The 72,089-nt window shown below is 40.3% G+C and overlaps 1 long non-coding RNA gene across 1 annotated transcript; it reads left to right on the top strand.

The window, feature by feature from the left end:
* The first annotated feature begins 45,203 nt into the window (after positions 1-45,203).
* On the top strand, positions 45,204-71,021 carry 1700034K08Rik (RIKEN cDNA 1700034K08 gene). Its single transcript, NR_040756.1, has 4 exons — positions 45,204-45,253; positions 47,034-47,132; positions 70,084-70,211; positions 70,682-71,021. It is a non-coding gene; the product is annotated as an RIKEN cDNA 1700034K08 gene (long non-coding RNA).
* The last annotated feature ends 1,068 nt before the right edge of the window (positions 71,022-72,089 follow it).

Genomic DNA, 72,089 nt, shown 5'->3' with positions numbered 1-72,089 from the left:
TTGGCATTTAATGAATGCTTGATGACAGATGAACATGTGAAGGGATTCAGATCTCTGCTCCCGACTGATGGCTAAGGTGACTTCTTCACTGTGTATTTGAATAAAGACACATTCAATTTGACGGGCCGAGTTGATTCAATAGAATTTTAAACACTAAAATACAATAACCAGTCCAATTTATCAGCAGCCCACTATTCACAACACAGTAATTTCTGTAGAACTGTGAACTAATAGCTCCTCTGGCATAGACCTTCAGATTCTAAAATAATCTGTTTACGGGCATCAGACTGACATCCAATTTCAGTTTCTACAGAAGCACATTAGAGAAAATGTGGGCCTCATGAAGAATTGTTTTACTAGATGTGTTTTGCCCTGTGATATTTACAGTGCTGTCTGTGCTCATTATGGGTTGCATTGATTATAAAGCACAAGCACTGCCATAATGGTGGTATATTTGTCCATAGGACAATAGCAAACATGAGACACCCTGGATTACATCAGTGTGTCTTAATTGGCAAAAAAAAAAAAAAGAAAAATTATAAACATAAATAAAATTAACATGAAAATAAAACTAAATTTTCCAATCCCAGATAAATTATGTTTGCTACCCAAAAGTAAAATGGTCATAGTATAAATTTTTGATAATAAAATATGTAAATCAAACTTAAAGAAAGCTATGCATTTAGGATTGGCTGAAAGTAAAGGCAAAAGTAACCATGTTCTTGCAAACTTTGTGAATGTAAATTTACATAACTGTACTGGCTAGTTTTGTGTCAACTTGACACAGGCTGGAGTTATCACAGAGAAAGGAGCTTCAGTTGGGAAAATGCCTCCACGAGATCCAGCTGTAAGGCAGTTTCTCAATTAGTGATCAAGGGGGGAAGAAGCCCTTGTGGGTGGTACCATCTCTGTTGGGAGCCGCCCTCACATTTGCCATTATAAGATGGCGCTGACAGCTGTGTTCTAAGTGGTAAACATAATCTGCACACGTGCAGGGGCAGTTTTCCCGCCATGTGTTCTGCCTTTCTCGTGATGACAACTGAGCCGATGGGCTGCAGCCAATCAGGGAGTGACACGTCCTAGGCGGAGGATAATTCTCCTTAAAAGGGACGGGGTTTTGCCATTCTTTCTCTTGCTTTCTTGTTCTTGTTCTTTTTCTTGCTTTCTTGCTCTCTCTTGCTCTTGCTCTCTCTCTTGCTCTCTGGCTCCTGAAGATGTAAGCAATAAAGCTTTGCCGCAGAAGATTCCGGTTTGTTGCGTCTTTCCTGGCCGGTCGAGAGAACGCGTGTAAGACATCTCTGGGCTGGTAGTCTTGGGTTCTGTAAGAAAGCAAGCTGAGCAAGCCAGTGGAAGCAAGCCAGTAAAGAACATCCCTCCATGGCTTCTGCATTAGCTCCTGCTGTCTTGCCTGCTTGAATTCCAGTTCTGACATCCTTTGGTTGGTCAACAGCAATGTGGAAAGTGTAAGCTTAATAAACCCTTTACTCCCAAACTGCTTCTTGGTCATGAAGTTTGTGCAGGAATAGAAACCCTGCCTAAGACAATAACCTCTAAATCCTTGATGTGATTTGTACAGAAACTCAACTAAAATTAGAGTGGTAAAATAATAATACTATTAAAATTTTCATAAATGGTACTATATATCTGGTCTAAAATTCATGACTGAGGAGATCATAGGCCCTAGTGGAAAACTGAATACTGTTACCAAATAGACATCACATTAAGCTGCCCTTTAAATATTTATGTTTATACCTAGAGGCATAAGCTACTTCCAGCTTTAATCAGAGAAGCTACACTTTGCAATATACAGTGTTGAACCCAGAGACTCATGACAACTGAGAATAAGTAGGAGATGAGTCAACATTCTATTATAGTCTATATTTAAATAATAAAAAAGCTTAACAATTTTTATTTTAATTTGTGTCTCTTTATTTTTTCCATTTATTTATTTATTCATTCATTCATTCATTCACTCTACATCCTAATTGCAGCCCTCCTCACCACCCAGTCTACACACACACACATACACTTACCTCTCCTCATTCCTTGCTCCTCCCTCCCCTGGTCTTCTGAGAAGCTGGAGGGGCCCATGGGCATGAACTGATGTTAAGTCTCAGCAGGGCCAGGAACATTCTCTCCCACTGAGGCCAGACAAATCAGCCCACTTAGAGGAGCAGGATGTGCAAGCAGGCAATAGAGTCTGAGATAACCTTCACGTCAATTGTTTGGGGATTGGATACGCATGAAGACCACGTAGCACTTCTGATACATATGCACAGGGGGCCAGGGTCCAACCCTTGTATGCTCTTTGGTTGGTGGTTCAGTCGTTTGGAGATCCTAAGGGTCCAGATTAGTTGATCTGTTGGTTTTCAGGTAGAGTCCCTATTCCCTCCAGTTCTCTCAATCCTTCCTCATCAACAAACTCCCTACCACCCACCCACAAAAGCTTTGAATTAGAATGTGCCCTGCTTAGAAGTAGTGCAGGGACAAAAATGGAGCAGAGACTGGGGAATGGGCAGCCAATGACTGGCCCAAATTGAGATACATCCTACGTCCAAGAACCAATCTCTGACACTATTCATGATACTCTGTTATGCTTACAGACAGCAGCCTAGCATAACTGTTCTCTGAGATGCTCCACCCAACAGCTGACTGAAACAGATCCAGAGATCCACTGCCAAACATTAGAGGAGCTCAAGGAGTCACATGAAAATTGTTGTTTTTTTAAACAAAATCTCAGTTGTTCAATTTTGTCAATGGAGACTATGGATCCAGATGCTTGGGTTAAAACCTGCTAATTCAGAGAGGCAGAGAAAGGACTCAGCTGATCTTCCTACTCAGCAGACATCCCAGTTGCAATGCCACTTTCTGAAAAAAAAAAAATAAAACCTCTTAAAAACTGAATGTCCTTCCCTTCTACTTCCTGTATATCTCTCTATGCATCCCCCTGACTCCCTCTTACACACTATAGTTTTTTCTTTTTCCATTAATTGATTGATTAATTAATTAATTTATATCCCAACCATAGCCCCCTCCTCCCAGTACCCCCTCATACAGCCCCTTTCCCTTCCCTCTTCCTGTTCTCTGAGATGGGGGAGATACCCCTGGTATCAACCTATCCTAGTACATCAAGTCACTGCAGGACTAGGTACATCCTCTCCCACTGATAGGTAGCCTACACAAGGTAGCCCAGTAAGGGCTGACCTCAAATGATACAGCTACAATACAACTAAAAACAACAGCTCAGGGAACATTGCAGAAGGGCAGGAAGACTGTAATAGTCAGAGGACTGATATGTTTGATATATACTTCCTGTCCTGTATGACAGGAAGTTGCACCCATGAAACGTTGTTACCTAGGGATTTTTAGGTTACATATGGAATTTAAGATTATTATTATTTTTTATTTCGGGGGGGGGGGATATGCAGAGAATTGAATTGGGATTGTGCTGAAACTCTTTGATATAAAGAGGAGAGAACTGACCCAAGACATTTGAAGATGTGACAGTAATTAGTATTTTGAGACACACCATGAAACAGAGTCATCAACAGAAGAGTGTAACTTTAGTAAAAACCACTCACTGGCACAAACAGTGTAAAAAATGCTCACCCAAGTTAGCCTGTTCAAATATGGCATAATTTTTTTTCCTTTTCCATTTTTTATTAGGTATTTAGCTCATTTACATTTCCAATGCTATACCAAAAGTCCCCCATACCCACCCACCCCCCTTCCCCTACCCACCCACTCCCCCTTTTTAGCCCTGGCGTTCCCCTGTACTGGGGCATATAAAGTTTGCGTGTCCAATGGGCCTCTATTTCCAGTGATGGCCGACTAGGCCATCTTTTGATACATATGCAGCTAGAGTCAAGAGCTCCGGGGTACTGATTAGTTCATAATGTTGATCCACCTATAGGGTTGCAGATCCCTTTAGCTCCTTGGGTACTTTCTCTAGCTCCTCCATTGGGAGCCCTGTGATCCATCCATTAGCTGACTGTGAGCATCCCCAGATGTAGCTGTCTCTTGTGAGACTATGCCGGGGCCTAGCAAATATGGCATAATTTTAGACAGAGTTCAGTTGAGTTGAATTTTGAGAAGATGTTTGAATAGAAGCCAAAACATGTTTAATAGACACCAGTATGCTTTGCTGAAAAGAGTCATATGGCAGAAAAAAATAGCAAGAAAAATTACTGAAGCAAATATTTTGGACAATATTTTACATAAAATAATTATTCTTGTATAATATCATCCAACTTTCACTAGAAAACCAAGGATGCCTGTTCATTATAGAGAAGAAAGCATGGTTCATCCTTCACTGCCTTCCACATTAGAAGATATGTTTCAAGCATAGCATGTTTGGGTTGTTGTCATGCATTGTGATGCTAAATACTGGCCCTGGCCTCGGGGAGGAGCGGATCCTCACTTACACCAAGTGATGCTCCTTCACTTAAAACTATTGGCTGAATAAAGATGCCTACAGCCTATAGCTGCGCAGAAGAGAGATAGGTGGAGTTCTGGCTCCTGGGCTAGAGGTCTGAGGCAAGGCACCATGCAAGGGGGTGGGGGTGGGGGAGGAAGGGAAGGAGAGAGAGGAGGAGAGAGGGAGGGAGGGAAGGAGGGGGAGAAGGTAGAGAGAGAAGACAACATGGGTTAAATGAATCATGAAAAAAAACATGGCCTTGAGAGCTGGCCAATTTGAATAAGAATGGCCTAGATGGAACTTATCTGATCTCAAGTTTATGGGCAGGGAGCTAGAAATAACAGCATAAAGGGTTGATATCTGCCCAGCTCTAATGATTTAAGGGCATATAATAAAGATAAATGCTTCGTGTCTTTTATCTGACCTAAGGCAGGATAGGAACTTCCGATTAAATATTTTCAACAAGAAGTAGGACTGGATTGTTACCAAGGTCCATTTCAACCACATTCTCCTTCACTGCCATCTACGGAGTCACATTATAGACTTTAGCAGCAAGTCTACATGTGAGAAAGAAAATAATTACATCATAGATGTCTATTGTGTTTTCAGCCTGCTCCATGTGAAGTGGTTCTGCTCTGGAGGAAAGCATTTTCTCTAAGAAGACATTACAAGAGCACTAACTGAGGATTAGACTTTACTTTTTTTTTTTTTTTTACTCTGCTCTTAGGAAAATTAGAGGAAACCTGCGACTGGTGTTTCATATAGTGCTTATGAGATTCTACAAAGCTGGTAAAAACGAATGTTTGGTAAGGAGTTCTCCACAAAGACTTCCTTGGTTCATATATCCTCTACTACTCATACATACCCAATGTTCCTGAAATTTCCAAAGTGATATGTTTTTAATATAAGTTAATCCATCCCATTCCTTCAAACACATTTTAAGAAATGCATATTTGAAAACTCAATACTTGGATGTACATATAACATGTATGGCATATTTATATGTGTTATATACACACAGGATGATTGGGACAGCATCAACCATGCATGTCAATGCTACAAACAGATCTTTACTTGCCCATGTTAACACATTGAGTTTTTCTGACTATTTTTTAATGAAATGAATTGTCAACTCCTTTCCTGAAGTGGTTATATTGTGCCCTCAACCACAGATTTAATTATCCCCATCTCTACCAAGCTTAGTTTGCAAACCAGAGCTATTTTCAACAATCATTAGATCTTTCTGCAAATCAGCCTCAGAATTGTGTTATCCTCTTGAAACATCAGAATGTCCAACTTTATCACATAAAGTATTTGGGAAAGGGCGATAGTTATCTTAAATTACTTTGGTTTTATCTAGATTCAATCGTTCTGACACATAATCCTATGTTGTATTAAGCATATACTTTAGCATTTTTCTCCATTAGAGAGAGAGAAAACCCACAGAGACGTTAAACTTCCAAATGCTAAGGAAGCCTTGTTCATCAGAATAAAGAGTTCAGAAGCAGCAATAAGTTGCTATTAAAACACAATTTTCTCTTCGTATATCCATTAGTGGACGAAAGCTCATCATCTAGTTGATATCATATTTACTTATGGGGATAGTTTTTAAAGTAAGTCTTGATGTGATGAAAGAAATTTTCACACATAAAAAAAAAAAGTGCCTTATGCAGATGAGGGGAGGCTCCACACTAGACCTTTCTTTAAATAATAAAAGTGAAAAAAGTCTGTGTAGGAGGAAAACAGATGAGAAGAGTGGTTGCCGTTTGAAACTAAGGAACTCAAAGCGTTTTGCCTTCTGGTGCTCGCTGGCACACTGCATTCAGCACTGTAATTGAAGACTTACCCATTTAACATGTTTCTGAATTAACACCGCTGTATGGATTTAAGTTCTGACAAGCATTTCATGAGAACATAAATGAAGAATGGCATTTCAAAAGCCGACTACAGAGAATGGCAGAGAGTGTAATCTCATGCACAATGGAATCTACAAAAGGCCTGTTTACAGACAGGGAGGGAGAGGATGCAGAGCTGAGGAACAGCTACTAAGTTACAATCAGACCGGAGCAGGAAGTTCTGGTAGGCTGGCTTTAACAATAAACTAAAGCGGAAAGGATTTCAACCAGGGGGCATGATTAGCGGTTGGAGATGGGGCTCCTTTGATTTAAATATTACACGGTGGATACACACACTGAAGCCTCACCTTGGGGCACCTACGCTTTATAAGTTTATATGTATTACTTAAATATACATACACTGAAACTTTATAGTATGTTGATATTAAGTCAGTATATGAACAGTACCTTCGTGTAAGGTACCCCATTACTTTCTTTGCTCATCCCACTACAATTAATTCTCTCAACATTCATGTTAATTTATAGCTTACTATAGGAGCAGCTGAGGAATGGAGAGGGTCAGATGAATATCTCATAATTGAGGGACATGACATTTACTTTAACATCGCCATGTGTGTATATGTGTGTGTGTGTGCCTGTAATGTCACAATTATGGAGGTGAGAGGACAACTTGCAGGAGTCAGTTCTAGCTCTCTACTACGTGAGTTCCAGGCACACCATGCAGGTCCTTGGCTGCGGGTGTTGGCTACAGAGGCTTGGCTGCAGGTGCCTTTACCCACTGAGCCATTTTCCCAGCCCAGAGCCCACTGGAACATATTTTAATTACAATGTAATTAGCCTGCTCCAGAACTCACTCTTAGGCTCATTGAAATCTCCTCTGCTTCCCAGTAGGGTAAACATTTAAGTGTACGTGCTCACACAAGATCATACTCACAAACTTGTTACTAATTATATCTCTGGGTCTGTCCACCATTCTCTGACTATACATGTTTTCTAGTCAGGAAATTGTCTTCTGAATAAAACGTGTACTATTGGTTTTGTTTGTTTGTGTTTATCTGGTTTGAGGTCTTTGGTGGAGTGGTTGGGTTTTGAGAGGTTTTGTTTGTTTGTTTGTTTTCCGAGATAGGGTTTCTCTGTGTAGCCTTCACTGTCCTAGAACTCACTCTGTAGATTAGGGTGGCCTCAAACTCACAGAGATCCACCTGCCTCTGCCTCCCAAGTGCTGGGATTACAGACGTGGACCACCACGGCCTGGCTAATGTATTACTGTTTTCCACGGCAGCTCAAAGCTATGGGGTTTTGTTGTTGTTTGGTTGGTTGGTGTTGTTTGGTTATTTTTAGGGGGCTCACTAGTGATTTATGTAATTGTATTTGACATATTTTTATTTTCTGAAAGACTCATATATTTATACTCAAACATATCCATCTAACTGGTGTCCCAACCCAGTTTTTGTAAAACAAACAAAACAAAATCAGGCCTTTTACTATTCTATTAGTAATCCACTAAGTCTATTTTGTGTTTGCTTGTATACTAACGAATGTGTGACTACGCACTGCGGTATGAGAAGCCCACTACAGTCCATACCCCCAAAGCACAGTGATTTCATCAACTGTCATTTAGTATCTCAATATCCACCCTGGAATTTTGGCTGGCTTGATCTTGTGCAGGTCCTATAAAGGCAGCTTCTGCTGGGAGTTGATACATACTATATTCATGTCAACTCCAAAATTCTGTGTTTCAGAGCTTTCCTCCCCAGGAATGGCCTTGCACTTTTTCTGCCTTCTCTTCATTGAAGTTTTCTGAGCCTTGGTTTTTAAATGGTGTGCCATATTAGAAACTCACATCCAATTATATAAATTTTAAATTTCAGAATTGCTCCTTATCACAGTGAAATATTTTGTACATGTTTTGCCATTGAAGAACCAGAATAATTTGATTATTAAATTTGTCCTATTTTCACTTTTAGTTAACAAAAAAGCATTTTGTAATCAACGTAAATTTTAAACTAGACCGTATGATATTAAATACATAAAATACAAAATGCTCAATAATATCACTCTATGTTATTATGATTTAAAAGGCAGCTTGGATTAGCTGTTTCCAACATTTTTGCATGTTAAAGCCCACTGTAAGTTGTAAAGGAAACATCAGTTGAGGTGGGTGCTGTTTAGTGAGGATGCTCCATACTTCTACAGTTCTTGTTCAAAATTTTATAATTAATTTTTTTTAAATAATGCTTCAGCACTCCTCATGGTAGTCTGTGATGTGATACCAACAACCACTGTTGGTTTCCACCTGAAGACAAACATATCAGTCATCTGCGGCCAGAGATTTTGGGTATTCCACACCATCATACTCTTCCAACCAGTTCTCTGTTCACTTTGCTCTCAGGACACTAAGGTTCTCCTGGTTCAACCTATGGCTGAAACAAATGGAAGTCAAGCAGTGGCTGAAGAAAGCAGCGGAAGGGGGAAGGAATGACACATTATATTCTGTCTCATTCCTTCTGTCCCTAGGACCTCTTTGGTAGCCCATTTCGCTTCAAGCCAGAGAAGAAAGCTGTGCATAACCCCTTAGGTTTATTCATACTCTACTCCTTCAAGTTATTTATTCAACTTTTCTTACCCACAAGACTCTAGCTAATGTTGGGTACAGCTGGCATTCAGAAGTCAATGGGTCAGCCATCTCTCTGATGTCACTAACAGAGAAGTGGAAGGAATATATAGGAGTCCAGTTTGTAGAAAAACATAATGATTGCTTGGATCATCTGTGCTCATTTGTTTTTCTTCTTTTTCTGTTATTGTGGTAAAATGCCAAGATTGAAGTACTTAGTGGGAATTGGTTTATTCTTGCTCACAGTTCCAGGGTATAGTCAGTGAACTCCTATTAGACAAAAAACAAGTGGTACACCTCCAACCTCAGAATAACATTCCCATTAAAACTGGAAAAATGGAATGATTATACAAAAACAAGAGTGAAAGTAAGTGGAGTAAATACCAACTATTGCATGGCCATTTGCATCATCTGGGACTCATGATGGAATTCTATCAAATCCACAGGACTTTAGTAGTATCACCTCTCCAACTTGGCTTCCTACAGCATGTATTGCCTGCATCTTAGGCAGGATCCACTCTATGTCCTCAGCTTTCCTTGGCAGATACCCCATGGAAGCCTCTCTGGTTTTTAATGTGGAGACTTCCATTCTGCTACATATTGGTTGTCTCCAAAGCTCTCTGGAACTATAATAGAAGGTTCTGTGAATTTTTTAACATTAAATCTGTCCTGACTGCAAAACCAGTACCCCGTAGAAGCTGATGACAAGTTCTGCTGATAGCTTGAGTAAACCTGACTCCCTTGAACAGCAATTGAACCAATCTCAGCATGCACAAACTGGGGTAACATGTTCCTAAGCAATTGGTTTCCATCATCAGAAAACCCCTCACTGTCATTTTGGTTCAGGCTCTTTCCTTACAGTACTCATATTTTCCTAGTCTGTGACCTTTGAAGGGTTAGATCATATATATATCCAGATGTATATAAGTAGATATTTACAGCAAGTTTGTACATAATTGCTGAAACTTAAAATCACTCACGCTGTCTTCCATAAGGTGATCCATAAAGAATATGTAATGCATCCAGAGTATGTACATATGTGATGAAACAAAGTGATTATAACTCATAAATCACAGAAGAAGCACCAATGCCTATCATGAAAATATATATACATACATTATATAATTGTATATACTTTATTTTTGAAATATATGTAATTATGAAAAATGGTTATAAAAAGAACTATGGAGATAGTAAAATGAATACTGGCTCCTAGTATTTATGAGAAGGGTGAATGAGTGGGTTAAGCACAGGATCTAGGGCCCTGAAGTGGTTGCACACGCCTTTAATCCCAGCACTTGGGAGGCAGAGGCAGGCGGATTTCTGAGTTCAAGGCCAGCCTGGTCTACAGAGTGAGTTTCAAGACAGTCAGGACTACACAGAGAAATCCTGTCTTGAAAAAACAAAAAATACAAACAACAAACAAACAAAAAAATCACTGGTTGTTCATACAAAGCACAGGATTTAGGAAGCAACGAGATTATTTTATAAGACACTGAACTGGTAAATATATGCCTGCAGAGACTATACAAAACCTGAAATTAAAACAATGTAATCTATAGACTTTGAGTGATGATGTGTCAGGACAAGTTCAACAATTATGCTAAATATATATCTCTGATGGAAAGTGTTGATAACAGTATAGCCTATGAATGTGAACATCATGAGAGGTATCCTTTCTATGCCTTCTAATCAATTCTAATTTAAACCTAAAAGTGTTCTAGATAAGAGAATGTCATTTAGAAAACTAACTATATTCATTTACTTGAGTTGCCACAACAAAGTATAACAGAGATTAAATGATAAAAAATCTATTTTCTCAACCTCGTGAAGACTAGATATCTAAAGTCAAGATGAAGACAGGTTGGTTTAGCTCTAAGATTTCACTTCTATGGTGATATATGACCATCCCTAACATGTCCTTAAGTATACAATGTTTTATCTTAGTGTAAACCCATGGTCACTTTCTTCATATCCAAATGTAGCCTTATTATAATGCCATCAAATTAAATTAAGGTCTATTCAAATGGGTTTCTTTACATAACCAATTTTGCCTAAGGTCCCGTGTCTTAGATCTTCATTATATGAATTTAGTGGTTGGTGGTAACTAAGTCATATTTCAGCTCATTTATATTAATATGGCAAAAAGAGAATTGGATAATATATTCAGTTAGTTTATTTGATTAATGTCTATAGATAATGCAAAATTCATAAAGGCAGAGATGATGGGTGATGAAATAATTATTTTTTGCATCATGACTCTAGAGTCACTTCATGAATAAGTTTTCATCTTTCCAATATGCTCTTTCCACTACATTAATTAATGTAAAATACATTTGCTCAGATATGGTTGTCAATGAATTTTAATACACATCGTGTACTCTTCAGGTCCACAGAGGAAATAAACTCCCCTTACATTGCAAAGACTTTATATATTATTGATTCCTTACATATGTAGTACAGGCTTACATTCTTTCTGGATTTTTAAGCCCCTCGATACTTTATGTCACCAAATAAATTAATCTTCAGGAGAAATTATTTTAATAAAAGGTAAACACATTTTTCTCAGAATTATTTTATCTCATTTTATTTACACCCTTATTTTAAATCATTTAAAATATTTATTGATGAAACTTCATGGAAGGAAATTTCCCAACGTCCACTAAAACAGATGGCAGTGTTTTCTTTTAATTTAGCCTTTTTCACATATAAACATTTGATAAAAAACAATTATGAATTTTAAATATACATTATGTTCTACATCTTATTTGTTCTAAAAAAAAATGGCTAAAGTCAGAAAAAACTGCATCCACCTTTATCAACTTGATCTACACCCCAGAATCGCGGCTGTGGCTATCTCTTTGCTTAATAAGAAGTGGCTTTGGTCATTACCCCCAGGATAAGGTAATGAGTAACGACACACAGACCTCAAAACATGTTTTCTGTCTCCAGAAATCAAGGAACACTGGAACACTGGAAGTCAGCCTACTGGAACTCTGAGATACCAGGATCCCTGAGCATGTGTGTGTCCCTTTTCTTATATCACTACTGGTCGAAAACTTAAACCCCTCCCATGTTTCTGATAGTCAAGATAGGGCCCATCAAAGGTGAGCACTCAGTCGCACAGTAGAATAACTATAATATGGAGTTAACAAATATATAACAGTTGGTTCTTAGAGGAACAAAACCAATCCATGTTGCTTTGAGTTATTATCTGGCTCCTATGAAATAAATATGTCTATGATGACCTAGTGTGTGCTAAGCATGTGAAACCTCTGGTGGAGACATATACACAAGTTAAGTTTCTGAGCAAAGCAATGGTATGTCGGTGTGTTGCCCAGAAGCAGCATTAGTCACACTCAAGGTGAGGAAGAAAAGTAAGTACCAAAATGAACAAAGACAGCAACTATGGTTTGGAGAAGCTCAACATTTAAGCATTATATGAATGTGTTGCTTAAAATTTTTAATTTCTGAATTTCATGAACAAGATGGTCAAATATTGGTATTTAAAAATGCATGAAATCAATCACTTAGCTAGAATTTGACAGGGCCAGATTTAACTTAGGTCCTGTGAATATTTCTGTGTCAAAACAGCATGTTTTTTAAATACATATATTGTAATTTTAAATGATAGTTTTAAATTTTACTTTACAACACTTGAGTTTCAAACAACTATCTCTCTGTTTCTAATATTAAATTTAACGTTAACACATTCAGTCTCCCAGAGAATTGACCCAGATTGTACTTTTCTTTATCTTAGTGAAAAAAAAGTAAATAAAAGAAACAGGATTCCTAAGTCCACACTCACCTGGAGAGCAGTGTCATCTCATTTTTGATGTTTACAAAGTGCTTTAACTCTCTAACTGTGAACTCATGTTTTCTCTTTCCATTTCACAGAGAGAACAGTGATGCTAATCTGCTACATTTGAAGGCAATATGTACTACACATGGACACAATGGCAGTACCTTTGGAGATGTCTTGAATGGAATCTAGTTTCAAGTGGAGGAAAGAGAACAGGAATTTAGAATATGGTTAAAAAAAAAAAGTATGTTCCTTCGTCATTATAAAGCAACACATTCACTGTTTGTACAAGTATCCACAAAAGAGAAAGATACTCAGACATGCCAGATTTGTTGAGTGATGGGCCTCAGAATTTCAACAGGAACCAAAGGCTTTCTCTTGAAGCATCTTTTGAGGACCAGTGCTTTTTCACTTTACTCCATCATCATAGAGATTAAGCAACAGACCTGGATATGTGAGGTTATCAATACTACTCATTGAAAACGTAGAGCATGTCCAAATTTCACCACCATGTAGAAGTTTTGTCAGCTCTAAAGTCATAGGTCATTTGGTTTGGGGCCTGACAATGGTGTGCCTTAGAGTCACCAATGTGTTCTCACCCATATCTCCACTCACTCTCATAGGAGAGTTTTCACATGTTGGAAATTGAAAAATTCGGTCCGTTTTAAGAACAAACATTTTAGAAACACTATATATCAGTGTTTACAGCTGAGAACTCTTATCTACTATTTAGAATAAAAGCCTCAAAAAAAATTAAGAGAAACGAAATGTCATTTGAAGCTGAACCTCTTCCAAAGGACAGGACAGTCCATAATTTGCACTCAGTGGGGAAATTACCAATAGCATAGCCAGATACTCAGTGTGATAAACAAAGGCACTTTTTACTGTGGCAAAGAGAGCTTTAAGAAAATTTAAGCCAAGTGAGATGATATTTTGTCCCATGTGATCTAACGTTTTCCCTAACCTAGCAACATCTTTCAGGAATCCAGTAGTGTATTCCATCCATTTAGGATGCTGGTTTCTTTTCTCAGCTCAGCAGTAGTGCCTCATGGAATCTTAGACAAATTGGCAAAGGTGTGTTTCTACACACTCTCCAAACACACTCAGGCTTAATTACATTCACTTTCCTCTATAGTTTTGTGTTTGTTGACTTGTGACTGAAATTTTAATGTATTATTTCTGATATTTTTGCCTCTTCCTGTATCATGATTAAATTATTAATACCTTAATCACCATTACTGAAAAAAATCATATCATCTTAAATATATTATTTAAAGGTGAATAAATATATTACTTGCTGGTTCTTACTCATATTTATTCTTTAAATATGCTCATCACCCAGCAAACACTAAATGCATAAAATGCCAAATGTATTATTAAAATATTAAATGAGGTGTATCTTTTAAGGAGTCTATAGATGATTGCATGCAAATATTAAGAAATGCCTACATCCAATTTTGATACCCAAGGATCATTTCGGCAAGGCTCTTGTCACCAAACTGACTACCTAAGTTTAGTCCTCTGAATCTGTATCTTAGAAGCATAGAACCAATTCCCGCAACTTATACTCTAACTTTTACACAGGTCTCATGATGCAAATGTGTCAACACACACACACACACACACACACACACACACACACAGGTGTACAGCCAAGGGAGAAAGAGATATGCACATGCATACATAAAGAGACACAGAGAGAGAGACATATACATGTACATGAAAAAATATAATAAATTTTAAAAATGTCTGTTACAGTGAAATAGAAACTTAGATAAATGAGTTAACCTGTCTGTTGTCTTCCTGAGTATATGAGTAAATTGGAATACTATAACTACAAAATGTGTGTAGTTTCTGATTCACTCTGGATTATAGTTTCACATTATGTTTTTTTTTTTGTGGGTCTTATTTTACAAGTTTTTTCTCCAATCATAGATTAAAATTTTTAACAATGAAAGCCTCTTCTACTTGTTCAACTTGGATATTCAAGGGGTTAATATCTATTGCAAAATTGCCCCCATTGTTTCAGAAATTAAAAATTAAAAGAAATTCCTAATGCAATAAACAAAGTAGAAGAAAACAGCAGTATAATGATGAATGGACAAATTACCTATTAGCTAATTACTGGCAGTTATCATTTATCTTCACTGAAATGCTGAGGCAAGTGTGACTGGCAAACTAAATATAAGAGTATGCATGTCAAACAGGCCAGTCAGGGAAGGCCTGCAGAATGGATCCACTCTGCAGTTAGCCTATTTTATCTTCTTCTATTATTCTCAAAAATATTTTGAGTTGAACTTCTTTTTATTCTACATGTTCACAGAGGCATTATTTTTATAGAATTCTATGATAAACCATGATGAACAAAGCTCTGGCCATTTACAAATAGAATTTGCATAATGTCTCTATACATGTTATACAGTAATAGTGATTCTGAAAGGGGCACCATGTTTTCCTAAAGCCTATATAACTGTATCTAAGGTATTGACTATTTCTTTGGTAAGTATCAATGATATATTTGACTTGTGTATTTATAATGTGTGCATGTTATATGTGTGCTTGTGCATGTATGTCTATGAGTGTGTACATGCATAGAGGGGCAGGAGTAGGGGCAAAATAGCTGCCTGGAACTGACCAAGAGGAAGGAATCTAATCAAACCAATATTGACTTTCCAGTGAGGAAGCTCATATTTTAACCTACCTTCTAGGTCTCAGTCCACAGAAAGTTATCTCAGAGAATTTGTTTGTTTTAATTATTTATACGGAGATCTTGTTGTTATTGAATAATTTCATAACTCTAAAATTATGGATCAAGTAATTAATTCCATGAAATAATTCAGAAAATTTTCATGCTGGAATATTTGAAGAATGAAGAATATCTTGGTTAAAATTTACAAAAACAGAGAGTCTTGCCCAACACCCACAAGGGTCCACACAGGACTCCCCACGGGACCCTAAGACCTCTGGTGAGTGGATCACAGTGCCTGCCCCAATCCAATCGCGCGGAACTCGAGACTGCGGTACATAGGGAAGCAGGCTACCCGGGCCTGATCTGGGGCACAAGTCCCTTCCGCTCGACTCGAGACTCGAGCCCCGGGCTACCTTGCCAGCAGAGTCTTGCCCAACACCCGCAAGGGTCCACACGGGACTCCCCACGGGACCCTAAGACCTCTGGTGAGTGGAACACAGCGCCTACCCCAATCCAATCGCGTGGAACTTGAGACTGCGGTACATAGGGAAGCAGGCTACCCGGGCTTGATCTGGGGCACAAACCCCTTCCACTCCACTCGAGCCCCGGCTACCTTGCCAGCTGAGTCGCCTGACACCCGCAAGGGCCCACACAGGATTCCACACGTGATCCTAAGACCTCTAGTGAGTGGAACACAACTTCTGCCAGGAGTCTGGTTCGAACACCAGATATCTGGGTACCTGCCTTGCAAGAAGAGAGCTTGCCTGCAGAGAATACTCTGCCCACTGAAACTAAGGAGAGTGCTACCCTCCAGGTCTGCTCATAGAGGCTAACAGAGTCACCTGAAGAACAAGCTCTTAACAGTGACAACTAAAACAGCTAGCTTCAGAGATTACCAGATGGCGAAAGGCAAACGTAAGAATCCTACTAACAGAAATCAAGACCACTCACCATCATCAGAACGCAGCACTCCCACCCCACCTAGTCCTGGGCACCCCAACACAACCGAAAATCTAGACCCAGATTTAAAAACATTTCTCATGATGATGTTAGAGGACATCAAGAAGGACTTTCATAAGTCACTTAAAGATTTACAGGAGAGCACTGCTAAAGAGTTACAGGCTCTTAAAGAAAAGCAGGAAAAAACAGCCAAACAGGTGATGGAAATGAACAAAACCATACTAGAACTAAAAGGGGAAGTAGACACAATAAAGAAAACCCAAAGCGAGGCAACGCTGGAGATAGAAACCCTAGGAAAGAGATCTGGAACCATAGATGCGAGCATCAGCAACAGAATACAAGAAATGGAAGAGAGAATCTCAGGTGCAGAAGATTCCATAGAGAACATCGACACAACAGTCAAAGAAAATACAAAATGCAAAAGGATCCTAACTCAAAACATCCAGGTAATCCAGGACACAATGAGAAGACCAAACCTACGGATAATAGGAATTGATGAGAATGAAGATTTTCAACTTAAAGGGCCAGCTAATATCTTCAACAAAATAATAGAAGAAAACTTCCCAAACATAAAAAAAGAGATGCCCATGATCATACAAGAAGCATACAGAACTCCAAATAGACTGGACCAGAAAAGAAATTCCTCCCGACACATAATAATCAGAACAACAAATGCACTAAATAAAGATAGAATATTAAAAGCAGTAAGGGAGAAAGGTCAAGTAACATATAAAGGAAGGCCTATCAGAATTACACCAGACTTTTCACCAGAGACTATGAAAGCCAGAAGAGCCTGGACAGATGTTATACAGACACTAAGAGAACACAAATGCCAGCCCAGGCTACTATACCCGGCCAAACTCTCAATTACCATAGATGGAGAAACCAAAGTATTCCACGACAAAACCAAGTTCACACAATATCTTTCCACGAATCCAGCCCTTCAAAGGATAATAACAGAAAAGAAGCAATACAAGGACGGAAATCACGCCCTAGAACAACCAAGAAACTAATCATTCAACAAACCAAAAAGAAGACAGCCACAAGAACAGAATGCCAACTCTAACAACAAAAATAAAAGGGAGCAACAATTACTTTTCCTTAATATCTCTTAATATCAATGGACTCAATTCCCCAATAAAAAGACATAGACTAACAGACTGGCTACACAAACAGGACCCAACATTCTGCTGCTTACAGGAAACCCATCTCAGGGAAAAAGACAGACACTACCTCAGAGTGAAAGGCTGGAAAACAATTTTCCAAGCAAATGGACTGAAGAAACAAGCTGGAGTAGCCATTTTAATATCGGATAAAATCGACTTCCAACCCAAAGTTATCAAAAAAGACAAGGAGGGACACTTCATACTCATCAAAGGTAAAATCCTCCAAGAGGAACTCTCAATTCTGAATATCTACGCACCAAATGCCAGGGCAGCCACATTCATTAGAGACACTTTAGTAAAGCTCAAAGCATACATTGCACCTCGCACAATAATAGTGGGAGACTTCAACACACCACTTTCTTCAAAGGACAGATCGTGGAAACAGAAACTAAACAGGGACACAGTGAAACTAACAGAAGTTATGAAACAAATGGACCTGACAGATATCTACAGAACATTTTATCCTAAAACAAAAGGATATACCTTCTTCTCAGCACCTCACGGGACCTGCTCCAAAATTGACCATATAATTGGTCACAAAACAGGCCTCAATAGATACAAAAATATTGAAATTGTCCCATGTATCCTATCAGACCACCATGGCCTAAGACTGATCTTCAATAACAACATAAATAATGGAAAGCCAACATTCACGTGGAAACTGAATAACACTCTTCTCAATGATACCTTGGTCAAGGAAGGAATAAAGAAAGAAATTAAAGACTTTTTAGAGTTTAATAAAAATGAAGCCACAACGTACCCAAACCTATGGGACACAATGAAAGCATTTCTAAGAGGGAAACTCATAGCGCTGAGTGCCTCCAAGAAGAAACGGGAGACAGCACATACTAGCAGCTTGACAACACATCTAAAAGCCCTAGAAAAAAAGGAAGCAAATTCACCCAAGAGGAGTAGACGGCAGGAAATAATCAAACTCAGGGGTGAAATCAACCAAGTGGAAACAAGAAGAACTATTCAAAGAATTAACCAAACGAGGAGTTGGTTCTTTGAGAAAATCAACAAGATAGATAAACCCTTAGCTAGACTCACTAAAGGGCACAGGGACAAAATCCTAATTAACAAAATCAGAGATGAAAAGGGAGACATAACAACAGATCCTGAAGAAATCCAAAACACCATCAGATCCTTCTACAAAAGGCTATACTCAACAAAACTGGAAAACCTGGACGAAATGGACAAATTTCTGGACAGATACCAGGTACCAAAGTTGAATCAGGATCAAGTTGACCATCTAAACAGTCCCATATCACCTAAAGAAATAGAAGCAGTTATTAATAGTCTCCCAACCAAAAAAAGCCCAGGACCAGATGGGTTTAGTGCAGAGTTCTATCAGACCTTCAAAGAAGATCTAATTCCAATTCTGCACAAACTATTTCACAAAATAGAAGTAGAAGGTACTCTACCCAACTCATTTTATGAAGCCACTATTACTCTGATACCTAAACCACAGAAAGATCCAACAAAGATAGAGAACTTCAGACCAATTTCTCTTATGAATATCGATGCAAAAATCCTCAATAAAATTCTCGCTAACCGAATCCAAGAACACATTAAAGCAATCATCCATCCTGACCAAGTAGGTTTTATTCCAGGGATGCAGGGATGGTTTAATATACGAAAATCCATCAATGTAATCCATTATATAAACAAACTCAAAGACAAAAACCACATGATCATCTCGTTAGATGCAGAAAAAGCATTTGACAAGATCCAACACCCATTCATGATAAAAGTTTTGGAAAGATCAGGAATTCAAGGCCCATACCTAAACATGATAAAAGCAATCTACAGCAAACCAGTAGCCAACATCAAAGTAAATGGAGAGAAGCTGGAAGCAATCCCACTAAAATCAGGGACTAGACAAGGCTGCCCACTTTCTCCCTACCTTTTCAACATAGTACTTGAAGTATTAGCCAGAGCAATTCGACAACAAAAGGAGATCAAGGGGATACAAATTGGAAAAGAGGAAGTCAAAATATCACTTTTTGCAGATGATATGATAGTATATATAAGTGACCCTAAAAATTCTACCAGAGAACGCCTAAACCTGATAAACAGCTTCGGTGAAGTAGCTGGATATAAAATAAACTCAAACAAGTCAATGGCCTTTCTCTATACAAAGAATAAACAGGCTGAGAAAGAAATTAGGGAAACAACACCCTTCTCAATAGTCACAAATAATATAAAATATCTTGGCGTGACTCTAACTAAGGAGGTGAAAGATATGTATGATAAAAACTTCAAATCTCTGAAGAAAGAAATTAAAGAAGATCTCAGAAGATGGAAAGATCTCCCATGCTCATGGATTGGCAGGATCAACATTGTAAAAATGGCTATCTTGCCAAAAGCAATCTACAGATTCAATGCAATCCCCATCAAAATTCCAACTCAATTCTTCAACGAATTGGAAGGAGCAATTTGCAAATTTGTCTGGAATAACAAAAAACCTAGGATAGCAAAAAGTCTTCTCAAGGATAAAAGAACTTCTGGCGGAATCACCATGCCAGCCCTAAAGCTTTACTACAGAGCAATTGTAATAAAAACTGCATGGTACTGGTATAGAGACAGACAAGTAGACCAATGGAATAGAATTGAAGATCCAGAAATGAACCCACACACCTATGGTCACTTGATCTTCGACAAGGGAGCTAAAACCATCCAGTGGAAGAAAGACAGCATTTTCAACAATTGGTGCTGGCACAACTGGTTGTTATCGTGTAGAAGAATGCGAATCGATCCATACTTATCTCCTTGTACTAAGGTCAAATCTAAGTGGATCAAGGAACTTCACATAAAACCAGAGACACTGAAACTTATAGAGGAGAAAGTGGGGAAAAGCCTTGAAGATATGGGCACAGGGGAAAAATTCCTGAACAGAACAGCAATGGCTTGTGCTGTAAGATCGAGAATTGACAAATGGGACCTAATGAAACTCCAAAGTTTCTGCAAGGCAAAAGACACCGTCAATAAGACAAAAAGACCACCAACAGATTGGGAAAGGATCTTTACCTATCCTAAATCAGATAGGGGACTAATATCCAACATATATAAAGAACTCAAGAAGGTGGACTTCAGAAAATCAAATAACCCCATTAAAAAATGGGGCTCAGAACTGAACAAAGAATTCTCACCTGAGGAATACCGAATGGCAGAGAAGCACTTGAAAAAATGTTCAACATCCTTAATCATCAGGGAAATGCAAATCAAAACAACCCTGAGATTCCACCTCACACCAGTCAGAATGGCTAAGATCAAAAATTCAGGTGACAGCAGATGCTGGCGAGGATGTGGAGAAAGAGGAACACTCCTCCATTGTTGGTGGGAGTGCAGGCTTGTACAACCACTCTGGAAATCAGTCTGGCGGTTCCTCAGAAAACTGGACATAGTACTACCGGAGGATCCAGCAATACCTCTCCTGGGCATATATCCAGAAGATGCCCCAACAGGTAAGAAGGACACATGCTCCACTATGTTCATAGCAGCCTTATTTATAATAGCCAGAAGCTGGAAAGAACCTAGATGCCCCTCAACAGAGGAATGGATACAGAAAATGTGGTACATCTACACAATGGAGTACTACTCAGCTATTAAAAAGAATGAATTTATGAAATTCCTAGCCAAATGGATGGACCTGGAGGGCATCATCCTGAGTGAGGTAACACATTCACAAAGAAACTCACACAATATGTATTCACTGATAAGTGGATATTAGCCCCAAACCTAGGATACCCAAGATATAAGATATAATTTGCTAAACACATGAAACTCAAGGAGAATGAAGACTGAAGTGTGGACACTATGCCCCTCCTTAGATTTGGGAACAAAACACCCATGGAAGGAGTTACAGAGACGGAGTTTGGAGCTGAGATGAAAGGATGGACCATGTAGAGACTGCCATAGCCAGGGATCCACCCCATAATCAGCATCCAAACGCTGACACCATTGCATACACTAGCAAGATTTTATTGAAAGGACGCAGATGTAGCTGTCTCTTGTGAGACTATGCCGGGGCCCAGCAAACACAGAAGTGGATGCTCACAGTCAGCTAATGGATGGATCATAGGGCTCCCAATGGAGGAGCTAGAGAAAGTAGCCAAGGAGCTAAAGGGATCTGCAACCCTATAGGTGGAACAACATTATGAGCTAACCAGTACCCCGGAGCTCTTGACTCTAGCTGCATATATATCAAAAGATGGCCTAGTCGGCCATCACTGGAAAGAGAGGCCCATTGGACTTGCAAACTTTATTTGCCCCAGTACAGGGGAATACCAGGGCCAAAAAGGGGGAGTGGGTGGGCAGGGGAGTGGGGGTGGGTGGATATGGAGGACTTTTGGTATAGCATTGGAAATGTAAATGAGTTAAATACCTAATAAAAAATGGAAAAAAAAAAAAAAGTACCACACCAAAAAAAAAAAAAAATTTACAAAAACAAAGTAAAAAAATATTGAGCCTCCTATAAATATCCTATCCTTTATTAACAGAAATATTAAAATTATAAAGGTTTATTATATAGTAGTAAATGAACTTAATAACTGAATTAACCATGATGATTTAAAATATAACAATTTATTGATGCCATGTAAGATCAACATACCTCACAGAGTGAATGACAGCCACAGGGCCATGACTAGGATTTGACATGCAGTTCCTCACATGTCCATCACTGTGTTGTGTTATGAAGAGATCCAGTCGTTACTAAATAAAGGCATTCAGTCAATAATGGTCCCCAACTCACACGAATAGTTTTTAAAGTTTGCATATTTTAGGGGAGAAAGATTCATGTGGACTGAATCTCTAGATGTCCCATATCCCTCACCCTGTCTAGAAGTTACTCTCTATGAGCAAGGACACAGCAAAGAGGGGGAAGGTCTTTTGTTGTAGATGGGGGTGGGATGGGGTGAGCATCTGGATGTGTACACAGCAGAAAGAAAAAGAAGCAAACTGGCCTTGGTCAAAACTATCTCTGAGAGCATGGTGGAGGGAGTAGAGAGATTTGAGAAAATCACGGAGGACGGGGAAGAAGGGACGAGAGCTTGTTGTAAGAGAGCAGATAAGCTTCTGGGAAAGTAAAATGTATCAAGGACAGCCTGGAAACTATCACAGTAAATGAGGTGAAAGGGTAAGGGCCAGGATTCTAGAGCTAGCATCCAGGGTGGGGAATTTGGTATTCATAACAGATAGGCATTACTCAGCTTGACCTGAGCCAAGGCTGCCATCTTGGACCAGGTAAGAGGAATGTCCTTTTGTGTGCTCATGTATTTTCTTTTACTTTTTTGTTTGTTTGTTTATTTTATTAGTACTATCTTCACTTGCATTTCCAATGCTATCCCAAAAGTCAACCATACCCTCCCCTGCCCAATCCACTACCCACCCACTTCCACTTCTTGGCCCTGGTATTCCCCTGTATTGAGGAATATAAAATTTGCAAGACCAATAGGCTTCTCTTTCGACTGATGGCCGACTAGGCCATCTTCTGATACATATGCAGCTAGAGACACAAGCTCCGGGGCTACTGGTTAGTTCATATTGTTGTTCAACCTATAGGGTTGCAGATCCCTTTAGCTCCTTGGGTACTTTCTCTAACTCCTCCATTGGGAGCACTGTGATCCATCCAAAAGCTGACTGTGAGCATCCACTTCTGTGTTTGCTAGGCCCCGGCATAGCCTCACAAAAGACGGCTATATCTGGGTTCTTTCAGCAAAATCTTGCTAGTGTATGAAATGGTGTCAGCGTTTGGAGGCTGATTATGGGATGGATCCCCGGATATGGCAGTCTCTAGATGGTCCATCCTTTCGTCTCAGCTAAAAACTTTGCTTCTGTAACTCCTTCCATGGGTGTTTTGTTTGCAAATCTAAAAAGGGGCAAAGTGTCCACACTTTGGTCTTCATTCTTCTTGAGTTTCATGTGTTTTGCAAATTGTATCTTGTATCTTGGGTATTCTAAGTTTCTGGGCTAATATCCACTTATCAATGAGTACATATCATGTGAGTTGTTTTGTGATTGGGTTACCTGACTCAGGATGATGCCCTCCAGGTACATCCATTTGCCTAGGAATTTCATAAATTCATTCTTTTTAATAGCTGAGTAGTACTCCATTGTGTAAATGTACCAAATTTTCTGTATCCATTCCTCTGTTGAGGGGCATCTGGGTTCTTTCCAGCGCCTGGCTATTATGAATAAGGCTGCTATAAACATAGAAGAGGATGTGTCCTTCTTACTGGTTGGAACATCTTCTGGATATATGCCCAGGAGAGGTATTACGGGATCCTCGGGTAGTACTATGGCCAAATTTCTGAGGAACTGCCAGAATGATTTCCAGAGTGGTTGTACAAGCTTGCATTCCCACCAACAATGAAGGAGTGTTCCTTTCTCCACATCCTTGCCAGCATCTCCTGTCACCTGAATTTTTTATCTTAGCCATCTGACCGCTGTGAGGTGGAATCTCAGGGTTGTTTTGATTTGCATTTCCCTGATGATTAAGGATGCTGAACATTTTTTCAGGTGCTACTCAGTCATTCAGTATTCCTCAGGTGAGAATTCTTTGTTTAGCTCTGAGCACCAATTTTTAATGGGGTTATTGGGTTTTCTGGAGTCCACCTTCTTGATTTCTTTATATATATATATATTGGATATTAGTTCGCTATCTGATTTAGGATAGGTAAAGATCCTTTCCCAATCTGTTGGTGGCCTTTTTGTTTTATTGACAGTGTCTTTTGCCTTACAGAAGCTTTGCAATTTTATGAGATCCCATTTGTTGATTCTCAATCTTATAGCACAAGCCATTGCTGTTTTATTCAGGAATTTTTCCCCTGTGCCTATATCTTCGAGGATTTTCCCCACTTTCTCCTCTGTAAGTTTCACTGTCTCTGGTTCTATGTAGAGTTCCTTGATACACTTAAATTTGACATTAGTACAAGGAGATAGGAATGGATCAATTCCCATTCTTCTACATGATAACAACCAGTTGTGTCAGCACCATTTGTTGGAAATGCTGTCTTTTTTCCACTGGCTGGTTTTAGCTCCTTTGTCAAAGATCAAGTAACCATAGGTGTGTGGGTTCATTTCTGGGTCTTCAATTCTATTCCATTTGTCTACTTGTCTGTCGCTATACCATTACCATAAAGTTTTTTTCACAATTGCTCTGTAGTACAGCTTTAGGTCAGGCATGGTGATTCCACCAGAGGTTCTTTTATCCTTGAGAATAGTTTTTGCTATCCTAGGTTTTTTGTTATTCCAGATGAATTTGCAGATTTCCCTTTCTAATTCAGAGAAGAATTGAGTTGGAATTTTGATGGGTATTTCATTGAATCTGTAGATTGCTTTTGGCAAGATAGCCATTTTTACTATATTGATCCTGCCAATCCATGAGCATGGGAGATCTTTCCATCTTCTGAGATCTTCTTTAATTTCTTTCTTCAGAGACTTGAATTTCTTATCATGCAGATCTTTCACTTCCTTAGTTAGAGTTATGCCAAGGTATTTTACATTATTTGTGACTATTGAGAAAGGTGTTTTTTCCCTTTTTTCCCTAATTTCTTTCTCATCCTGTTCATCCTTTTTGTAGATAAAGGCCATTGATTTATTTGAGTTAATTTTATATCCAGGTACTTCATTGAAGCTGTTTATCAGGCTTAGGAGTTCTCTGGTGGAATTTTTCGGGTCACTTATATATACTATCATATCATCTGCAAAAAGTGATATTTTGAATTCTTCCTTTCCAATTTGTATCCCCTTGATCTCCTTTTGTTGTTGAATTGCTCTGGCTAGGACTTCAAGTACAATGTTGAGTAGGTAGGGAGAAAGTGTACAGCCTTGTCTAGTCCCTGATTTTAGTGGGATTGCTTCCAGCTTCTCACCATTTACTTTGATGTTGGCTACTACTGGTTTGCTGTAGATTGCTTTTATCATTTTTAGGTATGGGCCTTGAATTGCTGATCTTTCCAAGACTTTTATCATGAATGGGTGAAGAGGAGAGCTTGCCTGCTGAGAGTGCTCTATTCACTGAAATTCAGGAGAGATCTAGTCTCCTAGGTCTTCTGATAGAGGCTAATAGAATCATGAGAGGAACAAGCTCTAACCAGAAACAACTATAACAACTAACTCCAGAGATTACCAGATGGCAAAAGGCAGACGAAATTATCTTACTAACATAAACCAAGACCACTCACCATCATCAGAACCCAGCACTCCCACCTCAGCCAGTCCTGAGTACCCCAACACACCCGAAAAGCTAGACCCAGATTTAAAAGCATATCTCATGATGATGGTAGAGGACATCAAAAAGGACTTTAATAACTCACTTCAAGAAATACTGGAGATGTATCAAAAGATGGCCTAGTCGGCCATCACTGGAAAGAGAGGCCCATTGGACACGCAAACTTTATATGCCCCAGTACAGGGGAACGCTAGGGCCAAAAAAATGGGAATGAGTGGGTAGGGAAGTGGGGGGGAGGGTATGGGGGACTTTTAGGATAGCATTGGAAATGTAATTGAGGAAAATACATAATAAAAAAAGAAAGAAAGAAATACAGGAGAACACTGCTAAAGAGTTACAAGTCCTCAAAGGGAAAAAAAAAAAAACAGGAAAACACAGCCAAACAGGTAGAAGTCCTTAAAGAAAAATAGGAAAACACATCCAAATAAGTGATGAAAATGTACAAAACCAAACTAGTCCTAAAAAGGGTATTTTCCTTTTTAATCTAACACTCTGTCATGTAACACATACTACATACTCCCCAGTTACTTAGCTTTTCTTCTTTTTGTTGTTACCCTTCCTTTTTATGTTTTTGGCTCGGTTTTGTTTTGAGTATAGTGCCCTAATACCTCCTCTACACTGGATATGAAAGCCTATTCATGAATACTTGGATTGAGGGTGAGTGTCAGCATGCCTAATTCATGATCTTAGATAATTTCACTATGAGTTGTCATCAACATAGAAACTATAAATATACATATATACATGAATAACTATATCTCTTCAGGTGAAATTTACTTTATCTCAAAACATTCTCATTTTCTAAAAAACAGATCTCACAGAATGTCTAATACCTCAATTTTTCATAATACTATAATTTTAAATAAAGTGAAACATTATAGGAGAATAACCCAGGGGTGGTTGAATCAGATTAACATTTTTCTGTAGGAGAAAAGCATGTCTCTATTAATATAGGCAATGAGTTTTAGGCTATCATTGCAAAAGCAAAAATCACAAAAACAAAATAAATGCATGAGATAAATTTGATTATATACCCTCTCTACAGCGACACAAACAAAAACATCAGAGTAAAGACAACTTACAAAATTGGGGGAAAAATGATTGAATGTTCTTAGTGGAAGCATAGAACAAATTATTCATGACTTTAGAATTGATAATTGATTTTTAAAAAATATTTTATTTTTAACTATGTGTATGACTATGTGTGTCTATGTGGCGGTATGTGCATGAGTGCACTTGCCTGAGGAGGCCAACAGATGGTGTTGAATCCCTTAGAGAGAGAATTACAGGCAGTTGTAATCTGCCTCACATGGATACTAAGAACCAAACCCGAGGTCTCAGGAGCACCAGGAAGCACACTTCACCACTACATTTCTCTCTAGTACCAACTTGCAAAAATTTCATGGAGTCTGGAAATATTTTTTTTCTTTTGATATTGTCTCCTTTTCTTTTTCTTTCTTTCTTTTTTTTTTTTGTTATCTTTTTATCTTCATTCTCCTTTCTAGTTCGATTGGGTATGCAGTGATGTTATTTACTTAATATCTTATCTATTTAAAAAAAAAATACAAGCACTTATTTCTTTGAATTTCCTTCCCTGCATTTTTTGACCTGAATATTACATATTTTTAAAGATTGTATTTTTAAAAATCACTAAATTGCCAGTTTTTAAACCTTCTCTAGGCTTTGGTTTTGATACATGCTTATTAAGGAGTATGATTTAATTTCCATAGGTTAGACATTTCTTCTGTCTTTCTGTTGGTGAGTTTTAGTCTCATTCAGAGGACACCTACTGTCAGAATAGATTAAAATTTGGTTTAATTATCAAATACAATTTCTTAACCTCTGAGTAAACTCTCCAGCCCAACAAATATAATTTCTAAATTTCATGTGAGATACTCTATGTACTCAGATTTCTACTGAAAATAGTAAATTTTATTATTTCCTTTCTCCTGGACATATCCTTGTGTCACATTGCCCCTTCATGGGGAAAAGAGTCATCTCCTTTCCGGCTGCTGATAACTGTCCTGGATGCAGAATACATATACAAATATACATATACATATACATATACATATACATATACATATACATATACATATACATATACATATACATATACTACTATCTTGTGATATTTGGAGACCCAACAATGCTTCTCTGCTCTTGGCTCCTGGGAATCTTGTGTGAAACTATAACTCATAGTCATGTTCTACACCATTTCTTTCTGAATGCTTTCAAGTCAATTTCCAAAGTTTGGGTGCATGCATTTGCAGGTTGAATTTATGCTTTCTTTTATTCCATCAACCTCATGAATCTCTTGTTCAGCAACAGTTTTCACCAAACTTAGGAGTCTTGGACACTGCTTCTTTGAATATTCTCCTCACTACTCTTTCTTCTGAGCGCTACTTCTGAATCCAGTTCCCCAAGGGAGGTAGTGAAAGGGGGTACAGAATGGGACCAAAAGCTGCAAACTTTAATGATTTAACTCTTCCTTGCTATTCTGTACACAAAGGCTGCTATCTTCTGACAATTTAACTCAATGATTTAGCAGCATGGGATATAGAGAAAAAAAAAAAAGGCTTAAATTTCCTGTCATTCTACAAGTCCTTGATACTCTTCTCATTTTCTTTGTCTATTATGGTTCTCGTTTAGATTAGAAGAATTCTACTGGTCTCTTTTTGTCATATTTACCTCCTTCCTCAATACTTTCCAGACACAATCCCCCTTTGTTGACTATTCAATTTTCTAACCTATTTCATTACTTTGTTGTTGTTGTTTTGTTTGTTTTTGAAACAGGGTTTCTCTGTGTAGCCTTGGCTGTCCTGGAACTAACTCTGTAGACCAGGCTGGCCTCAAACTCAGAAGTCCACCTGTCTCTGCCTCCCAAGTGCTGGGATTAAAGGCATGCGCCAAGCTCATCAAGTTCGAATTATGTTGTCCAAATATTCTTGGGTGTGGGCCATCTACTGGATCATGGTGGACCTACCAGGAGTCACACTCTTAAAAAAAATTTACTCTCCATCTCCCAACAGCTATTAATCGCTAGTAGTTTCTTAGATTGATGGACCTTTCTGTCTAACTCTCCTATATATGATGGGATACTGCCTGATTTTAAACTTGCACAGGATTTGTGCATGCTATCACAAACACTTTGAATTCACATATGCCAGTGTCATGTGTCTGGAAATACTGTTCCTATAATCACCTACAACTTCTGGTTCTTATAATCTGTCTGGACTTCTCTTTTGCAATGATCCCTGACCCCTGGTAGAAAAGGGTGTAATTTAGAGGTCACATTTAGGACTGATAATTCCAAAGTCTCTTATTTTCCCCATACTGACCAGTTGTGAGTCTCTGAGGTTTATCACCTTCAACTGAAATAAAAGCATCTCTGATAGTGCTTGAGAAATACATTAATCTGTGGGGGTAAAGATAAGTTATTAGGGGTAATTTAATACTGTGTGCATTAGCTCTTCTGCTGCTGTAAGCCAGTAAGTTTTAGACTCTTAAGCGGCATCTGGGCAACATCCCACAGTAAGTCCAAACTCGGGTAAGAGTTTGGTGTTCTTTAGTTAATCATATCAATAGTATATTTTAGCTTAGCTTTTTTTGCTGTGACTAGAGAAAATAGAGGATATAACATTGTACACATGGACTATGTACATTAATAGAACTGGACAGTTTTATTAAACTCGCCCAAACTAATCATTTCCGCAGAAGTTATGCTAACTTTCTTGAGCTAAATACCACTTGTATCTTCACTATTTGCTCTAAATTGAAACTCCCTGCAGCAGGGAGGAGGGAAGTTCAGCAAGTAAATGGGACTTACAAGACTCGGGGAGGGAAAAAGGCTTTGCAAGTTTCGAAAAGCTTATACAACTATCAAGAATCACAAGGCTGAGGTGTCCGCCTGGCTTGGGAGGCGACCTCAGCCTCAGCAGCAGCGGTCGCCATCTGGGTTCCGGGACTCCGCGGGACCTAGGAAATTAGTCTGAACAGGTTAGAGGGTGCACCAGAGAACCGGACAGCTTCTGGGACGGGCGGAAGCACAGAGCCGCTGAGGCAGCAGCCTGGGCGGGCCGCAGATAACCGGCCACCATCCGGACCAGAGGACAGGTGTCCGCCTGGCTTGGGAGGCGACCTCAGCCTCAGCAGCAGCGGTCGCCATCTGGGTTCCGGGACTCCGCGGGACCTAGGAAATTAGTCTGAACAGGTTAGAGGGTGCGCCAGAGAACCAGACAGCTTCTGGGACGGGCGGAAGCACAGAGCCGCTGAGGCAGCAGCCTGGGCGGGCAGCAGACAACCGGCCACCATCCGGACCAGAGGACAGGTGTCCGCCTGGCTTGGGAGGCGGCCTCAGCCTCAGCAGCAGCAGTCGCCATCTTGGTTCCGGGACTCAGCAGAACTTAGGAAATTAGTCTGAACAGGTTAGAGGGTGCGCCAGAGAACCTGACAGCTTCTGGGACGGGCAGAAGCACAGAGCCGCTGAGGCAGCAGCCTGGGCGGGCCGCAGACAACCGGCCACCATCCGGACCAGAGGACAGGTGTCCGCCTGGCTTGGGAGGCGACCTCAGCCTCAGCAGCAGCGGTCGCCATCTGGGTTCCGGGACTCCGCGGGACCTAGGAAATTAGTCTGAACAGGTTAGAGGGTGCACCAGAGAACTGGACAGCTTCTGGGACGGGCGGAAGCACAGAGCCGCTGAGGCAGCAGCCTGGGCGGGCCGCAGATAACCGGCCGCCATCCGGACCAGAGGACAGGTGTCCGCCTGGCTTGGGAGGCGACCTCAGCCTCAGCAGCAGCGGTCGCCATCTGGGTTCCGGGACTCCGCGGGACCTAGGAAATTAGTCTGAACAGGTTAGAGGGTGCACCAGAGAACCGGACAGCTTCTGGGACGGGCGGAAGCACAGAGCCGCTGAGGCAGCAGCCTGGGCGGGCCGCAGATAACCGGCCACCATCCGGACCAGAGGACAGGTGTCCGCCTGGCTTGGGAGGCGGCCTCAGCCTCAGCAGCAGCAGTCGCCATCTTGGTTCCGGGACTCAGCAGAACTTAGGAAATTAGTCTGAACAGGTTAGAGGGTGCGCCAGAGAACCTGACAGCTTCTGGGACGGGCAGAAGCACAGAGCCGCTGAGGCAGCAGCCTGGGCGGGCCGCAGACAACCGGCCACCATCCGGACCAGAGGACAGGTGTCCGCCTGGCTTGGGAGGCGACCTCAGCCTCAGCAGCAGCGGTCGCCATCTGGGTTCCGGGACTCCGCGGGACCTAGGAAATTAGTCTGAACAGGTTAGAGGGTGCACCAGAGAACCGGACAGCTTCTGGGACGGGCGGAAGCACAGAGCCGCTGAGGCAGCAGCTGGGGCGGGCCGCAGATAACCGGCCACCATCCGGACCAGAGGACAGGTGTCCGCCTGGCTTGGGAGGCGACCTCAGCCTCAGCAGCAGCGGTCGCCATCTTGGTTCCGGGACTCAGCAGAATTTAGGAAATTAGTCTGAACAGGTTAGAGGGTGTGCCAGAGAACCGGACAGCTTCTGGAACGGGCAGAAGCACAGAGCCGCTGAGGCAGCAGCCTGGGCGGGCCGCAGATAACCGGCCACCATCCGGACCAGAGGACAGGTGTCCGCCTGGCTTGGGAGGCGACCTCAGCCTCAGCAGCAGCGGTCGCCATCTTGGTTCCGGGACTCAGCAGAATTTAGGAAATTAGTCTGAACAGGTTAGAGGGTGTGCCAGAGAACCGGACAGCTTCTGGAACGGGCAGAAGCACAGAGCCGCTGAGGCAGCAGCCTGGGCGGGCCGCAGATAACCGGCCACCATCCGGACCAGAGGACAGGTGTCCGCCTGGCTCGGGAGACGGCCTCGGCCTCTGGAGCAGCGGTCACCATCTTGGTTCCAGGACTCCCTGGAACTTAGGATTTTAGTCTGCACAGGTGAGAGTCTGCACCACAGAAGCTGACAGCTTCTGGGAACTGCCAAAGCAACACAGCTTCTGAGAGAGGCCCTGTTTTGGGCCTTCTTCTTCGACCAGGAGGAGGTCCAAAAACAAGATATCTGCACACCTTCCCTGTAAGAGAGCTTGCCAGCAGAGAGTGCTCTGAGCACTGAAACTCAGAGGAGAGAATCTGTCTCCCAGGTCTGCTGAGAGACGGTAACAGAATCACCAGAAGAACAATCTCTAAACAGAGTCAACTATAACTACTAACTCCAGAGATTACCAGATGGCGAAAGGTAAACGGAGGAATCCTACTAACAGGAACCAAGACCACTCACCATCATCAGAACCCAGTACTCCCACTTCGCCCAGTCCAGGGCACCCCAACACACCCGAAAACCTAGACCTAGATTTAAAAGCATATCTCATGATGATGGTAGAGGACATCAAGAAGGACTTTAATAAATCACTTAAAGAAATACAGGAGAACACTGCTAAAGAGTTACAAGTCCTTAAAGAAAAACAGGAAAACACAATCAAACAGGTAGAAGTCCTTACAGAAAAAGAGGAAAAAACATACAAACAGGTGATGGAAATGAACAAAACCATACTAGACCTAAAAAGGGAAGTAGAAACAATAAAGAAAACTCAAAGTGAGGCAACACTGGAGATAGAAACCCTAGGAAAGAAATCTGGAACCATAGATTTGAGCATCAGCAACAGAATACAAGAGATGGAAGAGAGAATCTCAGGTGCAGAAGATTCCATAGAGAACATCGGCACAACAATCAAAGAAAATGGAAAATGCAAAAAGATCCTAACTCAAAATATCCAGGAAATCCAGGACACAATGAGAAGACCAAACCTACGGATAATAGGAGTGGATGAGAATGAAGATTTTCAACTTAAAGGGCCAGCAAACATCTTCAACAAAATTATTGAAGAAAACTTCCCAAATATAAAGAAAGAGATACCTATGAACATACAAGAAGCCTACAGAACTCCAAATAGACTGGACCAGAAAAGAAATTCCTCCCGACACATAATAATCAGAACAACAAATGCACTAAATAAAGATAGAATACTAAAAGCGGTAAGGGAAAAAGGTCAAGTAACATACAAAGGCAAGCCTATCAGAATTACACCAGATTTTTCACCAGAGACTATGAAAGCCAGAAGAGCCTGGACAGATGTTATACAGACACTAAAAGAACACAAATTCCAGCCCAGGCTACTATACCCTGCCAAACTCTCAATTACCATAGATGGAGAAACCAAAGTATTCCACGACAAAACCAAATTCTCACATTATCTCTCCACGAATCCAGCCCTTCAAAGGGTAATAACAGAAAAAAACCAATACAAGAACGGGAACAATGCCCTAGAAAAAACAAGAAGGTAATCCCTCAACAAACCTAAAAGAAGACAGCCACAAGAACAGAATGCCAACTTTAACAACAAAAATAACAGGAAGCAACAATTACTTTTCCTTAATATCTCTTAACATCAATGGTCTCAACTCCCCAATAAAAAGACATAGACTAACAAACTGGCTACACAAACAAGACCCAACATTTTGCTGTTTACAGGAGACACATCTCAGAGAAAAAGATAGACACTACCTCAGAATAAAAGGCTGGAAAACAATTTTCCAAGCAAATGGTATGAAGAAACAAGCTGGAGTAGCCATCCTAATATCTGATAAGATTGACTTCCAACCCAAAGTCATCAAAAAAGACAAGGAGGGGCACTTTGTTCTCATCAAAGGTAAAATCCTCCAAGAGGAACTCTCAATTCTGAATATCTATGCGCCAAATACAAGGGCAGCCACATTCATTAAAGAAACTTTAGTAAAGCTCAAAGCACACATTGCACCTCACACAATAATAGTGGGAGACTTCAACACACCACTTTCACCAATGGACAGATCATGGAAACAGAAACTAAACAGGGACACACTGAAACTAACAGAAGTGATGAAACAAATGGATCTGACAGATATCTACAGAACATTTTATCCTAAAACCAAAGGATATACCTTCTTCTCAGCACCTCATGGTACCTTCTCCAAAATTGACCACATAATAGGCCACAAAACAGGCCTCAACAGATTCAAAAATATTGAAATTGTCCCATGTATCCTATCAGATCACCATGCACTAAGGCTGATCTTCAATAACAAAAAAAATAACAGAAAGCCAACACTCACGTGGAAACTGAACAACACTCTTCTCAATGATACCTTGGTCAAGGAAGGAATAAAGAAAGAAATTAAAGACTTTTTAGAGTTTAATGAAAATGAAGCCACAACGTACCCAAACCTTTGGGACACAATGAAAGCATTTCTAAGAGGGAAACTCATAGCTCTGAGTGCCTCCATGAAGAAACGGGAGAGAGCACATACTAGCAGCTTGACAACACATCTAAAAGCTCTAGAAAAAAAGGAAGCAAATTCACCCAAGAGGAGTAGACGGCAGGAAATAATCAAACTCAGGGGTGAAATCAACCAAGTGGAAACAAGAAGAACTATTCAAAGAATTAACCAAACGAGGAGTTGGTTCTTTGAGAAAATCAACAAGATAGATAAACCCTTAGCTAGACTCACTAGAGGGCACAGAGACAAAATCCTAATTAACAAAATCAGAACTGAAAAGGGAGACATAACAACAGATCCTGAAGAAATCCAAAACACCATCAGATCCTTCTACAAAAGGCTATACTCAACAAAACTGGAAAACCTGGACGAAATGGACAAATTTCTGGACAGATACCAGGTACCAAAGTTGAATCAGGATCAAGTTGACCTTCTAAACAGTCCCATATCCCCTAAAGAAATAGAAGCAGTTATAAATAGTCTCCCAGCCAAAAAAAGCCCAGGACCAGACGGGTTTAGTGCAGAGTTCTATCAGACCTTCAAAGAAGATCTAATTCCAGTTCTGCACAAACTTTTTCACAAGATAGAAGTAGAAAGTACTCTACCCAACTCATTTTATGAAGCCACTATTACTCTGATACCTAAACCACAGAAAGATCCAACAAAGATAGAGAACTTCAGACCAATTTCTCTTATGAATATCGATGCAAAAATCCTCAATAAAATTCTCGCTAACCGAATCCAAGATCACATTAAAGCAATCATCCATCCTGACCAAGTAGGTTTTATTCCAGGAATGCAGGGATGGTTTAATATACGAAAATCCATCAATGTAATCCACTATATAAACAAACTCAAAGACAAAAACCACATGATCATCTCGTTGGATGCAGAAAAAGCATTTGACAAGATCCAACACCCATTCATGATAAAAGTTCTGGAAAGATCAGGAATTCAAGGCCCATACCTAAACATGATAAAAGCAATCTACAGCAAACCAGTAGCCAACATCAAAGTAAATGGAGAGAAGCTGGAAGCAATCCCACTAAAATCAGGGACTAGACAAGGCTGCCCACTTTCTCCCTACCTTTTCAACATAGTACTTGAAGTATTAGCCAGAGCAATTCGACAACAAAAGGAGATCAAGGGGATACAAATTGGAAAAGAGGAAGTCAAAATATCACTTTTTGCAGATGATATGATAGTATATATAAGTGACCCTAAAAATTCCACCAGAGAACTCCTAAACCTGATAAACAGCTTCGGTGAAGTAGCTGGATATAAAATTAACTCAAACAAGTCAATGGCCTTTCTCTACACAAAGAATAAACAGGCTGAGAAAGAAATTAGGGAAACAACACCCTTCTCAATAGTCACAAATAATATAAAATATCTCGGCGTGACTCTAACTAAGGAAGTGAAAGATCTGTATGATAAAAACTTCAAGTCTCTGAAGAAAGAAATTAAAGAAGATCTCAGAAGATGGAAAGATCTCCCATGCTCATGGATTGGCAGGATCAATATTGTAAAAATGGCTATCTTGCCAAAAGCAATCTACAGATTCAATGCAATCCCCATCAAAATTCCAACTCAATTCTTCAATGAATTAGAAGGAGCAATTTGCAAATTCATCTGGAATAACAAAAAACCTAGGATAGCAAAAACTCTTCTCAAGGATAAAAGAACCTCTGGTGGAATCACCATGCCGGACCTAAAGCTTTACTACAGAGCAATTGTGGTAAAAACTGCATGGTACTGGTATAGAGACAGACAAGTAGACCAATGGAATAGAATTGAAGACCCAGAAATGAACCCACACACCTATGGTCACTTGATCTTCGACAAGGGAGCTAAAACCATCCAGTGGAAGAAAGACAGCATTTTCAACAAATGGTGCTGGCACAACTGGTTGTTATCATGTAGAAGAATGCGAATCGATCCATACTTATCTCCTTGTACTAAGGTCAAATCTAAATGGATCAAAGAACTTCACATAAAACCAGAGACACTGAAACTTATAGAGGAGAAAGTGGGGAAAAGCCTTGAAGATATGGGCACAGGGGAAAAATTCCTGAACAGAACAGCAATGGCTTGTGCTGTAAGATCGAGAATTGACAAATGGGACCTAATGAAACTCCAAAGTTTCTGCAAGGCAAAAGACACCGTCAATAAGACAAAGAGACCACCAACAGATTGGGAAAGGATCTTTACCTATCCTAAATCAGATAGGGGACTAATATCCAACATATATAAAGAACTCAAGAAGGTGGACTTCAGAAAATCAAACAACCCCATTAAAAAATGGGGCTCAGAACTGAACAAAGAATTCTCACCTGAGGAATACAGAATGGCAGAGAAGCACCTGAAAAAATGTTCAACATCCTTAATCATCAGGGAAATGCAAATCAAAACAACCCTAAGATTCCACCTCACACCAGTCAGAATGTCTAAGATCAAAAATTCAGGTGACAGCAGATGCTGGCGTGGATGTGGAGAAAGAGGAACACTCCTCCATTGTTGGTGGGATTGCAGGCTTGTACAACCACTCTGGAAATCCGTCTGGCGGTTCCTCAGAAAATTGGACATAGTACTACCGGAGGATCCAGCAATACCTCTCTTGGGCATATATCCAGAAGATGCCCCAACTGGTAAGAAGGACACATGCTCCACTATGTTCATAGCAGCATTATTTATAATAGCCAGAAGCTGGAAAGAACCCAGATGCCCCTCAACAGAGGAATGGATACAGAAAATGTGGTACATCTACACAATGGAGTACTACTCAGCTATTAAAAAGAATGAATTTATGAAATTCCTAGCCAAATGGATGGACCTGGAGGGCATCATCCTGAGTGAGGTAACACATTCACAAAGGAACTCACACAATATGTACTCACTGATAAGTGGATATTAGCCCAAAACCTAGGATACCCAAGATATAAGATACAATTTCCTAAACACATGAAACTCAAGAAAAATGAAGACTGAAGTGTAGACACTATGCCCCTCCTTAGAAGTGGGAACAAAACACCCTTGGAAGGAGTTACAGAGACAAAGTTTGGAGCTGAGATTAAAGGGTGGACCATGTAGAGACTGCCTTATCCAGGGATCCACCCCATAATCAGCATCCAAACGCTGACACCATTGCATACACTAGCAAGATTTTATCGAAAGGACCCAGATGTAGCTGTCTCTTGTGAGACTATGCCGGGGCCTAGCAAACACAGAAGTGGATGCCCACAGTCAGCTAATGGACGGATCACAGGGCTCCCAATGGAGGAGCTAGAGAAAGTACCCAAGGAGCTAAAGGGATCTGCAACCCTATAGGTGGATCAACATTATGAACTAACCAGTACCCCGGAGCTCTTGACTCTAGCTGCATATGTATCAAAAGATGACCTAGTCGGCCATCACTGGAAAGAGAGGCCCATTGGACACACAAACTTTATATGCCCCAGAACAGGGGAACGCCAGGGCCAAAAAGGGGGAGTGGGCGGGTAGGGGAGTGGGGGTGGGTGGGTATGGGGGGGACTTTTGGTATAGCATTGGAAATGTAAATGAGCTAAATACCTAATAAAAAATGGAAAGAAGAAAAAAAAAAAAAAAAAAAAAAGAATCACAAGGCTGCCCAGGTTTAAGCAACAAGGGTAGTTGGAGAGAGGAGGCTGCCATCATCCAAAATACATGCAAGTTGTGCAGGGTGCTCCAGGGATACAGATTTTGTGAGTCACAATGTACACTTGGGTTGGCTTTTTATTAATGTAGTTGTAAATGACCCATGATTCTCCAAATATACCTCATCTATGTCTATGTTCCTACATATGATCCAAATCAAGTCATTAGCATCTAAATCTAGGTTTAGTGGAATAATTTCTTTCATCCCTCTTCATTGCTCTACATGAGATAGATTTGTCCACATCTCCCCAGGACATCATATGGATATAGACTTTGTGTGTGTGTGTGTGTGTGTGTGTGTGTGTGTGTGTGTGTTCAACATTCTCTAAAAGTATTTTGTAAAAACACTACACTAAAATTTCTGAGTTTGTAGAAGTTGGCTGGGCAATTGTAGACACTTCAATAGATTTAAGTTTAGTCCTGCAGGGACAGAACACTCAACTAGATGAGTTCTTTGAGAAGAAGCACAGCATACTGCTAAATCTTACCAAAACTCAATCAGTCCTTCTGAGAAGTATCAAGTGATAAGTATAATTTTTTCAACATGACTATTATATTTAATTTCATGAGGTCAGAGATCTAAAATTAGATATTCCTATAATGGATTTACTAATGATGTAACAGTATCAAAGGACGGTATTTCTAAATGTCATGTGCTAGCAGTTAATTTTGACATTACTGAGCAATAGATTGCCTTATATTATATTGCATATTTTATGCTATAGTGATTGCTGTAATTAAATTTATCGAAGCTTGGCTGAGAATAAAGTACAAAGTTGTGTCAATGAACAAGGTCTTGTCATCTTTGTCACATGAAGTATTACATACACAGCCTTTAATTCTGAAGACAGAAACCAGAATGTTAACATTTTTAAAGTGTTTTAAGAGCTAGAAAAAGTAAACAAGCAGTTAACTAGTTAGACAAGAGTGGGAAAGTATATTACTTCAAAAGGTCTGTACTGCACATATCTACATTAACTAAGTTAGCAAGTGGGCGGAGATGCAGATTAGGTAATCATACAATTAAATAGATAAGAAAAATGTTTAGAAAAAAATCACATCATCTGATAGAGCCCTGAGTTAAGAATGGAGTGGGAGTTCATCGGTTCATTTAAGGGCAACTAAGGAAAATCTATATCAAAAAACATGTATAACAGCTCTAAATTTACTCAGGATGAATACCAAGAAAGTATAGCTATTATTTCCTCTTCTAACAGCACTGCATTGGAATACTCAGGACAAAAAATAGAAAATAAATTAGAAACTGAATGCAGTCAGATGTCAAGGCACAGAGCCTACTCAAAGAGTTCTTTTCAATAAGTCTCCTGCAGCTGATTTCCCTCAGTCTTATTTTTCTATATTTCTCGGTTGTTTTAATTATGTAACATGGCTTCACCTTCCATATACTAGTTAGATCTCCCAAATCCCTATTATTTTAATACCAGTTCAAAAACAGCTTTTTAAGAAAGTCTAATGATCTCTGTTGACCTGCCTGCTGGGGTGGGAAGGTGTCTTGGGACTCAAAAGCCAGGAACCACACAGATCTAAGGTGCGACAGTATCCCAATGAAAGGATATCCTGAGATACTAGAGCCCAGGAACCACCTAGTTCTGAGAGGAGGTTTAAAGAGGTTTCTCTTTAATGTTACTAATATTGTAAACAATTAACCGCTGAATATCAATACTTGATGTGCCTGCAACTTTAAACTCCCTTCATTTCTTTCCAAAGAGCACATTGTCTTCTCTTTTATGCTAGTTCTCTCCCTCTCTTTGACTGTAGACTTAGATAAGAGTGGGGGCCATGACACAATCTGGATCCTACCCTGTCTGAACATTTGTTCCACCCAACAAATTAGTACTTTACTTTTAAATTTGGTCTCATGCAATTTCTCAGGACACAGGTAGAATACAGCAAGGCTCTTACCAAGATTGCAGTAGTAAGGATAGCCAAATTTCCGGTAGAGTTCTTGTTTCTATCTGAAATCTCAGGAGCTGGGGCTTCTGCTATGTGCATTTCTCTAGCATGTTAATTTTTCAAATTCTGATAACAATGAGCCATTCAATTTTGCTTAGAGCATTATAACATTTTTCTAGCACAAAATACCAAACTCTTCCATATCCCTCACACAGAGTATTTCTGAGAGTCTATGAACCACATGATCAGGATTGTTATAACAGTGATCCCAGTTATGGTAACAAATATCTGTATTGGTTATATTTTCCATTGCTGAAACAAAACACCTAACAGAAAACAAATAAAGGAAGGATAATTTCTTGCAGGTTGATGATTTCTGCTCATAAGGGGGCTAATTTACTTCAGTTTTGCCAAACCCAATCTGTGAAAACAGAATTAACTTTTTTGTTTATGTGAGCCTATGTGGCCTCACTACTTTTCACTACACTTCTTATTGTTCCACCATCTTGATACTACCTTCTTGACTGACAAGCTTGTAATTGAAGACTACTTAAAAGACAAACGATATTCTAACCATCCATAGTGATACCACTCTGTTTATGTTTATCAGACAATAATGAAATGAATTCTTATGAATTAACACGTAGAAAACTGGATGTGTCAGAGTTTCAGAAGAGTAGAGATGACAGAATGTCTGGGAAAATAGAATGGAATGTGCAGTAGCAAGGACAGTCTCATGGGACAATAAAGTAGGACAGAGATCAAGGAAGTACTTGTTAGTGTGCTCCACAGGGCAGGGAAGAGGAGAAGGCTTTAGAAGATAATGTCATAGGGGACTATATTTATTCCCTTATGTCATATTTACTCCAATCCACTTGGAATTTTGCAGCATATGCTTTGGGGTAAAGGTAAGATTATTGTATCTAAACACTGCTGTGTTGATTAAATCTCATGGAAAATATGATAGACGGATAAGAGTCCAGGCTGAGTTTAGGTTCTAGGGAGTAAAGTTATTAAAAGCCACAGTTTTTGCCAGTAGAAAATATTTCTAGTTTTGTGTGTTTCATATTTTGCCAGAGAGTGATGATGCATGCCTTTTGATCTCTGAGATCGAGGCCAATGTGATCTAAAGAGCGAGTTCAAGGACAGCCAGAGCTACACAGAGTATCCCTTCTCTCCCTAAAAGTTATATAAACAAGAATGCTTGAGGGCTTGAGGTAGGGTATGTTAATAGGTTGTACAGGTGAGATTCTTGTATATGATGGTGGTGTCTTTATAAAAGTCTGAGGATACCGAAACCCAGAAAGAGGGTGTCATCTTAGAGAATAAGATCTTAGCAGACAGCAAATATGTCCCTGCCATGATCTTATGGCTAGTTTACAGTATTGTGAAAAACAAATTTATGGCCTCTTGTTTTATCATGCCAATCAGAAAAGGATACCCAATTTTCACTCTATTTCCCTCTTTCCAAGATCATTATGTTGAAGCTCATTTCTTTTAGATTTATATTTTCATAAGACTAACCTAAATAATAATAATTATTATCATATGTTATATATAAGTATAATTATACAATCAATTATATTTTATTAAAGACTAAAATTATTGTTAATAAATATCAAAATATTCATCAAGAAATTTCACTGTACCTGACTGTTGAATACTTTACACTTGAAAAATGCTGTTCATTGAAAATGTTTTGTTTTGTTTTGTTTTATTTTGGTTTCCTGTCTTCTAGATGATAATGACAGTTTCTAAACACGAGGAGAAGCCGGCGATGGTGGCATATGCCTTTAGTCCCAGCACTTGGGAGGCAGAGGCAGGTGGTTTTCTGAGTTCGAGGCCAGCCTGATCTACAAAGTGAGTTCCAGGACAGCCGGGGCTAAACCCTGTCTCGAAAAACCAAAATAATAATAATAATAATAATAATAATAATAATAATAATAATAATAATTTAAATAAATAAATAAATAAACACAAGTAGAATCCCAACTGTAAGTAAGATAAGTTTTAACAGTCTAAAGTATTCTAGCCCATTTGGGTATAAAAAAACAATAAAAACAAGCAAAGATAGTCTTTGTAACCATCTTTCTGCAAAGCACACTATAAAGTAACAATTGCATTTAAACAAATACAGTGACTGTATAATGTAAGACAGGAACCTGGTAAAGGGATATGCCTGGATTATGGCTCTCAAATGCTGTATAAATGGCATATGCTAGCCATTTTACAGAGAACAGTAAGACCTATAAAGAGAAATACAGCAGAAACAGTACTATAAAAGTGATGAAGCTGACTTAGCAATATCCACACAATCTCTGAGAATAACAGAGTTTAAAGGTTCCCCACAAAGCTCATTCTTTATTGTAGGTATTTTGATAGAGCACTCAAACTTGAAAATACAGCTCTTAGCCAGACACTGGCAGCTTATCACTACTTAAACAGCTTGAGATGAAATTTGGCAACGAGAAAATATGAAACATCTTATTGGCAAAGCCACCAAGGCTACTCTGCATATAATTATTTGCTAAGTTTAAAACAGAGCACACTGCCACAATTATGTCTCAGCACAGACATTGGTAAATGACACAGAATTGATGTGCTACAGAAATAGCCGATAAAAGACTAAACCGCCGCCAACACTAATCAAATTCCAGACTCTAATAGCCCAGGGGAATTCAAACTCTCCCAGCTGGGCTAATTCTAGCCATTGCCATAAGAGTCACTTAATAGTGCTTTTACATGGGAAAGCATGTCTGCTTACAGAACTCATGGGTTTACAGGACAAATTATAACCTGTCACCCTCAACAGACCCCTTCAACATCCATTAGAGACCACCTAAATCAACCATGTTAGGACCTGCTCAAAATAGCAGGGAACCAGTATTTTGCAATATGATATTTGAAAACAAGCTATGTGCAATTAACATACATTAGGAAACAGGTGGATGGATTTGGGCTTTCTCTGTGTGAATCCGATTTCTCAGGAGGAAATTCTGAGATGGACATGTATTAAGAAAGTGTGGTCAGAAATATCTGGTAATGACAGAAGAAAGCACAAGCCCCTCAAAGCACTGCAGAGTGCTGCTCTGTTCCGAGTCTTGGCAAGCTGGAGGTGAGCTACCTCTGAGCAGTCTCTGCACAGGATAACCCTACCTAGGTCCTCTCACATCAGTTTAACCATTGACAAAAAGGCATCTACTAGGAAATATGAGTTCTGATCTAGTGGGTTCCCACAGCCTGGGCTCACTTTTGCTGCAGAATATTAGATGAAAAAGAAGAACACCACAGTGAGAGAAGGAAGGACCTGGAAATACTAAATGAATCCAAGGAAACCTAGCAGTGGGTCACTGCTCTTCTTAGCAGCCTTTCCTTAAGGGTCATGAAGCTTGACCTCAGTCTTTCATGAACATTGGTTGGACACCAACACAGGCTGTATGTTGTTGTGTTAGCTTTTCCTGGAGATGCACAAACACCTTTTTATTCAAAAGGGGCACTGATGATACACCAAAGTATGATTTCATTGAAGTCCAAATTGGTATAACCACTTAGTTTATTAGGCTTTCTTACAGGACAGAGATACGGAGGTTACTCACACAAGAGTGAGCAGTGTCAAAACATTTATAACATAGGAAACCTCCCTACACACCACTATTGTGAATATTGTAGATAATGATTTCATGGAAGATACATAGAGTCCCTTTTTCAACTAACCTTATATTACCTACATACTCTAGACACTCCCATGACCACTGCAGGCCACTATTATCAACTTTAGGGTCACAGTCTGTACCCTAAGAATCCATGTTAATTCATTCAACCTTGAGAAGTCAACGAGAACCGCCAAATTAAAAGCAAAAAGAAGAAAAATTATATTTTTCAGTGTGGCTAAGGGAAAAGCACAGCTCACAGACAATCTCATTCCAGACTGACTAGCCTCCTCATCTTATGTTCTAGCCAGAACAGCAGCCCCTCCCTTGACTAACTATTTCAATTTCCCAAAGCCAGGTTCCTGAAGACAACACCATTAATAGCACTTCTAAAAGTCTAAGCTCAGTCATTATCCTCATTGCCTGCATGTTTGAGACCACATCACCTTTGAATAATCTCCCTGCGGAGCCCTGATAAAAACCCTAGTTCACTCTCACTCTTTGTCTATTGAGACTGTTTAGGAAATCTATTCCTAAACAAACAAGTCTCAGAGTCAAACAGCCTCCCCATCCTTCTTTCCTTATTTTGGTCTCTGTGGGAAGACAGGTGCTCAGAGTAGAGACCCTCCTTTAACTCAGGAAGCAGTGAGCACCAACTGCTCACTCATGCTAAGACCTGGATACTGGGAACTTTTACTCTTCCACCTACAGGGTATAGCCAATGACCCTGCTGGTAATTTTCTCTCTCTTTCTACCCCTCTTCTTCTCTATCCCACTTACACCTGTCTTTCTGATGAGGCTTCTTGCTAGTTACTGTATTCTCCATCAACACTAGACCACTCTTCATAGTCAGTGAACTTTCAGTCTCCCCAAAGCACCATGTTGTCCTGTCCCTGAACAACTGCCCAGACTCAGCTGGGTATAGGCTGTCTCTGATCTCTCAGGAGAGGGTATCTCAGGAGTAGGGTATCTAAAATCCTGAGAGACAAGGCTATGTGAAACCTTTAGAACTCTCTGGGCACCATGGTGTAGGGCAAGTGGACAATGCCACCAAACAGAAGAATTGGTAAGAGTCAGCAACCTAAACCCTGGGAAATCTCAGAATTGAGAATGGCAGTCATGAGGACATTCACCTGACAAACTACCTGATCTGGAACATGTTACCATGACACCCTACTGAGAGGACCATGACAGTCAGTCACTTAGCATAAAAACCTGGATTTCTGGATTTCTCCATGTTAATGAGGTATCTAGATAGGTCCCAGGTATTTAGCCAATGAGCATCTCTTCCCAGGCATTCCTTCCAACAAAAGGTATTTAATCCCTGGTTCACAATGAGTAAGATGAATACATTCACATTAGCCATTAAATAATGCACTTTGGACAAGCAAGGACCTCCTTCTTCATCAAGGATTGCCGTGGGGGGAAGGGAGAGTCCTTCATTGTAAGAGCCAAGCCTAAAGCCTATATCTCCATCCTTCTTCCAGCCCTCCTTAATCTTGCACTCAGTTGGAACCAAAGTGGATTCTGGGCCTGGTACCCCTATCATGGGCTGTGTTCTGTTTCCCCTGAGTGGCTTGCCCATGTGCTTAGGCACCCCACCAGTGAGGCAGGCAAGTAGCCCAACAAGTTTCTGAATTGTCAAAAACACTCTCAACCTGTTGTGTTAGAAAGGCAGCTCGTTTTCAGACAGATCTCATCAGGACAACACAGCTCCACGAGAAGAGGGTTTATTGGGGGAAAGCAGGGAAGGGAAGAGAAGAGGGCAAAGGGTTGTGGCGAAGAAGAAATGGCAAGGAATCAGGGGTTTCTGCCTTTTATTTGAGCTGTGATGTAATCACATGTACTCCCTGGTACAGGTAAGGCAGCAGGCAGGTGAAGTGAATTCTGGGAATGTATGGTGGTTGCCGTGGCAACAGACTTGGAGGGACCTTAAAGCCAGTCTCTGATGTTAACACAATTTCCAACTCAAGGTACCATTTGTCCAGCTTCTCTTAATGTATCTCAAGGGCAAAATGCTTTCTTTCATAACACTGCCTGGTCAGTGTATAAATCTTAATGGCCTGATAATGGTACAAATTCAAAAGGCAATTATTGATAACATGAGAATGTAAACTGGCAAGTGGCAGGAAGTTCCTTCTATGTTCATCCCCATCCTTCTGTGTGTCATTCTGATCTTGAAGAGGCTTCTCTGCCTTCCTCCCTTCAAAGACCCACCTTTCCTCTCCCACCACATCAGCATGGCAGCCTCTCAACTCTCAGTGTTCCAGCCTGGTGTTGCTGCTAGCATTTTGTCAAAGCTCTGCCCACAGTTACCTGGCAACAGCCAGGTATGCCTGACTCACTATAAAAGGGGCTGCTTGCCCCCTCCTCTCTCTCTCTCTTTCTTTCTCTCTCTCTCTCTCTCTCTCTCTCTCTCTCTCTCTCTCTCTCTCTCTCTCTCTCTCTCTCTTGCTCTTGCCTTCCTGCTCTGGCTCTGTCCCAATTCCCTTCCCACATCTCTCTCCACATGTTCATGGCCAGGCTGACCTCTCCCTCCCCCTCCCCTTCTTCCTCTCCCTCCTCCTCCCCCTCCCTCTCCCTCCCCGTTTCCCTCCCCCTCCCTCCCCCCTCCACCTCTCCCTCCACCTCTCCCCCACCCTCTCAAATCCCATTCCCATGCCCTGAATAAGCTCTGCTCTGTAGGCAGAGTGTGGCTGTTCCCTCAGGGGGGAAACGGATGACTTAGCATGGGTCTGTTGAGGCACCCTCTTCCCCCACACCTCACTACAATCCACCAAAATATAGCCCTCCTCTTTTTATCTTTTAATAAACACATCAGCTGCTGTTTCCTGAAGGACCCCCATCAGTCACTGGAACAGGAAAGCTTCCTGTGTGCTCCACTGTCCCCTCTCTATGCTCACATACCTTTATCCCTTCAGGTGCACCTCCATTCTAAACCCTTCCCTCTTGCCCTCATCTCATCAACATGCCCCCTCCCCTCAAATCCCTGTTGTGGTCTCTCTCCTTTTATGAGGTCCAGATTATTCTCCCCAGAAGGGAGCTATCCCAGCTCAAAGGAACACCTTGAAAACATTTTGCTTTTTCCATGTCTGACCTGGCCCAAATAGAATCCAAATTATGCTGCTTTCCCAAAGATCATTTCACTTCAAGAAGTTCCTTCACATCTCCCAGTTGTTAACCTGACCTGGAGACATGTTTATATTATCATGCTCTCTACTCTAATGGCAGACAACAGGCTACCCTCTCTTAGTCAGAATCAGAAACCTAAACAAGATCCAGCTACTGCCAGGAAAATGTCCCTATCCTCATTTCCCTACCTAAGGCCTGAAAGTTCCCCACTCTAAAACTTCCTCTTTTCTTGACCCCTACTTCTCCTTGTCCAATTCACACTCATAACTCCTCCAAATGCCTGTTCCCTGACACTGATGTTTAGCCCTGGAAGTATCCTGTGCTTCATACACATGCTATCCCTTTACAACCTCTTAAAGAGCAGCTTGACATTCCTGTCCCCTATAATCTCCTTCTGTTTCCTGATACGTGTATCCCAATCTTGATCACCAGGATATGCCTGGCATATGTGCCTGACCTCCACCAGGACATGCGTGACTGTACATTTACTCCCCCTAGCAATCCTAAGGGTCCTGACAGGATAGATATGAGAGTCTCCACCTGCCATTAACTTTCCCCAGTTAATTCTATATTCTAAATTATGACCAGATAACTTCAAAGATGTTACTACTTCCTTCTTAGTAGTAGATGGACTGCTACTACCAAGACTGGACAGACTCCCTAGCTGCTGCTGTGCCCAAGAACCACTGCTGATTCATCTCCTGGTGACTGCACATAGAGGTATCTGTGTGTTTCTGACTGAACAATGCTGCTTCTTTAACAATAAGTTAAATCTAATAAGAGGTGGTGCGCAGAGGCTAAAAGACAGGGTCACTGCCCTTCAGCAAGCCTCCAGCTCTGGCCTAACCACTCAGCTCTCTTCCTTGCTCCCTTTGGCTGCCTCCTTTATTCCAACTGCCCTTTGCTCCTCTTTCCCTCTTTTTATTAACCTCGTACAAAAGCTTTTGACAAACAGGATTATTGAAATTTCCCCATTGACCTTCTAGGAACACATCAAAGCAGTTTATCCTCCTCCATGCCCTGACTAAGTGTAATTGAACAGTGTAAAAGAGACCAACACAATCTCTTTTCTCTGCCTCTTCTTCCAGGAGAAATTCTAGTCATCCCAGAATTGAACAGAGTACCTAACAATTGGTCAGGACAGACCTGCAAATTATTCACTCTCAAACAAATTTCAAAATACCTGAAAGGGAAGGAAGGACTGTCACTACTGACTCCAAATACATCTTTAGAGTGCTCCACATGTTCAGGAACCTCTGGACAGAGCTGAGTATCACTATAGGGAAGGCCAAGACCTGGTACCTAAGGAGATAACCATCTAAGCACTTTTAGATGAGTTAGTGTTACCTGAAGAAAAAATAGTTAGTCCATTGTACAGGATAGCAGAAAGGACATTCTGTGGTGGCCAAGGAAACACTAGCAGATGAGGCTTTGAAAGGACCTATATGTTCCATGCAGAGGATCCCACATTTACCTCCCTTAAAGAGGAAAAACAAATAATTAACAGTTTCCCAAATCCCAAAGAGAAAGAGCTCCTCCCATATGAGAGAAAAATGCTATCAAATCTTATAACAAAGGAGGTTTTCACTTCGATCTTTCAAGGGAGCCATTCAAGCTTATTCAAGCTTTTGGTCTTTTCCAAGACCAAACGAACTATGGCAATGAGTACTGGTGAACTTCATCACTACTGATGCTCCAGTCAAAAACATAAAACAAACAACCATCTCTGGGGGCCACAGAGACCCCATATCCTGGTGCACCTCTAGGTGGGATGAGTGAATTCCTCCTCTGGACAATATAATTGGGTATAGCTACAGTTTTGAGCAAATGACTAACAAGCCAAAGTTGTTATTCCTGCAAACATACATCTGTTGATATAATGGAGGACTCCTATTTAATGCCTTAACAGTTGTTTGGAGACAGACTTACAGTTTAGTATAATTGGCTATCACTTTCACTATGATTTTTAGACTTTTTTATTCCATCTCAAGACCCCTTCTACAAGAAGGCTCTACACTCTTGAAAGCTCGTTTGATGTCCATATTTACATATGTGACACAGTGCTTCTTAGGGGCCTGAATTAATTCAAAGCCCAGATCAAAATAGTACCTGGTTTTGAGTAGAATTTGTTTTGGTGGTGTATGACTAATAGAAATATAAATTGGATCAACTGTATCTTCTTCAATAACAATGTTCTGTTAAGTATAGCCACAATGCTATCAGAAGGCTGCTGAACAACTCAGTCTCCCCAGTGATATGGCTTGGGAGAATAGACTAGAATTGGACATAAGTTTGGCTAAAAACATGTAGATTTTATATGATGTTGGAAGGACAGTATTCTACCCTCATCCTTAATGATTCAACTCCAGATAGGACCTTTACCAAAGTCACAGGGCTCTCTTTAAAAAGTCAAAACTCCAGGAATCGATAAAGCCTTACTATTCTGTTGCTGATAGCTGTGTGGCTATTTGTAATTTGATGCTAATTCCATTCTTCTGAGAGGGGTTTCTGAACAAGGAATGAGTCAGCACTCAGGTGATTTCCTGTAAACCAATTTGTAAAATAAAGGCTAGAGCCAGTGATTGGGCAGAGAGTGGGAAGGTAGAGCTGAAAGTTGGGAAAGTGGGAGTGAGAGAGAGAGAAGTAAGAAGGAGGAGGAAGAAGGAAAGCTGAGCACGTGGCCTGGAGAAACTGCAAGTTCTAAGGGGTCTCATAGATGGGGAAGATGGTTGTTTAGTGGTAGATCTGCCCAATCTAGGCGCACAGCATGCATTCATATTAATTTAGTTATGTTTTCATTGCCAGGGCATATTTGGGTTGGAGAATTACCACAACACTTTCTATTGAACAATGGATTTGGAAATGGAAATGGAAATAAATAATGATATCTACTTTAACAACCATAGATGCAGTAGTTGGCATTCTATTTTGCTTTTCTATTGCTATGATAAGACACTAGCCAAAACCAGCTTGCAGAAGAAGAGGTTTACTTTACCTTACAGTTGTAGTACATCACTAAGTAAAGTCAGGATAAGCATCCAAGACAGAATCCTAAAGGAAGAACTAATGCAGAGGCCTTGGACGTGTGGCTTACTTGCTTGAATCCCATGGCTTTCTTAGTCTGCTTTCTTGTACAACTCAGGACCATCTGACAAGGAGTGACATGACCCACAGTGGCTGGGCCCTCCAGCCTTCTTAATTAATCATGGAAACACTCTTGTGGCTTGCCACAAATCAGATGGAGGAGCCTTTTCTCGTATCTCCTTTTCCAAAATGATTCTAGTTTCTGTAAACGTGACAAGAACTAGCCAGCACAATGAGACAGTAGTCTAGTGGAGTGTTGCCTAGTCTGCTATGTTCAGAATTAGTACAGAGACATGGAGAAACAGCATTAACTAAACAACTCACTGCAACGTGTACAGCCACCAGCTCTTAGTAGAGACAATTGACAGGTAACTTTGTTGAAATTTAAAGATTTCCTGGTGTAATAATGAGGGGGAACAGAAAAGATAATTACAAGTAACTCAAGTATTTCTTTCAAAATAGTAATCACAGGAATGTAACCTTCATAAGGCTATTTGTCTCTTTGGGCCTTTGTCAAACATTATCTATGCAGAGGCCCTGCCCCACTCAGGGAATTAGTTGGTTCAGAAGGGCTGACCCCTTCATTTCTTATGAACTGGTTCTTTTAAAACTAACCATTGGATGGAACACAGGGCCCCCAATGGAGGAGCTAGAGAAAGTACCCAAGGAGCTGAAGGGATCTGCAACCCTATAGGTGGAACAACAATATGAACTAACCAGTACCTCCAGAGCTCATGACTCTAGCTGCATGTATAGCAGAAGATGGCCTAGTCAGCCATCATTGGGAAGAGAGGCCCCTTGGTCTTGCAAACTTTATATGCCCCAATACAGGGGAACACCAGGGCCATGAAGTGGGAATAGGTGGGTAGAGGAGCAGGGCAGGGGGAGGGTATAGGGGACTTTCAGGATAGCATTTGAAATGTAAATGAAGAAAATATCTAATAAAAAATTGGAAAAAAAACCTGAAAACTCTGTTTCTTGGAAAAAACAAACAAACAAAAAGCTAACCAGTCTTTAAAAATTATCAGGTCAAACCCTGAACCAGTAACAAAAGCTATTGTGTTAGGAGAAAAGCCTTGTTTCTTGGGCTTGCTGCTTCAGCAAGGCAACACACAACTCTACAAACGCAAAAGCCAGTTTAGTCTCATACTGTCCAGACATTCTTTGTATGGTGTAACTGTAGTCACTGAACCTTAGATTTTACTTCCAACAATACGTGGAGAAGGCTTCATGATGACACTATATGAGAAACACAGATGAACACATTTGTGCTTGCTTTTCCACAAATATGTTCAATATTAATAAATTTATGAGGTTCAGCTGTTTTTATGGCAGCATTATGCCAGATAATCCTACTTTTTGATAACCTGATCAAGGCAAATGTAAGTCATTTATTCTGATCATTTTTTGTTTGTTTGTTTGTGTTTTTTGTTTTTGTTTTTGTTTGTTCATTTGTTTGGTTGGTTGGTTGGTTTGGGTTTTTTTGTTTGTTTGTTTGTTTGTTTTGGTTTTGGTTTTTGGTTTTTTTGAGACAGGGTTTTTCTGTAAAGCCCTGGCTGTCCTGGAACTCACTTTGTAGACCAGACTGGTCTCGAACTCAGAAATCCGCCTGCCTCTGCCTCCCAAGTGCTGGGATTAAAGGCATGCGCCACCGAATTTATTCTGACCTTAATTGCTAATATTAACTCACATACCACACAGCATAAATAAAGCTCACATAGCCAGGCGGTGGTGGCACACGCCTTTAATCCTAGCACTTTGGAGGCAGAGGCAGGTGGATTTCTGAGTTCGATGCCAGCCTGGTCTACAAAGTGAGTTCCAGGACAGCCAGGGCTACACAGAGAAACCCTGTCTCGAAAAATAAATAAATAAATAAATAAATAAATAAATAAATAAATAAATAAATAAAATAAAAATAAAGCTCACATATCCACGTATGCATAAATGTGGAATGCACAATGAATACAAATTAAGGAGGTTACTGCAGAGTCCAGTACATATCAGAAGTGTGTTGTCTTTGTTAGGGTTTGTATTACTGTGAACAGACACCATGACCAAGGCAACACTTATAAGGTCAACATTTTATTTGGGCTGGCTTACATGGTCAGAATTTCCATCCATTATCATCAAGGAAGAAGCATGGCAGTAACCAGGTAGGCATGGTGCAGGAGGAGTTGAGAGTTCTACATTTTTATCTGAAGGCTGCAGGAAGACTGGCTCCCAAGCAGCTAGGATGAAGGTCTTAAAGCCCATACCCACAGTGACACACCTACTCCAACAAGGCTACACCTCCAAATAGTGTTACTCCCTGGGTTTAGTATATACAAACCATCACATGGTTCTAGAGAACTATGAGTAGACTCTGTGTCACTAAGGAGCCAACCTAGTGAGGAAGCCACAGATGTAGATCGATCAGGCTGGAGAACAGTCAGGTTTGAGAGCAAAGATGTAGTTAACCACAGATATGAAAAAGCAGAAGCAGGTTGGAGCACACACAAAAAGGTATATTTTAAAACTAGATATGTGAGCACATTTGGGAGTAGAGTGGTTCCTGTTAACAGTAGGAGACTGAGCTGAGCAGAGGCCTAAGAAAGGCCTAAGGGGATTTTCTATGTGTTAGTTCTCAATTAATACACCAGGAGTCTCATAATAGATTAGGGTGGGGCCTTACCCTTGTGGTAAGGTGTCCATCACTTTTGTACAAGAGGAGTTGTTATATCTTTTCCTGGATCTTGCATCTCCAAAAACTTCTTGAGCTTGGCTTACTTGATAAGATACTAGTACACACTGGTGCTCATGTAGTCTAAGTTTACCTCAATAATTGTACAGTATGGCATCTTTCTCTCCTACCAGGGATAGACATTTATCAGCTTGTGCTGTGTGGGTGGTAATGGAGTCAGTTCCTTGTCTGTCCAGGGGTGCAGTCACCCTCCACTCTCACACTGGAGTTAAAAGCTACTTGCAAAATGGAATCTCTCAAGTCAATATCCTGCCTAAATCAAACCACAGACTTCATAAAATATAAAGAAGCCTAGCATGAGCTATCTGGACAGATGGCTTACAAAAACACATTAATGGAATTCATCAAATTAAAAGGCATCACACCAGAAATGTTAAACAGAGTAAGAAGAACAGCAGAAAGGGAGGAAGTATTTGCAAATCCAACAAAAGATTGATTTCCAAATTATGAGTGAATTCAACAACCAAAGAAAGAAAAAAGAGACCAAGGAAGTGATTTACAATGACCAAATGATATGAATGAACACTTTTGAAAGGAAAATATACATATAGCCTATAAGTATATAAAAATGTTCACCATCATTAGTCAACAAAGAAATGTACATCTAAACTAACGTATTGCATGATCTTACCCCAGCTACAATGGCTTTTAACAAAACAACAATAAATGACAAGGATATGTAAAAGGGAGTGCTTATGTTAATAGTGGGTATGTAAACTAATATAGCCATTACTAAGAACACTAATCATTGCTCAAGAAAATAAAAGTGGAGCTAAAGCATGAACCAACAGTGCTAGTATAAGATGTGTCTAAAAGGACTGAAATCTGTGTGTTGGAGAGAGGTTGACACGTTTATTCCAACATTACACACATAGCTGTCAGAGAAGCAGTGAGAAAGGTGATTCAGTAGACAGGGCTAATGCTAAATTCACATGAAGCAGATTCTTTATTCACATTGACCAGTGTGATACAGACCTTACTTTGAGTTGCTCTAGAGGGGAAGTGAGAAACCTGGGAAACAGAAGAGCATACTTGCTCATGTAACTTTCAGAAATGAGTGAGCAGGTTCTCTAAGTTCATATGGCTTTAATATAGAGAATATGTGATTTGGTGGTGTGTGGACTTGGAGGCATTTAGGGAGTTATGTTTACAATTTAAAACCAGAGGTAGAAGAGGAGGGGGAACTTTGATTTACAGAATTCTGCTCACCCTGCTGTCGGTGAGGACCAGGACTTCATAGGAGGCAAGGAGAAATCCTTTGTCTTGGGCTTGTTAGCCTTAACAACTCTACCCATACTTAAATCTGTGTGTTTTATTACTTACTTACTAAGCTCTTGGGGAGCAGCATTACTCTTAAAGCAGGGGTCACATGATCTAACAGTAGCTAAGATTCATGGAATGAGTCTAAGTGTCGACAATGAATTAAGAAATTAAAGCAATGTGGTATAGGTATACAATGGAATTGTTTTTCTGGTACTAACAAACAAACAAACAAAAACAAACAAAAAAAATATCAGGGCTTTTTTACTTGCCACAATGTAGAAAAACCTGGGGCATATTTTTCCAAGTGAAAAAGGTTGCCCTAGAGAGATGAACAGCATGTGGTCTCCATTAAATATGCAAACTAAAGTTCATCTCACATAAGTAAAAATCAGATCGGTGGTTTCTAATGCCTGGCACAGATGTAGCGGACACAGAGCTGGGGTCAGAGTGGCTAATTGCTACAACAGTGAGGTTGAGTGGGAAGAAAAACATCTAATATCCTATAGCACAGAAAGATAATTGTGCCTAATAATCAAATATTTCAAAATAGATCATAGGAGTTGGAATACTTTGAATACAACATTAACAAGAGAAAGAAATCAGACTTTTAAGTACTTAGCTATTATTTAAATCTATCCCTCAAGAAAGATAATCAAGTAGTGCTTTGGTAGGAGGCTTGAAAGATGATCCAATCAGAAACCTAAGAGTACAGTTGTTACTCAGAGACAAGAAATGGGAGGCTAGAAACATTGCAGAAGTGATTTGACATCTTTCTTGAAAAAGAAATGAAAGTGATCATGGTGCATTGATTAAATGGTAAAAATTAGTACTGAAAGTCTGTTTGAGGGGAATGTTAATGAGTCATTTTGTTTATTTGTTTTTACACACCCTGGTATTTGTGAAACTGAGTTCAGTGAAATTATATGTTGGGAAAATACTGAACAGAAAACGAAGTCTTAGATTGCATTAATAAGGAAAAATGCTTTCATCAAAACACAGAAATACCAAGTAAAAATAGGTTTTAACCATGTGACATTAACTCCAGCTGGTGTGTACTATAGTCATTAGTCAGTGTCTGCTTGCCAGAATTATTTTGATCCCTAAACAGTGTATGAATGGCACATGCTGAGAAGAAAACAAACTGTCTGGGGGGAATCATCTCTAAGGACAAATGCCAAGCAGAGAAAACAAGGGCACCATTACACCGAAGCAGTCCCAGTGACTGATAAGTTGGTAGATGTGTGTTGGTAGGTGTGTGTGCTTTGAGTGTGTGTGTGTGTGTGTGTGTGTGTGTGTGCATGCACAAACACAGGCACATGCATATTGAGGTAAGATACAGTTAAACTGAGAAGGAAGGTGGTAAAAAATGCTACAGGAAGATAGAGATATAGAGACTTTTAAAAAAGAAAGCAGAATTTGGAGACTGTAAGATTTGTATGGCTACATAAATCTGAAGAGCTATTCAAGAACTTGAGGAGCTGAATGTGTTACTTTTGTCTCTTCAGTCTTTCATGGGAACCAAGAAGTTCAGTGGCTGGATAGCCACGAAGCAGCAGCTCAGCAGCAGGGGCTCCGAGGTGGGGCTTGATGCTATTAGATTATGGAGGACTTAACCTCATAAGTAAGGGAATGCATGGTATAATAGGCAATTCACAGGTAGGGTCTAAATTAAGAAATATATAGCTCTGAGGCATGTATCTTCTCTCTCTTTTTCTCTTTTTCACCCATCTCTCTTCTTTCCCCACCCTCTGTGTGTTTCTCTCCTTCCTGGTAATGACAAGGGAAGGGTCAAATTATGATCTCCTTGGTGAAAAGCTCTACAGTGAAACTACTGCCTAGAGAAATTCTTCTTCCTCTTCCTCTTCCCTTCCTCCCCGAGGTGAGACTATTTCCACTCATTTTGTATTCAGCCTTGAGTAGTGTCTGAAATTCTGTGATGCCTTTGTACTTGTACAGTAAGTACTTGTTCAAAATTGTCACCAAAAATACCTGTAATAGACATCAAAAGTGAAGAAAAATTATTTTTGGCCTCCCATTTCTGAGACTATTGTTAGAAAGAACATCATGGATGAAATGTGTGGAGGAGGAGGCTGCTTACTTAGTGGTGCAAAGAAAACAGAAATCAGGGAGGAGAGTGAGGACCAGTATAACCTTTAAAGTCATGATCCCAAAGACCTATTTCCTACACCTAGGCTACCTCCTGAAGGCTTCCAGAATCTACTGTAATAGATTGGTCTGGGGATCAATGCCACAAACCGGCCTCAGTTGGCCTCCCTCAATCCGCAGAAGAAATCAGAGGTTCTGGTTACAAGTGAGCAAGGAGTTGGCGCAGAGAGGGTGACAAACAGACACGGACACAAGGGAGTGCTGTATGTGGATGTAATTTGTCTCAAATCGAGCACCAGTCTTATAAGTGACCTTTACACAAAACAGAGGAATGCCTACAAAAAGATAACAGGAACCAACTGTGATAAAAATCAATGGTAACAACTGGGATCGAAACCAGCCCCACCTAAGTTCATCTTAATCTTAGAAGCCAGGGCAAGGGCTTCATGCCCTTACCATAGTTCCAATTCTAGTCTATTATAGTCCACCTTCCCTCTAGGCCAGTGTAAATTCCTGTGTATGGGTGTAACTCCACTATCTATAGTTCTAAATATTTACTCTAGTTCCTTCTTAGATCACAACCTTCTTTCTTCCTTGGTCATTATAAATTCTTGCATATGGGAGTAATGGCTATTATTATAAGTGATTATGTGTGGGGGACTTTCTACTAATAAGTAATGTAGTCTGCCATACATAACTATAATAAGAACTCTAAACTTATTTTGCTAAGCTTGCCCTGAGATTTCTAACTCTACGTAGTAGATAGTAATGCCTGATTTCTTTCACTATCTCTCTTACAATATTTGAGGCAATTCTGAATGTCACTGAATAGGCAACATTCTTACTGAATTCCAGGCCCAGGGTCAGCTCAAGGACTACCTAGGGCATTGGTGAAGGCCAGGAAGCAAAGTTCAATTTTGCTTACATATTTGGCAAGTCATTGCTTGGAGACACTATATAATAAAACAATACTGAGGGAAAGCACACAGATCCGTTCACGGATGGAAGGACATTATTGGAGTATTTGTTATACAGGATGCTACGGTTTCAGGAATCTAAGTTTTCATGAACTTTTCACCTTGGGACTGTGTCCAGGTTTCTAGGCCTGTCACGTGAGTCACAACTGGAGTGGATGGAGTAGATCAACTCTTTATAACGTGAACTGCTGAGGGATATTTTGTAGTCAAACTACATTAGTCTGTTCTGAGCAAGGTGAAATTTTCAACATATATCTTATCTACCCTCTACCATCTTGAAATGGAAGTCTTGAGCAAGTAATATTGATTTTGTTGCTCTTGGCTAGCAAAATGTCTCCTTGGCTTTCAGGGAAAACATTTAGTCATTCTGTTTGTATGCTACACTAACTCCTTGGTTGAATGTTTGAACAATGGTGTCACTTTCCCATACTGCTTCTGGCAAAACAAATGTAGTTTAAAACTTTCATTTTGGTCCCATCACCTGCTTCTTTTTTCAGTATCGCTATCGTTTAAAAGAAAATTCTTCTTTGACAACTTTACACATGTATGTAATACATTCTGGTCAAACTCACTGCCTCACCCTTCTGAAAGGCTGCTGTCCTTTGCCTATTAAAATTTCTTTCTACATTCATGTCTTGTTTGTTTGTTTGTTTGTTTGTTTGTTTTATAATCTACCAAATTTAATCAGAGCCAGTCTCAGGTTCTGCATGTGGAGATAATGAAAAAGTGAAATATAAAAACTAGGCCTTTAGGCCCAGGCTTGAGAATGTGATCTTTGTGACTCAAGGCTCCAAGGTATGCTAATCATAAAGCAGATAGCAACATTCCTCCACCCACCTGCTTCCTGGGTTCAGTGAGTGTTTGTTCAAAGAAAGTCACCCTGACCCACCCTGACCTTTCATGGAACCCACTATGCAAATGTGCTATTGTTAGAGGCTCATAGAAACTGTCTTGAGTTCCTTGTGACTTGTGACTTCCTCTTGACTCTTAACTGGTATTTTTGTTATTTTCCAACAACGTCTTCCCCACCCCTTGAGTTGTGGTTTCTTCCTTTAAATCCCCCCTGTCCCATCTACTCGGGGCCCACAGTCCTTTACCCCTTCATGGTGTACGACTGTGGGTCCCAGAGCACTCTTGGAATAAAAGTCCTCTTGCAGTTTGCATCAAGACAATTTCTCATGAGTGATTGGAGTGTCGTCAACTCTCCTGAGTCAGAATGTGGGGGAGTCCTCATGTTGTGGGTCTTTCAATAGACTGGAGCATGCATAACTCACCAGAAGCTATACAATGGAAAAAAATGACTTGGTGTGGCCATTGTGGGTCCTGTACATTCTATCGGCTTCCTGAGCCCCCCAAAGCTCCCTCCTTCATACAGCAGGGAATGTCTGGATTACAAGGAAAGAGCTACAGAACAGACATAAACAGCCTAAGATTAGAATACTCTGAGACCCATCTAAGCCCTGCTTTCCCACTCTTGAATAGAAAACAGTCACCACAGTGTGAAATTCTAAGGGGCTTCCTGTCATGGGAAAAGATGAGGTAGTGGTTAACTTATGGAAGAAGAAGGAAGCTTCCATCTTAAAACATAACCATTTAGAGAAATTCTGGGATGTTTTCATTGATACAAAGTGCAAGTGAGTGTGGGCGTCTTTCTCTGGAAAGACTGCCATTGAGTCAACTTGTTGCTTTGCTTTGCTGGAAACATTCAGACAGTTCTTCCTGATTTCCTCTAAAAATGTTTGTCCCTATTTTTAATGATTATAGCTACAGAGCAATTAATTCACTTATTTTATTTTGCATTCCATAATATAGAACTTCACTACTTAGAATTCATTTTTCACAGTTTGAAGCACAAAAAGTGGCCACTTCACATTGCCTAAAGTAAAATGGTTTATAGAATTTTAACTCTAATAGCATTTTCATGCAAATGCCAGTGGCGATCCTTATTAGTTTCTTAATTAAACTACTGAACATGGAGCAGAATTATCACATTTTGAAAATATGAAAAACTTACGTGGAAGTCCATCCCTTCATCTGACTTTATGATACTATAAATTGTTTATTTAATAGTGTATTCATTGCCAGCCAAACTTTTAAATAGCAGTTTATAAAGAAGACTATCCAGCTGTGAAATTGGAAGTAAAATTGGTGCAGCTGAACTGAATTCTACTTTTTACTAGTTTGCCAACTGTAATCTGCACTTTTCTTTTACGGTGCCTCTAACTAAAAAAGGATTATCTAGTCAGAATATATCAGTACATAATAAATGTGCTTCATTTCTTCCCGGTTCTTACAGCTGACAGCCAGAATGAATGTTTGTCTCGGTGCTGGCACCAGGGGGGCTTTTGCAGAGACTATTTCACGGTCCATTGAACCCTAAAGGACATTGTTTTTAAAGGCATATTATCAGAATGGAAGAAGCGAGTCATCAGACAGGCTATTACAGGTACTCCTGAAATCTGAGTAGCTACCTCTACCTTACGTGATATTGACATCATTATATGAAATATATGAACTATGAAATATTCTTTTATCATCATTTTTTCATAAATCCATCTACCTAGTAAAGTATCCTATGAAAGTACATGGAAGTTTTGGCAGAATAATCAAGCTAGGTCAGCATCTTTAAACCAGAATACTTACAAGATCTTTACATCTCATCATTCATGGGTTTCAGCAGAAATCTGGGCTTCCTGGGCTTCACCTGACCTTCCTTCCAGTCACTGGGAAGAGTTAACACAATTAACCACAGCTCTGTCACTATAGCATATGTAAGGGATTTATCATGTTCTTTTCAGCAGGAATTGCATTTGTTTGTATGTGAACTAACTACAAGAGAGAATTCCTTGAGGGCAACATCCAAGAATTATGAACCGTACACCCTAAGGACAGTCACGTTAACTAACAGGGTAAAAGGTGCTTAGTCTACTTTAATATGGAGTCACCATTAAAATAAATGATTCTGACAACATCACACAGGCTGTGATACAAAAGGTCATACATACTTTACATTTTGTATTTGGTACCTCATGTAGATTCTGGATGCATTTTTACATTTTGTTCTCAGGTCAATTTGGCATTTTTTTTCTCCTTCATTCCAAGAAATCTAGATGATTTCATCAACATCAAAGGTGATAGCTACCATTCCATTTTATTAGGAGGTATAGTTTGCTTTCATCTTATCTAAAGCTTTTTCTTAAAGCATTAACTTACCTGGATGATTCATGAAATTGTTGATATTTTCTTAGAGATTATTTAGTTCCTTATGGTATAAACTCCTACTTTGTAACAATTTTAATAATTATAAGGAATGCTTCTCTGTTGCCATGCCACTTAGCATACAAGTGTGTCGTTAGAAAAGAATCTTTCATCATGTGTCCTTTCACGTGCTTGCTTTAGCACATCCTCTCCCCTGTGTCTGCTTCAGCAAAACGTTCTCTCACTAGTGGGCCTTAGCCTTTCACATCTGTGTCCACTTTAATGAAATTTTCCTTCCCAAGTCTGCTTAGCCTTTCACCTGTGTCCACTTGAAGGAAATACTCCTTCATGTGTGTTTGCCCCATCAAAACACCATCCAACCGACTTTCCAAAGAACCCTTAAGTTTCCACTTCAGGTGGTGTGGGTACTAGTGAGCAGGCTGGAGAGCAATGGAGAAGGAGAGATGACCATACCCCTGGAATCACTTGGTAAGCTAGCTGGGGCTATACTGGAGAACTTGTCCTGGGGGCTGACAGACTGACCAATTCTCCTACCAAGGGCCAGACCTGCTCTCCTCTGTGAACTGCTGGGGCATGTGAACAGGCCCATCCTTCAGATCCAAAACTACAGGATCACAATGACACGAGGCAGGGAAAAGATAGCCAAGAGGAGGAGTCCTGTTGAAAATCCAGGACTAATGGTGTAGCAGGCACTCAGAGGACTTGAATCAGACCAATGATTCATTGCAACGTACATTTGCAAATAAATATGTGTGAACAAAAGGGTGCACTGTGGGACACACTTTGGTACAATACAGCTTCTGCAATAAGATGTTTTCTACCATTTATTTTGTTTGGTTAATCAGTTTTTAGTTTTGCTTTTCATTTTCTTTTGTGGAGAGGTTGCAAAGACAGAGGGTAGATATAGAGTGATAGAGAAATAGGTGGGATTGGCATATATGATGTGAGACTTACCAAAGAAATCAGTAAGACTTTTTAAATTTTTAAAAAGCAAATAACTATCATTTACATTTCTAGATATTTTAAAATAATAACTACTATAAATTCTTTGAGAATCTATACAATGTATTTTAGGCATATTCTCTTTCCTCTACCAACAACATCAAGTCCATCCAATCTCCCTACCAATTCAACTTCCTGTATTTTTTTTCAACACCTTGAGTTCAATTTGTGTTGCCCAAATATTATTGGCTGTGTTACTTGTCTTGGAATGTGGTTTACCTACCAGAGGTCAGACTCTTAAAAATAATTGATTCACCCCTCACAAGCACCTATCAATGTCCAATAACTGTTGAGCTAGTAATGGTATATTATACCTAACTTTCATGCTTTACACTGGGACTTTTATCAGGCTTTGGATTATACAGATTTTAGTGTGTGCAACTACTTTTTTTTCTACTTTGTAAATTGATTTTATTGAGTTATAATTGAAAAATGGTGAAACACGTACATATAAATTATGCAGTTTGTTGAGTTTAGACAGATGGATGCAACTCTAAAAATACTGCCCAAATCACAATAAATGCCATTTTTTTTTAATCTGAGAATTCTTTATGTTATCTGGAAAATATTGTTTCATGGTAGTTACTAATAGCTTCTGGCTTTGCAATCTTCTACAGTAATTCCTATACCTTGGGGGGAAAACTGCCAAGTCTGTGATCAATCTCAAAGAGTGAGACTGAAATCTAATCTAAAGTGTTTGGGTATTCCTCCAGTTTTGGGGTAATTCGTACCAATGGATTCTTTCCAGCATTGTCACTATGGTAGTTCTCAGGGTTCACAATTGGGTAAGACTGCTGGCTACTTTTCTATTCCAGTTGTGTGCCCAGCACCTTCCATCTCTATGAGAGCTAGCAGTAGAGATGAAGCTTCCGGGTAAATACCAGTTTGGTTTCTCCATGTTTTAAGACTCAAGGTTTTGGCAATAATTACTTACTGGTATGTTCTGGAACGTAAGCAAGAACAAGAGCAATAGACTATAACGTTTTAGAATCAAGAAACCCCACTGGCCAAAACTTAAAAAGAGATAATCCATTATTAGTATATGGGACTTTTATTTACTAGCACATGATATCTGGTAGGGACAATTTTTCTATATTATAGGGTAATGTTGAAGAAATTATTTAAATTCAATGCGGGTTTTCTACCCTGCCTTTGATCTTTCAGTTCCCAGATAAAAGACATACAACAAGCCAGGGGGCAGTGGTGGTACAAGCCTTTAATCCCAGCACCTGGGAGGCAAAGACAGGTGGATTTCTGAGTTCAAGGCCTGGTCTACAGAGTGAGTTCCAGGATAGCCAGGGCTACACAGAGAAACCCTGTCTCCAAAAACAAACACACAAACAAACACACACAACTATTATATTTATAATAAAATTATTCAGTACTAGGGCTAGGTAGATATCTACTCTTTATGCTGTTATGTATACTTCCCTACAAATAACCCTGAGTTATAACTTATTATGTTCCATCTGGGCTGCTATTAACTCCAATTGGCCAGCCCTCATGGCTATGTTTTGAAGACTCTTATGCCATGGCATCTTCTGCTCTCTCCAACTTCTCTCCTTCTCTCATGCTTCTCTTAAGACCACAAGCTCTGGAACTCCAAACCCCCTATGTCAAATCTGCCCAGCTATAAGCTATAGACATATTTCTTCATCAATCAGGGATAACTTGAGAAGCAAAATCACATAGCATCACTTGGTTCTACATATAGATTCTCTTGTCCCTGGCAGCAACCAGGCCTTGGGGGCCAGGATTTAGCATTACAATACATAGCAAAAGATCAAACCTCAGCAGATATATATATATATATATATATATATATATATATATATGAAAATTCTGGTAATTAAGGTTCACCATGACCTGATAGGTTCTGGGCTCAACACAATAGACAAGAACTCAGTACAGTTTTCCAGCTCTGATTTTGTCTAGGGAATTCTAAGCCTGTCTTCCCCTGCCCCCCAACTCATCCGGCATACAATCCTCTACCTGAAGAATGTCACATAGCCTCAATTAGATTATAGGACCAATGTCCTTTCTCCTGACAAAACCTGTTTACCCAGCACCTGAGATTCCTGAAATGTTTTCCTATGCTAATGAGGCATTCCAGTTACTCTAAGCCCTCAGCCAATAAACTTTGCCCATCCTGCATGTCCCTACCCTCTGTCTCCCAAAACTTTATAAGCCTCCAATCACCATAAGTAAAGGTGATCTGCTTACAAACAGCTGGTCCCAGTGTGGGCATTCACCATATGTACTCAGAGGGTTTCTCAGAAACCTGTTTGATGTTTCTGCTCCCTTTGTCCTTGTGAACCATATCAGTCATTGTTCCACAAGGGCAAGGAGACCCACACACACACATATATATGCATTTTTCATATATACCTATATGCATAAATACATATATATACACATATATGTATACATATATGCATGTATACATATGTATATATTGTATCTTAGGAATATGTATATGTGTATATATATATATATATATATATATATATATATATATATATGTATATATATATAATATCAACAATCTTCATTCAGGAAGAGGCCATTGCCTCCCTTTTCACCAGCCAACAAATTGAGTGTCCTTTGGTTTTGCAGGACCACCAGGGGAAGGGGAGCTAGTGTTTGAGTAGTTGCAGGACCAAGATTGATTCCTGGATCATATCTGAGTGTAAATCTGGTGAGATAGAGACAATATGTGGAAGGGAAAGTTAAGGTATGTGAAAAAATCTTTATCTTAAAAATTCTGGTTGAAAGGTCAGTAGAGGTCTGAGGGTAGACAGTATCAGCATGTTCCCTGAGAACCTGCTTTGAGAGAATGAGAGAAAATAAGTGGGCATGGGATAGGGCTTGGTACAGGGAAGGTAAATCCCCACACACACCCCAAAAGGAAGGCAATACATGAACTCAGAAATTAAGGAAAAAGGGGGTCAGGGCATGGCTTGAATGCAAATTAGGGCTGGAAGAATGAGTTGAGTCTAAAAAAGATGTTCACAAGACAGTTTTCATTCTGGGTCTTAATAAGTCCATTGCTCTTTTCTTAAGTATTGGGTGTGGTAGGGGATATGGGGTGCCACTGTACTCCTCAAAACTAACTTTGGGAATGAATGAATGCTGAGCCATTACCCAACTGTATGACTCTAGGGAGAAATTTTGGCAAAATAACATTTGTCAAGTGGGAAGAGATTACATTTGGAGTCTCAGCTATAGGAGAGAAAACTTCTACCCATGCAGAGAAACAGTTTACCATAGTAAAAAGATACTTATGGGGTTTTTCACATGTGTGCAATCCATCTGCCTGTCCTCTTCTTTGAGAAGATCATCTCCAAATTTGTTAGGGTTGAAGGAAGGGCTTGCAGGGCTTCCTGTGGGAAGGTTTGAGTGCAGGTAGAGTATCCTTAGACAATAGCCTTTAAAAGGATAGAAAGGTTGGAGTGGAAGAAGAGAGTGGGGCAAGGGGGGTCAGGAGGGAAGGTCAAGACCTAATGTCAAAGGGTTTGTGAGTAGCTGTCAGGAAAGGAAAAGGAATCCCTACCAGATTTCCAATTTGTTGTTGTCTTTCACCAACACTGAGGATAAAAGTTAATATTGCTAAGAAAAATCCTGTCCTCAGATATGTGAAGCCCTCATGTGATTGGTGGAATACTAAAGTCAAGGGGGTGGTTTCCTCGGCTGTGGGTAGAACTTTGTGTGTTATATACAAGTTTTTAATTCTATAAATCTCACAAACACCATCAAAGGACTGAATATTTTCTTAATTCAATTAAAAAAAATCAATCTTTGAATTTGGAAAATAAATAGGAATCTCATTCTGTAAGAAGTACATTTCAAAAATTCCCTTTTGTGGTGTTCCACCTTATAATTACACCCAATAAATAATACAATAACACTAAAAGAATTTTTTTTTAATTATGAGCTTTCTACAGGAATTGAAAAGTCTTTTGTCTCCTTTTACATTATTCAAAAAATTGGACTGGGTAATATTTTACAATTGTTTTCTTTTAAATATTCTCCTGCATGAGTTTTAAAAACTATTCTACAATACATTTTAAGCTTTAGCTTGGTTTTATAAGATTTTTCTTTAATACATAAAATTCTACAGAGTAATACACAGAGTATTATTTCTATTATTTATCCCTCTTCCTCACAGATTTCTAATGTAAAGCATGCAATGTGCATGTAATGTATACTTGTTAAAAATAGCCACTAGCAAGCTTATACTGTACATTCTGGATGATGGTGGCAGACGGGTTTGTCAAGCATGAAGAGAAGCCCATGAGGTGGGAGAGAGGGCAGAAAATGGAGAGATACAGCAGCTACACAGCCAGTCCTCCCTTCCCATGGATGCTAGATGGATTATAATGCTTAGAGTTTGAGCTCTGCCCAGTAGCTCCATGTTCTCCTTATTTACTGATGGAGACACCCAGTCTGGAGAGCATTTACAACACAGAATGACCATCTAAGTAAGCAGGATATATGTCACATCCTGAATATTTTTCCAGTCATGTAAACTATGAATTCTGAGCATGCATTAACTCTGTTGTTGTGCTATATGTAAATGTAGACACAATTGCAACTAAAAGCATAGAAAGCCAAGGAAACAGAGAACACAAATTATTTCTTATGGAATCCAAATTAATTAACTTTGGTTGACTGCAGTCATAGTGTGAGAGGTGAGTTGCTAAGACATATGATAGAAGCTTACTCAGTTTACAAGGAACAATGGACCTTAAGCCATCTCTCAGGCCATGTCTTAGACAGGTCTTGAATGCTGTGATAAATTCCGCTACCAAAAGCAACGTGGAAAAAAACAAATTCATTTCATCTTACAATTCTGATTCTGGAACATACTCCATTACTTAAGTTAGTCAAGGCAGGGACTCAAGGCAGGAACCTGAAGGCAGGAACTGAAGCAGACCATGGATGAATGCTGCTTACTGCCTTGCTCCTCTTGGCTTACTCATCCTACTTTCTTTTATAACTCATGACCACTGTTCCCTTTCACATCAATTTTTGTTTTTCTGAGACAGGGTTTGTCTGTATAACCATGGCTGTCCTGGAACTCACTTTGTAAACCAGGCTGGCCTCAAACTCAGAAATCTGCCTGCCTCTGCCTCTGCCTCCCAAGTGCTGGGATTAAAGGCATGCACCATCATGCCCGGCTCACATCAATTATTAATGAAGAAAACACTTCACATTGGCTATATGACAATCAGGTGGGAGCAGTTATTTTTCAGCTGAGTTTCCTGTGGTATGCCAGTTCAGGACCATTTATAGTTCCTCATCCTCTGTTTCCTCCCTCAGGGTGTCCAGTACACCAGGCTGGAAGGATGAGTAGGATCTGTGGGATCCTACTCTAGCTGTTGAGGATTTTAATGAAACAGCTCCCTTAGAGGATCTTAGCCTATTTTCATACCTTTTCTCAGGATGGGTTTGTATGCATACACTTAATTAGGGATGACCAAGGGCTATATATCCACCTTGGAGAGTGGGAAGGAGTTTTCAGGGGTGAATGAAATCATTGGCTGGAGTTTAAAGTACTGTAGATGCCCCGTTTGTATGGTGAGGCTTTCCAGGAATCCCAGGGACTTGTTGGGCATGTTTTACCTAGAAAGAAAAGTTGAACTTGTAGGTTTGGTAAGGACTATGTGACATTTCTCAGGTAGAAGATTGGGGGTTGGGCTCCCCTTATCAGGCAGAGAAGAGGAAGTCCCTCTAAGAATAGGGAGTCCTTCATTTTTGTGCCATGCTCAGAGGAGCTATCTGGACATAGTAGATTGTGACCTTAAGTAGCAAGGTTCAACAGTTTCACTTTTCCCAAATGACTTTAGCTTGTGTCAACTGACAAAATTAACCAGGACAGGCTTCTTCAATGGACACTGTCCTCTTGGCATGGCAACAAGATGGCTAATACCATCTTAAAATGAGAGCAAAAGTGACTGTCACACTTGAAAAGACCTCACATGAGGCTATACCCACTCATTCACGTAGCTTGCAGCTTCATATAATCCCTGGGGAAACATCTGGATTATGCAGCTTTCAGGTGACTATCGGTCATGCTGGGGAGGCCTTTTCTATGATGTAGCTGTTTGGAGGCCACTTGTGCTTCTGTAACTTTACCCATGTTCTTGTGAGTATTCTAATTAAATCATTGGTTCCCAAGACTGGATTTTCATCACCTGCTGTTTGCCGTGTCTAGAGTGAATAGATGTGGATTCCCACACCCTAAGTAAAGTAATGTGACTCTTGCAGCCTCAATAGGAAACCAATAAAATGAAGACGAGTTGTGAGAACAGCAGTTGTGTTGACCCTCTTATGTGTGCTAAGACAAAAAGCTAAGCAAGTGGGGATTCCATGGAGGCAAGCTGCTTGATCTGGGTCTTTCAAGTAACATGGAGTGCCAAGCCTGCCTAGTGTAATAACAGTTGAATTGCCTCTCCTATGGGAGATCATACATGCAGCAGAGGCTAAGCTATCAGGCTAGAAGAAATGTGGGAGCAAAATGCCAGTATCACCCTGTGCTTCATGTGGTGGCTTGCCCTCTTGATGGAAAAAAAATAGCAAGTATGGACAAATACTTTAAGGAAGCCTTGCTGAGAGTTGTAATGGGTGGTGACATATGGAGCAAAGGTTAGGTAGTCTCTCCATTCAAGACAAGAACTACCAAGAAAATAGGCATTATGGTAACATCCTTCATGTTAGCCTCTGACATGACAGACAAATTGGAAAAGAACCGGATGAGATACAGGAAATATCTGTCACTTCTTGTGGTTGGAAATTGATAGCTAAGGAAAATGGAAATACAGATGAGGCCTATGTTACATAGTCCTTTCCTTGTAAACTTAGGGAAGAATTGAAGAGTAAGGAGGGATAAAATATGGTTGAAATGAAAATGAAGGAACTGCTCAGTGTTGAGGTGATATAGGATGCTTAGTTCAGTGGACTACACCGCAGTGCAGCCTTTACCTGAAGTCTTAGAAGGAGACCAGCTAAAGGGGACCTCAGTCAGCATGTACACCGATCTCAGGCAGCCTGCAGTGCAAGCAGTTGGGAAGTCGGTATGGGGTCTGGCTGTCCTGTTTAAACATGAGGATATGGGAAAGTGAGCACGGGGAGGCTTGCTCCCAGGGTGGGAGGGGAAGAGATGCCCAGGTTAGCCACCCTGCTGTGCCTGTTAGAAAGCTTTGGAAGTTTAGATGCCCTTTTTGTTTGTTTGTTTTTCTTTTAGCTGTTGATCCTCAGTTGTGAAGGCTGCATCTTGGGCAGCCATACTTCAGGGTCCTTGGTCCTTCACACTGGCTCCAAGAACCCCTACTGTGTTGAGGCATTAGCATCAACTTATGTCCCAGTTTATGGCTTGGGTGCTGCCTTCAGTCAATGCAGCTTGCTTGGGGCATGTGCAGTGGAGAGGGTGCTTCTCAGCTCTCTGTAGATGCCTTAGACCCTCCTCAGCATTCCCATCTTGCTGTAGCTTTAGAGCACAGATCTAGTTGTTAGTTGTTTGTTTATATTGTGGGGTAGGGACTTTCATCTCAGGTTCCTTCAGTTCTAAGCCCCACACTGGATGCCAAATTCTTGCTGGATTTTATAATCCTAATAATAAAACACACACACAATCCAGATATTTTAATTATAAGCATATGGCTAGATTGGGCAGATTTAGGACTGCACTAACTTATTTACTAGTTATAAGGTCTCTTGTTACTTGCTGCTTCTCCTCTCCATACTATTTTGGTCCACTTCGGCTTCCTCCTCCTCCATCATCATCTTCCACTCCTTCTCTCTCTACCTGCTCCTCTCTCAAGGTTTCTTCCTCTGCTCAATCACAAGCTCTAGCCTTTTATTGACCAGTTAAATTGGGGAGTAGGTTCACATGACATCACTTGAATACATGATGGTCTGCTCATCTGTGACAACCACCTCTTGAGGAGCCAGTATTAGCATTAGAATACAAGCAGTGCCACAGACTAACCTCTTTTGGGTCTCCTATCTGTGCAGAACGGATTTCTGGTTGCAGGTGGGTGAAGAGTCAGCGAGAAGGAGGGGTGACAAACAGACTCGATACAAGGGAGTGTGGATCTGAATGTAATTTGTCAAATCGAGCATCAAACTTTTTATACAGAAGAAAATAGGGAAGTTAGGTGACATATCAGCAAGGTACAATGAGGTTACCAGATTCTTACACAAAACAGAGGAATGCAAGCAGGAAGGATTGGCAGGAACCAGCTGGGATAAAATTCAATGTTAACATCTGGGATCAAAAGCAGCTTAATCTTAGAAGCCAGGTGCAAGGGCTTCGTGCCCTTGCCATAGTTCCTATTCTAGTCTATTGTATAGTCTACTTTTCCCCCTAGGCCATTGTAAATTCCTGTGTATCGGTGTAACTCAGCTATCTATAGTTCTAAGTATCTACTCTGGTTCCTTCCTAGACCACAACCTTCCTTCTTCCTAGATAATGGTAAATTCCTGTGTAGGGCAGTGACTCTACTATCCATGCCCAGGGTTGGCTCAACACTGACTGTCTAGGTCTAGTGAAAAATCTAACTTAGCTATATGTCAAAAATTCAATCCTTAGAGGCACTTATAATAAAGCAATTATTAAGGGAAAGCACACAGATCCATTTACCAACTAAAGCAAGGACATTGGAGCATTCGTTATACAAGATGCCACGGTTCAAAGAGATTAAGTTTCCCTGAACTTTTCGCCTTGGGACAACGCCCAGGTATTTGGGGCCTGTTGCCCGTGTCACTACTGGAATGGATGTAGCAAAGCAGCATCAGGCCCATCCACTACACATGTGGAGAGAAGTGTGCAGGAAAAAGTGACTGTATTCCTTGCAAATGGGCAGTTATGATGCAACCTCCAACTACACCATGCCCATTTCTCTCTATAAGAAAGCTTGCTGGGCTGAAGAGTTCTTTCTCAGACAAGTGCAGTCAGTAGCACAGTGATGCAACACAGGCAGCAACCAGATAGAATGCCAAGATGGAGCCTGTCAGACCTTCAAACGGTAGAGTGGATACAGCAAATGAGATCGAAGCCCCACTCCCCCTTCACCCCAAGGAATCCTCTGCGGATGTGCAATGGCCCATGGCAGTGTCTCAAGATGAGGAAATGGGGTAGCTGATGGAATGTGATTATGGGTTATACAAGAATAACTAATTCATACCCACCCAACATTGCTGTTTTGAAGAGGGAAAGGGGATAGAGATGATGGAGTCTCTCTATGAGGTATTGAACTTTGCTAATATTCTTTTTCAGCACATAAGCCAGATGAAAGACCCACAAAGTGAGGACTACCTCACGTTCTGACTCAAAAGAGGCGACACCCCAAATCACTCACAAGAAATGGCCTTGATGCAAATCGCAAGAGGACCTTTTTATTCCAGGTGCACTCTGGGGCCCACAGTCATACACCACGCAGGGGTAGAGGATTGTGTGGACCCAGAGTAGCTGGGAAAGGGGATATTTAAAGGAAAAAAAATACAACTCAAGGGGGTGGGGAGGGCAATGTTGGAAAATACCAAAAATACCAGTTAACAGTGTCGAGGGAGTGGAAGTCACAAGGAAAAATACCTGGTAATTGTGCGGTTATTTCTCAAGATAGTTTCTATGAGCCTCTAATAATAGCACATTTGCATAGTGGGTTCCAGCAACAGTCAGGGTGACCTTCTTTTGAACAAACACTCCCTGAACCCAGGAAGCGGGTAGGTGGAGGAATGTCACTATCTGTTTTATGATTAGCATGTCTTGGAGCATTGAGTCACAAAAGTCACAATTCTAAAGCCTGGGCCTAAAGGCCTAGTTTTTTGTTTTTGTTTTTTTGTTTTTTGTTTTTTTATGTTACACTTTTTCACAGGCATCACTGAAATTCTCGGGAGTTCCTATAGCCAACAGTGCTTCCTACAGCTGAACTTCAGGAGACTGAGGACCCTGCCATACCCTGCCAGCTGACGCCAAGCTGTGTTCCTACCATGGAGGGCCTGGAGACACACTGAGAGGGTGACAATTGATCACCAAGCTATGCTCATGATAGCCAACAAGGTTACCAAGGAAAATCTACAACAGCCTGTCTGAAAAAAAAAATAAGTATAAAGAAATCAAATGCAGAAAGTATTCTCCACCACTTATAAAAAGCAACTTCCTAACATCCTAAGATAACTTAATAAAATCCCAGTGTCAGGTCTGGGCTTTCTACCAATGGTGATTTATCTTTGATGATAACCTAAGTGGATTTAGAATCATCTAGGAGACCATCTCTGGGCATTACCTATGGGGACATTTCCAAAGATGTTTAACTGAATTGGCACAACACACAATGAGTATGTGTGGAACCATTGCCTGGCTGGGCTACCTGGACTACGTGAAAAGGAGAGAGTGAATGGAGTATTGATTCCCTCACTGCTTTCTGACCATCAACTCAATGGAACCAGCATCTGATGCTCTTAGTTCCACAGTGATCCATTTTCTTTGTCCCACCTTCCCTGACAGGATGGGCTAAAAAAGTTAGCAAGAAACATCTTTGCTTCCTTCTATATGTTGTCTTTGTCAGGTATTTTATCACAGCAAGAGGAAAAGCCACTAGCAGACTCCCACTGAGATATTGGCTCTGGAGGTACTGAGAACTCCTATAAGAACATTCTGTTGCTACGGCTGCTGGTAGCATACCAAAATTTGATGATAAATACCTATTGCTAGACATAAAGAAATCAACCTGGGACTGAGTTACAAATCCCCTACCTGTGGCTGGCTTAATTGTCCTGCTCTCCTATGTCCAAGGCATGGCTTCATAATGTCATTAGCATCCCAGGCAGAATGTGCTTGCTGGTGAGATGTGGAAATGACTTTTATGGGTACAAGAGATGATGGTCTATAATAGATGACTACCTTCCGATTTCACTTAAGGCCCATTTTACAGGGGAACACAGGTACTTAGTAATTAAAATAACAGCCATGGTTGGGGATGCCATAATCCCTTGTGAAGTGCTACTGATATTGTTTCGCTAAATGTGTGTGATGTGCCTGTCAAATTGCCCAGAGTGTTTGGGTTTATGCCATAGATTATTGCTGCTGTTGGATTTATCCAAGGAAGCAATTTTTGGTCGTGAGTGGAAATTATTTTGAGAGCTAATAAATAGAGCCAGATAGCTTAGAATAACTATTGCTGTGTAATAGCAGTGATCAGCCCTGGAGAGGAAAAATAATCACACATCCATATCATCTCCTCCCAAGTTAAGGGAACGGAGACTTGAAAGCAGAGTGAAAGA

This window comes from Mus musculus, chromosome 9, assembly GCF_000001635.26.
Source record: "Mus musculus strain C57BL/6J chromosome 9, GRCm38.p6 C57BL/6J".
NCBI lineage: Eukaryota > Metazoa > Chordata > Mammalia > Rodentia > Muridae > Mus > Mus musculus.
This window is presented reverse-complemented; position numbering and strand designations above follow the sequence as displayed.